Here is a 72,089-nt window from a genome sequence, read left to right on the forward strand (position 1 = left end):
CTCTGTCGCCCAGGCTGGAGTACAGTGGTGCGATTTTGGCTCACTGCAATCTCCGCCTCCTGGGTTCAAGCAATTCTCTTGTCTCAGCCTCCTGAGTAGCTAGGACTACAGGCGCCTGCCACCATGCCCGGCTAATTTTTGTATTTTTAGTAGAGATGGGGTTTCACCATTTTGGTCAGGCTGGTCTTGAACTCCTGACCTCAGGTGATCCACCAGCCTTAGTCCCCCAAAGTGCTGGGATTACAGGTGTGAGCCACCATGCCTGGGCTGGCCTGTTGTATCTTAGGCTCATCACAGCCTTCCCCCTGCCTTGGTCTTCAGGCATCCCTGCAGGCTTTTGCTCAGCTAGCTTCTGAGTCACGCGGTCTGTGAAGACTGGAAAGCTGCAGGAGAAAAGAAGCCCAGAGATCCTCACCTTCTCTTTCTGTTTTGGCAGCATCACCAGCTGTGGCTGGGTCTTTTTTCTGGACTCCAGCTCCTGCCGAGAGACCCCTGTTATGATTTTGGCTCCCCCAGACAGCCCTGGCTTCTGGGCTCTGGTGACATCACCTCTTTCCTTTGACCCCCAGGCCTCCTTCCTGGCCTGCTGCTGGTGCTGATCTTTGGATTGCCTTACCATTGCCCTTGTCATTTCACCTCTTTCTCCACCTTTGCAACAACTCCCCTGTATTAAATTTCCCCTTCAGCTCTTTTGTTAATGGGCCCCTGGAAGATTTAGTCTGAAATGCTGCTCTGAGGAGTCTGGGTTTCATGCTTTCTGGTAGTTGATTTGACATCAGGAGAGGCTTTTGAGAAGGACGTGATATGATCAAATGGAACAAACGGGTGTTTGATATTGGGGGTTTCATGGATGCCCTAGAAAATTTGTAAATAGCCTTTAAGTGTCTATGAACATGTCACAGTTGTCTGAAATTTTGTGCATATGTGCATAAGTGACTTTTGTGTGTGTGTGGGAAGAGAACCTATAGCTTTCATCAGATTCTCTATGGGATTTTAGAATATCCTAAGAACTACTGGCCTAGAAGTAGGATCAGTTAGCAATGCAAATCACTCAATGCATCAGAGTCCCAGCAGGAAACAGAACTCACTGGAGATGGTTCTGCTGGAGACTTTAAAGAAGGGGATACTTCAGAAGTGTGGGCAGAGGTAGGTGGACAAACAAGAGATGGGGGGCACCCCAAGTTTAGCATCAATGGGGAGCTGGTATCCCCGAGGACTGAAGGGCCAAGCGGAGGAAACTGAGGGACTGGGGCCCATGACAGTTGGAGTCCTGGAGGAAGAGCCTCTCAGTGGAAGCAGGAGTGCTGGAGGGACACAGTCTTCTTCTGAGATGGGGAGTCCAAGCAGGGGACAAGGGCACAGTGTAGCTTCTCTCTTCCCACTTGACTGGCCATTAGTGCCTCCCCTTGTCTCTAATACAGTTGGAAGCCAGCAGCCAAGGGTGTTTGAATGATGTGGTCTGTGGGGTCAAAGTAGGGGAGAGAATGCAGCAAATGGGTAGATTCGGACAGAGCAGGGTAGACAGAGAAAAACCAACATTCACAGAAGCAACACATTCACAGAAAATATGTTACTTAGGACTTCCAGCATTGTGCAAGAAGGAAATTGATAGAAGTCATGTTTGGTAGTTGCCGGCATCATTCCTCACATTCTGACTTCTGGATTCTGCTTTTCATCAGTCCCTTCCACACTAACTTGCCCAGCCTAGTAATATAAAGAGCCTAGTCATATAAAGAGAAGCAAAATTCAGAGGATTCCTTTGTTGTTGTTGTTAACTTTTTCCTTCCACTGCTACTTACAAGCTCTCTGACCTTGGAAGTCACAAAAATGTCTCTGAGTCTCATTCATCAAGTATGGAAGAGGTTGGGTTTGATGTTTTGCATTGTGTCTTCTGGCTTGAAGGTTTTATGATGCTTTAAGAGGGTCTTTGGCTTCCTTCTTATGAAAGGCATGTAGTGCTCTGGCCCCTTCTAAAGGGGTGAGCCGCCTTCCCTTGCCTGTTGTCGCCTGCAATGGTTTGAAGGCTGGAAGAGAGCACAACAGCAGTACCCCAGTCCTCCAAGGAACAGACTGCAGCAGGTTATTAGCATTTTATCCACTTTGGCTCTGCCGTTGATTGTCAGGATCTGTAGTGAAATACTTTAATATACATTTGAGTCTAAGTGTTACCCAGGCCGAAGGAGCACTAATTTTGAAGATATGTTTGCATTATAGCCTGTGTTCTAGAGAGACCCAATATAAAGAAACACACCCAGCAACTCTGCTTACTTGGCTGGTGGAGGGAATTGAGGAGTTGCTGAAGGGAACTCACTTTTGTATGCATTTCAGAGATTTAATTTTATTAGCCGATGCAAATGATCTGTTCCACAAATGTAAAACAAAAGGACAAGAAAATGATCCCTGTGTCAACATCAGGATGTCTGACTTAAAATCCCATTCAAATAACTCCCTAAAAATGATCAGACACTGAATACATTATTTTTCTGACTTTGACAAAACCAGTCTGCACAAAGAAGCAGCCCCATGAGGTTACGGATAAACCAACCACCTTAAACTTCAGCATTTTCATGTCAGTCACAGATTTTCTTAAGGGCCAACTCACTGTTTAAGGACTAATGTATTTGGAGAGGGAAAAAAAAACCACACTGTGTTATTAAGCAGAATCCCCTTTACATACAGGGATCGGATCAGTTTGCCCGGATTGTGTTGCCTGCTTTATTGTCCTACTTCAAACACGGGGCCCTGGGCATCATCTCGAGGAAGGGCTGATTGAACTGTCGGCCTGACACTTGTCAGCTGTGGATAATACGGGCTTCAGTCCGTCATGCTCACACATAAATGAACCATGACAGAGATAGACTGTTGAATAGAAAAAGCAGTTTTACTGTGGATAACCTTTCTTGAATAAATGCAACAAATAATAAAGTCCGAAAAGGGGGAACATGTACCTTAGGAAAGCAGTGACGTTCAGAACCAAACGGTTATTATCTTTTTGGGCCATCAAAAATTGCCCATTTATCCAAGTACGTTATTGAGACAAAAGCTAAAAGTGCTATGATTATCATAAAAATGATGGCAGTTGAATCTATGCAGTCTTCAATATTATATCACATAACAAAACCTAGTTACAGCTCACCAGGATTGAAAAAGGAGGCATTGTTTGTGTACCAAATGGAATCCACAATTGTTCTTAGAAAATGGTGGCACACATCTTAATTAAAAGAGCAGAAAAAGAATCTAAAGCTCTTTCTTTATGTCTTTAAAACATTTCTCCTTTTTTATTAAAAGAAAAAAACACAGAACTCCCAGTAGAAATTGTGGAAACTCTACATTTCAATCAAGACAGTCAAAAGAATGATTCGAATTTACAGGCCTGTAATTGGAACAAATTGGAAACAAAAGAAGAGCACGTTTAAGCCACGTGATGTGGCCACAGTGCTGCTGTGTACAGTATGTTAGAAAAAAAAATCATGTTTCTTTAAAGCAAAGCTAACTCCACTGCAGGCTCTGAGCAATTTGCATAAATGTCTCTACCATGATTTTTTTTTATTTATGGGCCCTAAGTTTCTAATTAAATACTAATTAATACTATCACCAGAATTGTCTCCCATCCCCAGCTCTTCATAGCTTTGTCACTTTGATTAATGCACAGTCATTTATTAACTTATTTAACAAGCCGGGGTGCCTCATGACAAACTAGATTAAATTATCCTCATAACAGTCTCATTACTGGAAAAAGGGAGTTTTAAACTTAATAAAAATTATCCTCAATAATGTTAAAGCTTTTTTACCATACCCTTAAAAGATAGAAATAGGTTTCTTGTTTGATTTATAATATATGGAGTTGTATAAAGCATCCATTAATAAAATTTATAAGTTCATTTAAGCTTGCACATTACAGTAGTGCTGTAGCCTTGGGTGCTTATTATTTAACTTTTGCTGTAGTTATGAAGATAATTAATGTCCTGACCAGACAGGGACTAAAATACCCACCAGAACAAGATAATTAGAGACATAAATAATGTTTAGGTTCTTGTGTGCTGCTCTTAAAATTAATTGTTTTGTTTTCCATCCAAACTTGATAAAGAAGAAAATAAGAGTTTACCAAGGAACTGTACGATGAAGGTGAGATGTTTGTTTCGGTGGACTGGCAAATGCTAGCAAGTCTGGCAGTTTTTGGGCTGGAGGATGGAGCAGATGTGTCAGGGGATTTGGCTCCTGGGAAACTGTTCGGCCCTCATTGCTCTCTGTCGCCCTCTGGTGGTCAGGTCCTGGTGACACGCACACCTTGCAGCCAGGCCTGTTTGTCAGTGGGAGGCAGAGGGGTGAGGCAGAAGTGGGAGCTGGAGGAAGTCTCTTCATTTAAGTGCTGGGATAAACTTCTTATCTCAGTCAGACTCCAGGAGAAGGGGGGCCCCAGAGGGAGCTCAGCATGCCTTATGGCAGCAAATCTTTCTTGCTGACAAAGCAGAATCCAGGAAGCTGTGGCTCAAGCCCTGCCGGTCTCAAAATAAATAGGCACAAACGCTTTAAAACATGCGTGGAGCGCTGACCCTCCGTGGGGCTGTGTGCTAAAATAAGTGTTCAGCATGTTCGGAGGGCAGATTCTCTTTTTATTTTCAGTTTCTTGCTAAAATAGCACCCTTGTTAAGGGTCTAGGTGACCCGGTAGTAAGGGCAGGGAAAGGTATCTGCTGCCGGAGGGTCTGCAGTCTAAATTTCCTTCTGGCCTGGGCCGTCCTCAGTCTTTGGGTGGGGCTGTGGGAAAGGTGCAGTAGCTCCCTGGTCACAGATAGGGAGCTGCCACCCTGTGTAGACAACACTTCATCACTGACAACGCACCTTGGCATGTATGGTGCTGTCTTCATCCCCCCAGAGCCCTGTGAGACCAGAGGGAGGGACTGTTACTATGGTTGCTGAGGGGTCACGTACTGATTTCAATCCACAAACCGGCCGGCTGGTGACTTCCTTCCTGGGAAGAGCACCTGGCTCCTTTTCTTTCGGTATCTGAAGTCCTTTCTGCTTTTCCGCACCTCACCCCCAGTTCTTCTCTCTCACACCCTCCTTCTCCCGCTCACCTTTTCTTTTTATCCTTGATTCAGAGCAGAGATAACAATAACTCTACTTGTTCTCATACTAAAATAGCTCACTTGTCAAAGCTGCAGGGAGACTGGTGCCGCGGAAATTCTGTGAGCAGAAGAATGGCTGGGAGAATTTTCTCCGAGTTTAGATTAGAGCGCTTCATGGTCAGAGTCCTCTCCCATTCACTCCCATCCCTGGGAGGTAAAAAGACAGCAAACGTCTTCATGATTTATAACTCTTGTTTAGCATTGATTCAGAGCTCCATCTTTGCAAGTCTATTAGTAGAGACCTATTAGTGGAGATTGGCTTTGGCCAAAAATAGATCAACGTTAGGCCAAATCTTAGCTACCTGATTCACTCAGTTTCCTCCAGGCAACTTCATTTGAATTCAGGGTATTAGGTTCCCAGGCTTGCCCAGGATTCTGCTTGGGCAAGGAGGCCAAATTAAATGAAACAGGGCGTCTAGGAGCCAAGTGAGGCGATGTCCTAGACTAAAATAAAAGCGCAGGAAGAGAAGAGCACCTGGTCAGTGAAGGAAGGTGAAGGCCCAGGTGATCTTATTCCTGTCTGGGTCCTTCCACTGGAGTTCCCACTGGCTTCATCATGACGGCCCCAGGAGTGGAGGGGCAGACGGGAATGGTGGCTAGACGGACGCAGGCCACAGATTAGGGATGCGTAGTTGGGAAGAACACAGGAGAAGGAGACAGAGTTTTTCAGTGGTGCTCAAACTTTAATGGGCAAAACTTTGTTTAAATGCAGAGTCCCTTGCTCCAGTTTCAGACTTGCTAATTCTCTTAGTCTGAGATGACACCAGGAATCTGCACTGATAACAGGGCTTTAGTGACTTTGATTCAGGGGTCAGTCCATGACCAGTCATTAAGAAACACTGGACGAGGAAGGGAGAAGGAGAAGATGAAAGAACTGTAGGAAGTGAGGGAATTTTGCCTAAATCATCTTTACCTCCTGAGAAAGTGCCATAGCTGTCTTCTCTCTCTCTCTCTCTCTCTCTCTGTGTGTGTGTGTGTATGAGACAGAGAGAGAGAGAGACAGAGACAGAGAGAAAGAGATGCCCTCCATGGCCAGAGAGGAAGGTAGGTCAAACACATATCCTTGGCTCTTCCAGCACCTCTTCTTGTGCTTGCCCTGGATGCCCTGCTCAAATCCAGTCTACATTGTGTCCACTGGAGGCTGCTCTTTAAGCTCTGTCACTCTCCTGCTCACCCCTTTCCTCTCACAGTGGCATCCTTCTGTGAGGGGACATCTGAAGGAAATGGGGGTACAGCTGTGCCCTGAGCCAGGGTTGCTGCCAGCATTAAAGAGAAGATGGAAAGAGCCCTGTTTCCCACCTCCATACAACCTCCTGGAATAGTCAAGTGCCAAAATGGCCTTAATTAAACTGCCTCAGGCACATTCTGAGGGCCAGTCTATTGCTTGGGCCACCATGGGAGACAGAGGTGCTGTGAGGGTAAGGCACCCTCACACAGCTTCAGAACTAAACGCACCCCAGCTGGGATGTCCTGACCTGTCAGGGCTCTCTCTATTGTGCTCTTCATGCCTTGGTAACCACATAGGCAGAGCGATGTGGATGCCACATGTGTGCACAGATCAATGCATTCATGGTCACAGGCAAGTGCCAGGCACTGTGCTGGGTGCTGGCGATAGATGAAGATGAAAGAAGGTTTCTTGCAAACTAGCTTCACTGTTGCCCCTTGAAGGCTCTCAGTGACATTGCCCTGAGCTGAAAGAGTATATCCAGAGGTTACTGGGACTGAGTGTGTCTTCTAACACCACTTAGACACCTGGCAGAGAACAGGACACTTATGACTAGATGGGCTCAGGGATGGCTTTGTAGGGTGGATGTGACAGAGGGAGAAGAGAGTGATAGGGTTTAGGGCTGTGGTCCCTAAACTGGAGTGCGCACACCCTCAGGGGCTGTATAAAATGCTCCAATGGGAATGGGCAGAAAATACTGAAATGCTTATTATATTGGCCTTCTAAAATCATGTCATTTGTGCCTTTCCATTTTTGTGATATGTTTTAAAATGAAGAAAATGTCAGCCCAGTAGTAAAATGTATGTGATTTATGAACATATTGGGGCTATGTGCTTGATTCTTTTCTTGCTTCATTGCTGGCTGTGCACTACGAAGCAGGTTCATAGGCTGTTGGTTTAGGAAGGGGGCTATTGTCAAATATGGGGCTGAAGTTCTGGGCCCTGGAGTGTAGGTGGGAGGGGCAAGGAAGCAAAACCAAAAGAGGAGATGAGGGATGAGAGAATGAGGAAATGGGAAGAGCAGAGATGGACGGGCTCAGGGAGATTGAGAGTCAGGGGCAGCGGGTTGAAGGGAACCGGGATCTCAGGAGAGGAGGCTGTGATGAGGCTTCAGGATACAGGTTGAGAATATCTCAGGTGGGACCACTCTAGGCCATTCGCAGGTTAGGGGTGTCACCAGGTGAGGGAGGGAAAGAAAGGTTCGACAAGTGTATTGGATGTGCTGCCCACAGGGAGGGACATTAAAGTGCCCATGCTGATGGCAAGATCTAGGACAGAAAAGAAGACGGTAAGTTACCAAGATGTGAGTGGAAGGTTCAGGTGGTGTTGGGCAACCAGGTGGCTAAGAGAGAGAGAGAGAGCGAGAGGGAGAGATTTACATACAGGTAGAAGGACACAAAACCCTTTCCAGTCCCCAGGAGGTTGGGGCCATGAAGCACTCGCTACCTGGAGTAGGCTGGGCAGCACCTGGGAGAGCCACGGTCCCTGTGGACACAGGAAGAGGATGGAGTGCTCCGCCCTCCCCATGAGCTTGGGTGCGTTGCTCACCCTGGAACCAAGGTCCCAGAGGGCACTGGAAGAGCCTTTGGATGTAAGGGATGCGGTGGGTGTGGGTGTCTCGGTGGTCAGAACAGCTGGGGGGAGCCTGTGGGAGGGGAGGGGACAGCAGAGGGCTGCTCACGCCGCCTGTGCCTCCTGTGTGCGCTGCCTGCACACACTCTGCTTGGGATTTGTGGAATTGATTTTGTGAGTGTCACCAGCTTTTTAAGAATATTATTATTTTAAGGAATGTACAAATGTCTTTTCATTCAAAAACACAAAATAAGTTATCAGTAGGCGTGGACAATGACAACTACAAACCATCGTATACTTTGCCAAACGGAACCCTTTACTGAAACCTGCAACCTTTTCTTTAATCTCTTTTTTGAAGTGATTTCTCTAAGATTATTGGTGAGAAACACAACTCTGAGCTTCCCGTAACAGTTCCTGAGTAGTGATAAAGCATTATTTAAGGAGTTAGAACTCGCTGCCTCCCATGCCACCTCCACCCAGTCTGCCTGTGCCAGGGTCCTTCTCTTTAGGATCTTCCTGACACCTTCTTCTCTGTTTCAGGCAGAGGAGCAGCAGCCCTACCTACCATAATAGTGACAATGATGCCTGCCCCCCTCCCCACCATCCTCTCCCCTGTGCAGCCAAAGATCTCCCCACAGGGCTTCACAACTAACTTCTGAGGGGCATCACACAGTGTTCTCAGCTGTCAGGGAGCCTCCTAATGTCTGCTCTTGTCAAGGTCGCTGCAGGCATTTTGAATGTTTTATAAAACAATTTCTGTATCAGTTTTTTGATCTTTATCAGTTGCAATTCATGAGTCCCAAATTGGAATACACTGAAACCAAGCCCAGCCACCTCTTAGAAAGAAACCTCCTTCAAAGCAGCTGGAACCACCTTGAGTGTCTCTGGGGCTACTTCTTTTTATTCACTCAGCCTCACCTGTCCCACCAGCCCTTGGCATGGCTGTTGTATCTGAAGTTTTTGCTATGTGTTCATTCATACTCATTAGCATTGACCTTTCTTGAATGTGTTTTTCCTTTTGAGGCTCATCACCTTTCTTTTTCAAAGGTGTGGTGGCATCATCTTTGGTCACAATGACTTCTAGTTTTTCGAGGCTGAACATCTTCAAGATTTAGAGTGAGCCCCTCCTCTTCAAACACCTGCAAAAACATTTAAAAATAAGCTAGTTTCAGGGTATGGTTTTTCTTTAATCTACCAAATTTATTCATAATACATTATGCAGGTGTTTTGATGAAAATCCAGAAACCTCTTTAGATACCATATTTCTCTGAAATGTGAGAATGGAAGATCATTGCTATTCCAGGACAAGTCTTGTGCATAGAGCTTTTTATTGCTTTAATTTGCATTATTTCATTTACTCCTCAGAACTCTGTCAGTTAGCAACAGCTTGATCATGCAGATGAGTTAATGGAACCCAGAGGAAACTCACCCAAAGTTACACAGTTAGCAGCTGGTGGAGCCAGGACTAGATGCTGTGCCTTGACTCTCAGTCCAGTGTTCTGTCTACTAGATCATTCTGTCTTTCAGATCATTCTAATCTGAGGACAGGTAGACAGGAAGATCATTCCTGACCAGGAGCATGATGCTTAGATCTAAAAGGGACCCTGTTCTGTATCTAATTCAACCCCCGTCCTCCTAAATATTCAGTGGATGTATCTAACTAAGAAAAATGCAAACTATAGGACTGTATACCTATAAATGTTATCCCTGGAAAGAAAAGTAACATTTGGTAAATGTACAAAAAATATGGGAAAAATTTGCATGTTATCCTTGTGCAGGGGCCATGCTAATCTTCTCTGTACAGTTGCGATTTGAGTCTACACACTGTTAAGCAATCTCCAGAATATTTTAAAATGAATCTACTGCAATAGAAAAGATCAAAGTGTGTCACATAGTAAGCATTGTTTTGTAAAACGTTTGTGTAAATTGCATACATGTGTGCATATGTGTGGATCAGGATGTAAAGTTTCCTTCTGACTGTGGGTTGTGCCAGCAAATGTTGGGAGCCACTGGTATGGTGGAAAGAGCCTTGGAAGTGGGTTCAAATACTTAGTTCCTGTCTCTGCTGTGCCAGCAACTACCTGTGTGAGTGTGGCCAAGGAAATTAACCCCTCAGGTCCTCCATTTCCTTATTTTTCAAATGAGCAGTTTGGACAAGATTATTTTTGAGATCCATTCCTCTCAGATTCTATCAGTCTGGGGGTTCTTTCATGGCATTGCTGAAACACAGAAGTCTTCCAAATGGGGAAGGTGGGTGGAAAGAGGGGACAGGCTCAGAACAGCAAGCATGAGCCAGGTGCAGCCACGTGACTTTGCCCAAAGCAGTTGCTGCCAGTGCTCATGCTCACTGCCTGTCATCATGTTGGTGGCACCCCTAGATTCTGCTGCCATAAGGGTGTGAATGATGACCACGGTTAAATCCAAATTGGAGCCTGTGGATGGCAGTGGAGGTGAGGACTGCCAAACGCATGCACCTGGTCCCAGGCTTGGCACTGCGAGGGCTCAGAAGCAGTTCTTAACGACAAGCATGATAAATACTCCAAGTGGGAAGCAAAGGAAAGGCAACTTAAATAGAACAAGTTGAAATTTAGGAGCTGTATTCCCTCTACAATCTAAGTGGCCCTGGAGTAATAAAGAACTTCTTTGGAAAAAGAAAATAAGGGAGGGGAGAAATTTCAGCAGATATGCAATGTGAAATTCCTACTGTAACTCCTTCTCTGTTGTAGACTAGCATTTAGTTTTCTGTAAAGAGCAGGGACCTGTTCTCACTTTTCACTCATTTGATGGGTAAGATGCAAAGTTAATTTCATGGTGGTGAAACACCCAAGAGGTTGCTTGCTTTCCATTAATATAGAAGACATCTTTGACATTAACACATAGGATATTACATATATATATACACACACACACACGAGAGCTGATAAATGCATTAAATGCATAAATTATTTATTGGTCTTGAGACAGCATACAACATGACAAGAAATGAGATATATCTGTGTGATACACTCACACATGTAGAAATTGAAGGAGTATTTTTTTTTTCCTCAGGTAGAAACATAATTCCAGAAAACATTCTGCCTTTGAAGAACAAAAGTACAAAGATGTTCCAACAGTTGAAGGTTACAGTTTTGCAAAATTGCTTATATGATTCATTGCATTTGGAAACAGGGCATGGAGAAGACAATCATCTTTCCCAGCCTGAATCTCTTTAGCATGCTCCAGTTTCATGTCACCCACTAGGTAAGATTTAATGAGATGTGTCTGTTGGCCTGCACAAAATCTGGTTGACAAGAGCCTTGTGTGTCAGGATGCAGATCAAAAGTGGGTTTGGTTGTTGTTGAGCACGGTGTATTTTTAAAGAAATAAATTAATAATTTAAGACCTCTTAGAACTTGTGGAGGGCACCGAACTGACAGCTTGGGGCCAGGGCCTGTCTACTGCCCAGAAGCATCATGGGTGCAAGTCTGGAAGTGTCCCCACCCAGCCCATAGGAGAGCCTCCCCCAGTCTTCCTTCCACGAGACCCAGGAGAAACGTAGCATGGTGGGTGGGTCCCAGCATGACCTGGGGTGTGCAGGAGGCACTGCTGGACAGAGTGGGAAGGAAACGCGCTTGTCGGCCCCTCCTTTTGGGTAGGCGGCTGGGGAGATTTAAGAGGTGAGTACCTTTCTGGTCATGACCCACCACTGCTGGAACTAAACCCAGGAATCTCATGTAGGAAGTTGGTGTAGCCACTTCTTCAGATACTCTACTTACTTTCAAACTACAAAAACAAAACAAAATCCAAAACCAAAACAAAAAATAACTCAGAACGAAGTCTCAACAACAACAAAAAGGAAAAAGTCCACAGTCTGTGCTAACCAAGTGGCCGTTATTTTTGGCTGTGGCTGGGCTGGTGAGATGCTCTTTGGCCGTCTGTCACTGTGCACAGCAGTCTGACTGGAATTTTAGTGAGCCAGGAAAGGGATGGCTATATTTGGCCTCTGGAAGGGAAGTTGCTGAGATGGAGACCGTTCTTTGGGTCATAGGATTTGAGCCAGCAGGAGGGGAAGCAACTTGCCCCATTTCCCATTTTCAGCTGAGGAAGCGGGTGGGACAACACAGCCAAAACCTTTGTCAGGAAGAGGTCTCTAGGTGAACACACCACGCTGTTCCCAGAGGAGCTTGTTCCAGCCCAAGGAAACCGGCCTTGGCCTGACTGGCCCAGACGAGTGTGGGCTCAGCTATAGTGCCTGTAAAGCAGGATTATCAGATCTGTTAGTCTTCATTTAGCCTTTGGCACTGGATCTAGGCCTTCTCTGGTATTGTATTCATGGAAGCGTCTATGACTTGTTTACTAGTTACTATTCATGTGCCCCTGTGTTTGCTCCTGGAATGTGGGCATTTTGGTTTACTTTTATGACCCACAGAACTTCTACATACAAGAACATTTAAAAAATGTTAAAAATCAAACATTGGACTAGGTTGCCTTCCTTGTTTAAGCTCTAGGTTGTGTGTACATATATGTATATATTATATATATACACACACACATATATACACACACATATATACATATACACACATATATATACATATACACACATAACCTAGAGCTTAAACGGGAAAGGCAACCTATATAATAAATTATTAAATCTTCAATTGTATTATAAAAAGAATGACATTCGAGTCATGATAGACAAGATTATTGTTTATAGAGATATCACTAAAATATGCATTTTGTAAGGCTCATTGATTTATTTCGAATTCGAGAAGCAACATAGACATACAAAATGGTTCATTAGATGTTCATTATACCTCCTTGGCTGCTTTTATTAGAAGTGCCCATGGTGCCAATGGCAAGGTTGATGTTTCCAGGGGTGGAATCAATGCTTGAAACTCATCAATATCTTATAAGCAGTTTTGGTTTAAGGTATTTTGATGATTTCATTGAAATGTTTTACCCCATTAAAAAGCTATAACTTAAACTGTGGTGCAGGGCAGGCGCACATTAGATGATAAATGGCTTTGTGTAAGAGATTTCAAATTTGTCAAATCTGCATTAAAGAACTATATTTGAAATTGGTTGGAAGGTTGGGTGAATTCTCTAGGTAAAAATGACATTTGTTTTATGGATCCCTCTGAAACAATTCCCCAAGAGTTTTCATTTGAATAAATCACATCTAAGTTCAGCACTCCAGAAACAGCTAGCATGGGAGAGTTGCCTTTGCTTTTCTGTTTCCTCTTTTCTGGGAAAAGAGTCAATTTCCTCATCTGTAAAGGGAGTGAGACTAGATAACCTGGAGGTCAAAGCACTTACAGCCTTTCACTTTTTAATTCATTCACTTAACGTTTATTTACTGAGCAGGGGTGGGCATGTTCTGGTACTAACGGAACAGCAACATACAAAACCTAGTCCTTGTTCTGGTGGAGATGACATCCTACAAGGAGAAAGACAATAAACAGATGAGATAATTTCATGAATAATTTACTGCTATGAAGGCAGTAAAGGGTATTGTGTTGAGAAGTTGTGGGTGGGTGGTGCTGGCAACTATTTCTGAGAAAGAGTCATTTCAGCTGAAGAGAAGCCAGGAGTGAACATCTAGAGGAAGAGTATTCCAGAGAGAGGAACAGCCAGGGTGAGAGGCAGTGCAATAGCATGCTAGGGGAAGAGAATCGCCCAGGTCTTCCCTTACTGCGACTTCTTCCCCTGTCTCTGCTGCACCGGTGAATACTCTGCTGTGTGGAAATGACTGAGGCCAAGGTGGCTGCAGAAAGAGTACAGAAGGGAGAGAAATCGGAGGGTGGAGAACACTGGGGTCGGAGGTGGATAGATCTGTTACAACAGACTAGGCTGCACTTCAGTGATGAGTAAACACCCCATCTCAGTGGCTTAACCAAGCACATGTTTCTTTCTTGCTCGTGTTATGGTCTGATGCCAGTCTGATGCTCCTCTCTAAGTAGCGATACAGATTCTTGCCATGATGTGTCTCCACCATCGCAGGGTCCTTTATTTTCAGTCTCATGAATTGGAAAGGGAGAATGAGTGGAAGATTGTGTTGAATGTTTTAGAGGCCAGCCGTGTACTGGCTGCCTGACTAGAATCTGGTGACATGACTCTAATCTAATTGGTGAGCATTGAGTCAGTCTTTGCCAAAAGAGAAGAAGGCATAAAAGAAGGGATTATACTGCTCTCCCCAAATCCTTGAAGACTTGCACTGCACATGTACCATCTTGGCCAGGAGTGCTGGTGAAGGGGTTTGGATGGGGAGGTAATGTCCTCACAGTGATGACTTCTCATTATCTCCACTAGACAGTACACAGAGAAGAAAGACTGGGGAAAAGGTCACCATTTCAGCCCTTGAAGGGAGCTCAGGAAGATGAACCTCTCACTTTAAGCTCAAACCAAGTTATTTTGCTGCTCGTTCAGAATCTGGAGGAAGAGCCAGGTTTGCTGTGAGAGGCTCCTAACTCCTATTGCCTGGCATTCAAGACTTCCTTCCATCTGTCTTTAGCTCATGTTCTATCCAACACGTCTTCTCACATCTCAGAACATCTGCTGTAGCCAGGCCAGACTTCTCGAGGCTTCCCATCCAATAGAGAATGGACTTCATTCCCTTGTGTTCTCATCATTCTTCTCTTGCAATGCCTGGTCCCTCCTCTCCATCCAAATCTATGAGTCCTTCTTATCTTTGTGGAACTTCACTGCCTTGGGGAGCCTCAGCTCTGGGGGGTCATGGGCATTGTTCCTATGTACTACTGGTGGAATAGGCTGGCTCAAGGGGGGTACAGTCACAAAGAGGCTGTACATTTCTTCTACCTACTTCAGATATGCTCAGGCAGGTCTCTACTTCCTGTGCTTTAGAGACATCTCATGCAGATGCCTTGGCTTTCTGGATTACTTCCAACTACTAGAAAAGCCTCAATTCTGATAATGAGATTTCTTTTCAGTGTTAAAGGTCCAGTTCAGCTTAATGTCAAACTTCAATCTCACCGCCAAATCAAAGTTAGTGATAACAGCTGAAGCTCAGGTTCATGCAGTTGGGAAGGAGGGGTTGATTGGCAATTTTATTCTCTGTCTACCTCATCTCTCTTCTGGCTCTTGCAGGATCCAGGCTGGTATTGGTGAGATTAGAGGAAGAGGGACGAGAAAAACATCTCACATCAAGATTCTGTCTTGGTAGTGGTTGAGAGGCCCTGCGATGCCCTTCATTCCTGCAGGGTTCTTTCATGAGGCACATTTTTGGCAACCTAGAGGAAACTCCTCCCACTCATCACATAACCTTCAACCACTTCTCCCCCTTACTCCACTCCAGCCATGCTGGCCTTCTTTCCATTCTCAATTCTGGGAAGTTCCTTTCAGCCTCAGAGCCTTGGCATTTTCATTCTCCCTGCCCGGAGCCTGCTCTCCCTCTCCTTTCTAAGTAGCCCCTAGTGATTTTTAAAATCTCAACTCAAGAGTCAATTCTTCAGAACACCCTAACATAAACTCTTACCAGGGCAGGCGCTAGTTGTGCACTCTCCCAGCCCCTGTAATGAAGACATTAATTGTATAAACAGTTGTTTAGCATCTATCTTTCCCACTTGAATGTGAGTTCCAAGAGGGCTTGATAAATTGGTGTATTAGGCTGTTTTTGCATTGCTGTAAAGAAATACCCAAGGCTGGGTAAAGAAAAGAGGTTTAATTGGCTCACGATTCTGCAGGCTGTACAAGTCTGGTTGCAACATCTGTCTCTGGTGAGGCTTCAGGAAGCTTACAATCATGGCAGAAGGCAATGAGGAGCCAGCATGTCATATGGTGAGAGCAGAAACAAGAGAGAGAAAAGGGGGAGGTCCCAGAGTTTTAAACAATCAGGTCCCTCATGAACTAACTTGAGTGAGAACTCACTTATCCTCAAAGGGATAGTGCTGAACTATTAATGAGAGACCTGCCCTCATGATCCAATCACCTTCCACCAGGCCCAGCCTCTAACACTGGGAATCACATTTCAACATGAGATTTGGAGGGGACAAACGTCCAAACCATATCAATAGGTATATGTAGAAAGACAGAACAAATGAATGTTCCTAATAAGTAAACGAGCACCTCGACATGCCAAGCAGACAGTAGGCACTTAATAATTATATGTGGAACTGACGTGAAATTGAAGGCAGGAGCCATGTCTGTTAATTTCTGGATTCATGATATGACTTAGTTCAATAAATACCTGTTGCCCAGTGTTTTGAATAACCTCATCAGAATTAACACAAATAATGGAGAATTGGCTGGAACATAGTTCTGACCTGCACCTTATGGGTGTTCCTCAATGTCAGCAGAAGAATTACTGTTATCTTTACAAAGAACTATGTCAGCCAAGGCATGATTCTTACCTTTAATCAGCTGACTTTATATTCTGTAGTCTGGGAGGAGCATGATTGCAGGAAGGGACAAGGATAATGTAACCGTAGATCCAAAGAATGACAGTTTCTAAATAATTTGTCCCTTTGTTCTCTTTACTGCACTTGTACTTCTATTAGCCCAACCAATCCAATTCTTGGTTCCCCAAACAGGGTCACCATATGTTCTTTCAACCTGACTTGTATGAAGACTTGTTTTATTAGTCACAATTAGTTGCAGGTGCAAAGACTGAGGGCACAACTAACTACTAACTGTGTCTGGAATCACCTCCTCACATATGCAATTAAACACTTGCACACTCAGAATTAGGTTCAAGTGGCTAATTGCACCCGGAAGTAGGTAATTGCAGGTGCAATTAGCTACAAGTGCAATTTTTCACCCGAGACTAATTGCTCCCAAAGTAAGGAGATAGGGATTGGAAATTCAGCACTGAATGTATGTGTGGTTATTGCAACCACCTGTGATTTTAATAGTCTTTGCCCCCCTCCCCCCTTAACTTGTAGTGTGGTGGCCTCCCTTTGGTCTTTTTGAATAGCTAAATTGCTTAACTCCTTCTGTATATTTGTTCTACAGCATTCTCTTTCCAGTTGGGTATTCTTTTCCTTACTTAGACCCTGTTTCTTCAGAATTTATTTATTTTCTTCTGGAACCCCTGGCTATTTAAAGGTCACGTATTCCTCCACTGTTTAACTGTATCTAAAACTTCTCAAAATCTAAGTAAGAAATGGTCAATAACTTGAACAGCTTAGTGGATGGTAACCGTCACGTAGCTTTTGAACACTGTTCCTTGAGGAATATCATTTAAACATAACAGATGTAAAGCTCTTCTTCCCATCCCTGGTGATGAGGAGATGGATCACTCCATCAAAGCACCCAGAAACCTGTCTTCACTAGCAGGTTTAATTTTTTCCTGCTAAATTTTCTCCCGTATCAGTAAAAGTCCAATCAGGAAAGCACCATCTTTTTTTTATTATTTTATTTTATTTTATTTTTGAGATTTGAGACTTGCTTTGTTGCCCAGGTTGGAGTGCAGTGGCACAATCTTGGCTCACTGCAACCTCCACCTTCTGAGTTCAAGCAATTCTCCTGCCTCAGCCTCCCAAGTAGCTGGGATTACAGGCACCCACCATCACGCCTAGCTAAATTTTTGGATTTTTAGTAGAGAAAGGGTTTCACCATGTTGGCCAGGCTGGTTTCAAACTCCTGACCTCAAGTGATCCACCCGCCTCGGCCTCCCAAAGTGCTAGGATTACAGGTGTTAGCCACCACGCCCAGCCAGTTTTTTTTTATTTTTTAATGACTATAAAATGAAAGCATAATTGGAAAAAATTCAACGAATTTAATTTAAATTGAATACAGTTAAAATAACAAGGAAACCAAAACTGATAATACTACTACAGAAAGTCTTTTGATCATGTAAACATTATTTAAGTAAGGAGTTGATCATCATAGTTATTTTAACAGAGATAATTTAACAAAGGAGATTATTAGGCTAGTATTAGGACTGAAAAGGCAAAAAAGGAACCCTGAGGTATCTCAGTGATAGTAACTGCAGGGAGCAGCTACCACACCAAGGGCTGAGGAAACAAAGCAAGAGACTGGGGTTAATAGAACCTAGATGCTTAGGGGAAGGGCCCAGCAAAGCTGGAACACAGGTCTCTGGTGGAGGGTGTTCCCAGGCTGATGCGGAACCTCAGCAGCTTGAGGAGGAATCACATAGAGCTGGGACTCAGAGCTCTTAAGAGGGGACACTGCCCGACTGGTTTTGTACCCTTGGAATTTGGAGAAGAGACCCGGCAGAGCTGGGACCCAGAATGTTGAGTGGGGCTTCCTCCCAGGTGGTCCTGAACTGTGAGCAACCCACTAAACACTGCAGCACTACGGATAAAATGGAAAAAAATGCCTGCAGGATGTGCCCTGGAACCTGGGGCTTGTGGTCTTTTGTTGGATCCAACCAGGATGAATCATGTTTTGACATGGGCAGGTGAAAAAGGGGCATGAAGTTAGTGAATCAGAGCCTTTGCAAGGGTGTGCATTTACATGTGCCTTTTCTCTGTGTTCAGCATTTTCCTTTGCATGATTTTATTCTCATTGTATCATGCTGAAAATGCTTGCGTGTGTGTGCGTGAGAGAGAGAGAGAGAGAATATCATAGTGAGTGCAAGCCAGTGGTGGTCATAAGATGGTGATCTTAGCAGGTGTGCACAGCTGGCCCTGCCCAGCGATCTGCAGCAGATTTCATTTCCTCGTAGCTCACCTGGCTGGTTAATCTCCTTTTGCCCTTTCCTGCTGTGAGAATTCATGGCCAGCCTGAAGCCAACTTCCTGGCTTCTGTGGAGTGCTGACTCCTCCACTTCCCTGCTTAGTCACTCTGAGGTGGAACAGGATCCCACTTGCTAAGCTAGTGGCTGCTTCTGCTGAATGCCAGTCTGAAGGGGCGATCAACCCCTTTGAACTCCCTCTGGCTATTGAGTCTGCCATTGTTCAGACCCTGCAGTGTGCATGGACTGGTGACAAAGCCCGGGTGAGGAAGCAAGAGATGACAACCGGAGGGGAACAGGGGAGGGCAGGAAGGCCTTTGACTTGGCCTGGACACCTGGCGACGCTTTATTGCCCCAGACAGACTCTCCTGCTCCAAGATCCAGCCCAGGGGCTGTGAAGATCACTCGGCGCTCGCTGCCCATGGGAAGGAAGTGTTTCCTTTGGCAGCAGAGCCAGGCTCCTTAATGACTGCTTCAGCTGAGCATTTCTACTTGGAAAGGAGAGCAAATGTTCCTTTGCCCTTGCCACCCTGCTTAGTTGCAGTTTAGGCCTCTCAAGAGGGAACATAAATATTAGGGAAGTTGGGTCACCTACCAATGGTTTGGGCTAAGAAAAACATTTTTTTCTTCTCAGGAAAATGAATAAAACCACATGATGGAAAATGCTAGAAATAGAGGAAAGGGAACAACAGCTTTAAAAAATCTGAGTAACCTGTAATAATCACTAATAGCATTTGAAGGTGTTTTTACCCACCCTCCCCTGTGCAAATAGTTCATTCATTCATTCATTCATTCATTCATTCTGTAAGTGTTAGTTGAGTGCCTACCATTGCCACTTGCTGGAGATAGGATCCTGAACAAAATAGATCAAAAGTCTAGCTCCTAGGGAGCCTCTATTCTTCGTAGGAGGAGAGGGGCACATCTTGCACATTCAGTTTCTTATCCTGTTGTCATTTGTCAGTCAATCTCAGCAGCACTTCCCTTGTCATTGCATCGTCTTCATACCCATTATTCTGATGATTGCTTGTTTTTCTGAGTGAATGGATCAGACTCCATTTAACCATGTCACTACTGTCCAGTGGTTTCCACCTGCACAGTTTTAAATAATGCCGTGGTTAGTATATTTGTGTAGGCAGATTTTAAAAAATATATTTTGGGGATAATTTCCTCTCTGGCTGTATCTTACACAGTATCAGGTAGGACTCTTGGTTACAAACAACAGACCCCAAATCTGGTTAACTTAAGCAGAAAGGGAATTTACTGGAAAGCTATCTATCCAGCAGCCTATGGAATTATCAGAAGGCTGGAGAACCAAGCTGAGAAAAGCATCAGGAACGAGGGTCAGGGGGCAAAAGTACAGCGCAGGTCCACGCCCCGTACAGTCCCTGAGACCTGCTGCAGGCCCCTCCTCATTGCCTCCTACTCTCCTCTCAGCTCTTCCAGCTTTCCAAGGAGAAATCTCTCTCCTCCTGAAGCCTCTGTCTTGCATCCTGGAATCTCGAGTTCAGGGTGGAGCACTGGTGGCCGGGTGAAGGTCAGCAGCCTGCTGTTCTGTTTCCAGGGAGTGAGAGGAGGTGTCCTTCCTGGCTCTCCAGAGAGGAAGTGGCTGCTGCCCCTTACCTCAGCTTAGGGAGGCTGCTTGGATCCTGGGTAGGAAAGAGGAGAAATATCCACTACAAGCACATTCCTTTTCTTCTTATATATGTGTTTGTTGTGTGTGGGATGACAGAGGGTAGGGACACGGTTAAAGACACACTGAACTTCGCCTGCCAGAGAGGGGTATAAACACTTCTCTGCAGTGCTAGTAGGGGCCAGGTATTCTCAGCACCTCCAGCAGCCTGGGGGACTCAGCCTCCAGGACTGGAGAACAGAGGGTGAAATTCACATTGATGATTGCTTTTTGATAGGTAAGAAAACTGGGGCTTAAAAAGGATGTGTAACTTACAGCAGACTATGTTGCCAGCAAACCTGGGCTGCGGGGACTTGAGTCCAGGTCTTCTGAAACACCCGAGGGTTAGTTGGACAAATATTACTTCCCTGCTCTGGGCTGGTGGCCTATAAGGGGTGCCTGGAGCAATCCTCTTGCTGGGACAAAAGCCCTTTCAACAAAGGGGCCTTTGTAACAAGCCTTTCTTTGGCCACCAGGCTGTTCCCTGGAGTAATTAAAGCCTGTAGTCCTTAGATATAAGGCTGGCTAACACTGCTTGACAGGAATACAGCAATGTGAGTTTGGGTGCCAATGCTAGATTGGAAATGCATGTCTTCCTGCTCCCAGACACCTAGGCATGAACCACATGGCTAGATGGCCCTGACCCTCCTCCCTGGCCACTCTGCATAGAGGAGGACAGCACCCACTGGTCCTACAGGATGGGGGCTAGTGGCACTCTCCTGGGCAGTGCCAGGCAAGTAGACTGGCATGCAGCTTTACTGCTGTGGCCACATCTCTGGGACCTGCTAGTGGACATCTGGCTTACTGCTGCTCAGAGGAGAAAGGTCACAGCCTTCCAAGGGTCCTTGGATATCCGGCGCTGCACACCTGCATCTTGTCCACAGTGTCCCTCCTGGGGTGGGGAGGTGCCTCTTTCCTTTGTCTAGGGAGATGGTCCCCCCTGGACTCCCTTGGGGTCTCAGGACACAGCATTAAAATTGGCTTGTGTGTTTAGTCATCTTCTGTGAGGTCGTACCTTTGTGCTAAAGGTCCCTCAACTAGAGGAGAAAAGACAAGCTTGACTCTCCCCAGAACTAGGAAGTTAACCTTTTATGAGAGTTGTATTGCTGGGGACCGCGAAGTACACTGGAAATAAACTCTGTCTCTGCTCTCAGAGAACTTTAGATGTCTCTCAGTGCGGCCACCACTTGGAGGGGAAAAGAGAGAAACTTCTCTCATTAAAGACAGTGCCCTGGGTCAGGGCCTTCACAGGCTGAGAGCTCTGTGGGAGCTTTCACTCGCCCTGTCCCCTGCAGACACCCAAGGTGCAGCTCATCTGCCAGCGAACGAAGGCATTCCAGGTATAGGTTAAAGTGGAATTTCGGCACTGGCAGAGTTAACATTCATAAATTCAACAACTTGTGTGGGCCCTCAAGGGCCCGTGGCAGGAGACGAGGTTTAATTGTGCTGAAGCACACATTTCCATCACATGGGGTGGGTGGGTCACTTCACTACTGAGAACTGGGTACCAGGGTTTCAGCAGTTTTGGGCTCTTGGTTCCTCACCACCAAAGGCAATTTGTGGGGGATCTTTATGTTTCAGCAGTATTTGAGAATCTGGGGAGTCATGAGCGGCTCAGGCTGGGTCTCCTGGTATGCAGGAGGTATCGGGTGGGGAGGGTGCTGGGGTCTGGGAATTCCCCCTCGCCACGCCACTTCCCCTCAAGCCCACAACCCTCTGGAGCCCTCAGGCTTGGGATCAGGCTCTTTCAGGCTCAGCCCCACCTCCCAACCAGGGGCGGGTGCACCCTCCCTCAAGATGCACACAGCTGCATTGTCTGCAGATAATTTACAACCAATAATAAAATCGACTGTGAGTCACTTTGCTTTTTATTATCCCTAGGCCAGTAATTCTAAACAATGTCAGTGATAAAATAATCCTCCCACAAATTTTTGTTTGTCCACTTTCTAAACAATTGCTGTGGTGACTATTGAATTTTAATTCTATACACTCATATACATCGTGTGTATGTGTGTGTGTATACATATATACCCATATATATACACACATACATATATATGCTTCAAATTAACATAGTTAATTACTTATCCTTTTACTAATATTATATTCTATGTGAAAGTTACTTAGGAGAACTTCCAGTAAGAAAGAACAGTTCAAGATGGTTTGAACTGGCTTCAGGCACAGTTTGTGTCTCCAGCCCCTGTGGTACTAAGTACGCCTGCATTTAAATAATCGATAAAGGATGATAGCACAGTAATTGCAAAGCCAAGACACAAAACCTGAGTTAATTTAATTCTGTCATTCTGTACAACCACTTGGAATTTTAATTTGTGTTTAAAGTTTAGTAAATGCAAATTTTAGTTCATACATGAGATATTTGACTGGATTTGAATAATATCTTGAAAATTAAAATTTATTCTGTTTAAATTATTGTTTTAAAGCTAATGAATGAATCATGAGAGTAATAATAATTACTGATTATTACATGATTATCACTGAAAATAATTTTGTCCCATAGAGGAGGGTACTAAAAAATGATCAGTTTGGGTAGTCAGATATGTTATCTTGGCCACTGTCCATGGTGATGCAGATGACAGAAATTGTTCCAGTTTATTGAAACAGGAGAGCATTAATAATCAGGTATTAATTGGCCTATGAACATTTTGGAAGTGCTGAATAAGCAGATTCTGGTTGGCGCTTTCAGAAACAATTCCAGTTCCCCAGATGATGCTCTGATATGATTGAGGGAAACTGCGTCCCCCACTGTCCGTGGCAGAGCCCACCATTCTGCCATGATCTGAGCCAGCAAAGTAAAGACCTTGTGCTGTGCCTCGCATTCCACTGACCTGGCTCTCAGTTGAGGTCTCATGCAAGTGGCTCTGATTGGTGGAACCCAATCCCATCAGGAACCCTATCTGCAAAGGAGGAAGAGAAAGTTAGTTTTTCATTTTCTAGTGTCTACAGCATAGACTGCTTCCCTGAGGAAGTTAGGAATGGAGGCTGAGCCAGCTGGCTTACAGCATCCTTCACATCTACCCAACTGAGTTTCTACACTTGACCTTTTGGTCTCTAGATGGGGAAGAACCTCCCCTGTCTGGCAGCCAGGTTCTGCCTCATGCTGGCTTCTGGAGAGAATGACTGTCTCTGTAGTGAAGTGTGTCCAGCCCAGCTATTCTTTTTTTTCTTTTCTTTTTTTTGAGAGGGTCTCACTCTGTTGCCCAGGCTGGAGTGCAGTGGTGCAATCTCAGCTCACTGCAGCCTTGACGTCCCAGGCTCAAGTGATCCTCCCACCTCAGCCTCCCAAGTAGCTGGCACCACAGGTGCATACCACCACATCTGGCTATTTTTTTTGTATTTTTTGTAGAGAGGTGTTTCATCATATTGCCTAGGCTGCTCTCAAACTTCTGAGCTCAAGAAATCTACCCGCCTTGGTCTCCTAAAGTGCTGGGCATAACAAGCATGAGCCACCATGCCCAGCCTCAGCTCAGTCATTCTTATGCTGCCTCTTACCATACCCCCACCTTCCCACACCCCATGGAATTTCTCTGCCTAGGCTCTCCAACTTGGAATCTTCTGCTGGTGCATTGTGAGTAATAGCTCCAAATCTTCTCTCCCTCAGCACACAACCATCTCTTGAGTAAAGGCTGCTTCAAAACTCCCACAGCTTTTCATAATGCCATCCCTAAACTCTGCCCCCCTACTAAAGTGCATGAATCTTTATCATTATTCTGTAATAGTAACTTTTTGGGGATTCTTCTCAATACATATTTGCAGACTAAATATAACTCTTGTCCTCAAGGAGTTTTCACCATCATTCTCATAACAGTAAAAAGATTCTAATTTGTATCTATACTTGAGTCCCTAAATCTCAGCCCTCCTGTCCCTTGTAGGGGCAGTGGGTGTTTGTGGTGATGTTGGGACTGAGGAGTAGGTTCTACAATGACTAGGCTAGAGGGTGACCCTTCAGAGAAAGGCAGGATGCAACCTTGGCAGGGAAGTGCCAGGTGAGGCCCAGGGAGGTTTGAACCCTAAGTCTGTCCTGTGGCCCAGAATGCAGGGCCCACATCAAAGACTGAAGCTGCTTACAAGGTAGGAGGAAAGAACATGCAGTGACCTGAAACTGAAGAGGCTGGATTTCTTTCTGTCACAGGCTCTTAATAGCTGCGTGACCATAGACCAGTCACTTTACCTCTCTAGGGAAGAAGGTTACTTCCAATGAAGATGGTTATGTACTTGTGAAGTAGTGGGACTAGGAAAGAAGTGGCACATAAGGAAGGAGGAAGCAGGGTTTATGACACTGGCGTATCTCCCTCTGGACTGCCTCTGGAGGAAAGCCCTGAGACAGCACAGATTCCCCACATGACAGGCTATGCCTTGCTCTACCCCACCCTGCCCTCTGCCACCATCAGGGCACTCAGAAGGAAATACATCCAGAATCCTGAGCTCCAACATGGAGCAAAACCAAGGATGGAAGTGGGCCTGGCAATATCTGGGCTAGAAGTCACATTTCCTCATTTCCTTTTGAACATGGAACCCTTTTCCTGAAAGGGTTTGTTCTCTTCAAAGCACAGTTTCCCAGTGTCTGTCCTGCAGGGACACTTTCACACACACACACACACACACACACACACACACACACATGTGTATCTACAAAATTGATTTAATTTCTTCCTGGGTTGTCATTTATCAAAATAACAAACCAACTAGGAAGTCTCTCCAAAGGAGAACATGGTCAAGATCAGACTCTTCTCTAAAGATATAGCTAATTCCAGCCAGCACATTAACATTCTAAAGTTAAGAGTGCATTGTGAAATGTAAATCGATGTGACGTTGTCAAACAAAATGACCTGTGGGCTTGGGAGGTTGGTGCTTGTAGGAAGAGGCCGAAGTGTGCATCTTAATCTTGATTTCCTTTGGGAATATTTCCTTCACTGTGTTCCTGACTCTGATTATGTTCTTGTGCGATCAAAATAGCTCTATTCTGCAGGGCTGGACAGTTCCTTTTCCTTTCTTTCTTTTCTATTCTTTCTCTCTCTCTCACGCTTTTTTTCCCCACAGGACAAATTATTGTTGTTTTGATCAGTGACAACTGTTTGATTTTTTAGCTATAAGTATATACATGTGCACAAAATCCCATCCTATTAGGAAGAAAAGGATTGGATTTAAAGTCCTCCTTGTTGTATAAATTATTTAATGCACAGGGGCCTTAGAAAACCAAAGTTCAGCGTTCAGGGGTTAACCTCAAAATGGCATGAACAATCCAATAGGCAAGCACCAGCTTTCTTCATTTATATCCATAATCACAGGATATGATGAAGCCTTTGGCCTTAGGAAAATTTCAGTTGGGATTTGTATTTAACAGCAAGTTTATCTTTGGCTTGGCTTTAAATGGATAGTAGGGACAGTGTAAGCCAGGTAGTAACAGAAGCTCTGAATTACAGTATAAGATCTGTCTCTTCAAGCTCTTCTTCCCTGTCTATAACATCATTTGGAAACTTCTCTTCTGCACAGTGTCATAGCCATTTTTTGGATCTTGAACCACAGCCTAGTATTCAGAGTATCCATCTGTCTCCATATCTGGACTTCACTCAGACACTGCCTAAGCTCTCTTTCAATTTCTTTAGCTATGTACTTCAGTGAACTGCAAACAAACAGATCATTTTCCTGATGGTGATAAGGTGGTAATAGACTTTACTTCACTTCCTGGTGCCCTTCAGATATGCTTCCTACAAAACTCCTCAGCAGAACAAATATAGTTACTGAATTTGGTTACTGGTACACAATGAAATAACAGTGAAATAACATAGTTACATGGTTATAATATAGTTAAATCATGCAGCAAGTTGCACACAATAGAAAATGCAGTTAGGCAGAGAGAATGAAATTAAGGGTTAGAGGTAAAAGAGAGGATGTATCTTTAGATGTGATTTGAAATGTAAAGCAGACACCCCAGAAAGGACAAAGATGTCACCAGATGATGCCTGAAGAAGCTACTTCTCTTGTCAACTAAAGCAAGACTGGGTAAGGACAGTGGGAAGGGCATGTTCAATTGGCTGTATAGCTGATTTTGTATACCCCTTCTTCCCCTCCACTGTGATCATACTGATTTAGTCCTTATTACCTCTTTCCTGGCCTTTACAATTGCTAAATAGCTGATCTTCCAGTTCTCTTCTGAGTTATCCCACAAAGCACTGCCAAATCAATTGTCCTTTAACACCACTCTGATTATATCATCCTTCTCTCCCAAATCCCTCAAGGCTTCTCGTTACTTACTGAAGTAGAGTAAGTAGCACTTTCTTAGCTTGGCATTCAAGGCTCTTTCTTCTAGCTGTACTTCTCAGAGTGAAGCAGCACATCAGCATCACCCGGGAACTTGTTTAAAGTTGCAGAATACCAGGTCCTATCTTAGACCCATTGAATAGGAATCTGCATTTTATCAAGATCCCCAGGTGATTCATATGCACAGAAAGCTTGAGAAGTGCTCTAGCCAAACTAAAATACTTAACAAATATTTTCTTTCCTATTTCTGGTTTTTCCCTATGCTACTATATCCACGTTTATATCATCTTTGCCTATCCACATATGGGACCCTTTTATGATCATCTCAAATGTTATCTCATCCACAGAACCTTTCCCCATTATCCCATGGACAAGGCAGACTGATCTTCAGAATGCCTACTCTGCCCTTTATAAATTGAACTTCCTCCTGATGAAAGGGTGGTTTTATTATACCTCTTGACTTGGTCCTTTTGGCCATAGGGAGTTGGTCCATGTTGGATAATCAACATTAGAGCAGTTCAGCTAGAGGCCACCCAGTAACCCAGAATGTGGTCACATGAAATGTGAGTAGTGACAATAAAATTTTCTCTCCATTTTAGAATTTAAATAAAGCAGCGATTACTAACACTAAAAACTAGGAGACAGAGTCAAGGTTATGAGAGGTTATGTGCAAACTACAGTTATGAGGAAACAGAAACTTTGAGTAGCCAAGTTGGTAAAGACAGGAGGATGAGCAAACATGTGGACATGGTAGACATGCCATGAGAGAAAGACAGAGGAGATGGAGAGAAAAATGGATTGGCAGATCTGTCCAAGTTCATGATGAGTTTTCTCTGCCAGGTCATAAGTTCTTACAATAACATCTTCTAATCTCCATTACTTGAGAAAAATTACGTAAATGTCCATTACTGGCAGCCAAGATACCCTAGTTTAGATCCCCAGGTGGAGCAGGTTCCATCCCTGGCCTTCTCTTTGAGACTGTGGTCCTCATTCTTGTTGACTGTTTCCCAGGCTTACATTATAACACCTGTGATGCTATAAACCCCAGCTACTAACAAATAGTAATAAGATTGTGTCCTCTCATTTTTTGAGCACTAGCAAGGTGCATGCTTAGAAATAATCATAGGATTGATTCAAATTGAATTCTAGGGAAGCAAAGCATTAAAGTAAAGGGAGGTGATAGGATTTATCATTAATAAGGCCAACTGAACTGTGGAGTGGTCAGCGTTTTTTTGAAATCTCTGGTGCATTGTACCAATCAAGCCAAAGAGCCACAATCTAGTGTGTATTTTTAATGCAAGCTGTTCGATGTCGTAGCAGCAAAATTAATAATACCCATCTCTCAGAAACCTGATCTCAGTTGATGCTATTTTATCAGGAAAATAATTTCTTATAGTTAGTTGGATGTACCAAACACATGTTTCCAGCTGGTCAGCGATCTTCCTTCTTAACCTTTAATCTGCTCCAGGCTGTTTCTACAGATTATCGGACAAATGACGTTTTGAGAATTATGGGTCTCTGCAGGTTGAAGGAGGCAGCTTCATTGCTACTATTTGGAGGGTTGCCTCCCACTGAAGGTCAGTGTGGGTCTGTGCTTGTGTGGGCCTGGTGGTATATGCAGGGGAGCTATGTGCACTAAGGGAAATGGTTTTGTGTATGCATGCTTTTCTTTTAGTGTGGGTTATCAAGCTGAACCTTAAAAGTGTCATTATACTTGTTCAGAAGGGAGGCAGAGAAGGGGCCCTAATTTTACAAGTACATGGGGATTTCTTTCCCCTCTCTTAAGTCTCTCTTGAAGAACATCACCCTCCAAATCCGGAGGTTTCATCTGCTTTTAAGCTGGAAGCTTCTTCTTTAATGGCTTTGTGACTCACAGGGCTCGGGTGATGGTTGCTTTTTCTGTGTATAGAACTATAATCCTTCTCAATTATCAAAGACATAAATTACTATTATTTCCTTACCAGATCGAACATCTTGCTTAAATATGTGAAAGAAAAATTGTTGGTTGTCTGGTGAATTTTCCTCTTGGAAAAACTGCCTATTCTTAATCTACAAGTTCAATGAAAGTTCAAAAGTTTATCAGTGCAAACTCTATATTCTAATAATTCATCAACCAGCTTCTACATCCACATCAGTAGACTCCAGATTGAGACGTTTTTGTCTTTTCTCCCATGTAAAAGTAATCAAACAGCACATTTCCTGGGCATATCACAAAAACCTATTGATCATAATCAGAGCACAGATGGTATGAAAGAGCTTGGCTGACACACAGGCCCTGGTGTCAATCACAGGAACAAATTGATTTTGACTGCCCGGTCATGATTCTTCTACCCCAGCAGAATTCCATTCAGTGCTGTGTTTGGAGAATTTTGAGCAGACAGCATTTCTGAAGGGGTGTCATAGTCCAAAGTTATCGTAGAGGTAAACTTGATTACTGCAAAAGTGGTGATTTTAATGTACTTCATACTTACCTTTACCACAAGAAGGTCAATATCTTTCTCCTGTGTTGAAAGAGCTCTCATCAATTTAAAATTTGTCCTGATTTATGTCTGCTAATTAGGGGAAAGGAAAATACTGATTTGCATTCTTCTATGACAGTATGCGGTGCCATTACTACTTTTCTCCAACTGGATTTGTTTTCTTACTCATTTTTTAAAACTTAATTTCTTTTTTAAAGATGCCAAATCAATGTTTATTTCTAAATTTTACAAATTATTCTCTTTAAAATTTCAAAACAAATGAAACTTTCACCAAATTTGTAGTTCACTTGCACTCCATGGATCTAAATCCCTCATTTAATTTTCTTCCCTTTCCTACACTTCTTATGCTAAGCAATACTTATTTTATAAGATTCTTAAAAAAAAAACCCTGATTATTTTCTGTCCAGAAGTACCCCGCTTTCCAGCCTCGTTACCTGGTGCGTGTTATTTTTTCCTTCCTACCTTCCCTCCTTCCTTCCCTCCCTCCCCACCTCCCTTCCTCCCTCCCTCTCTCCCTTCCTTCCTCCATTCCTTCCTTCCTTCCTTCCTTCCTTCCTTCCCTCCCTCCCTCCCCACCTCCCTTCCTCCCTCCCTCTCTCCCTCTTTCCTTCCTTCCTTCCTTCCTCCCTCCCTCCATTCCTAATCCTGGGGTTATCCCTGCTGCAGGGATCCCTGCCATCTCTACATGGGAGCTATGTGCAGGCAAGTGGCCTATATGTAAATCATGTTAAGTAAAACCTAGTAATTTTCATTAAAATTATTAAAGCACTTACACTATCAGTCTTTCCCTTATGACCTGAGCAGAGATATGTGTGCTGGAGAATAATGCAGAAAGAGAGGGCCAATACCCCCCAGTACCATTGTAAAATCCTCTGTGAGAGCCAGATAGGAAGGTACCTTCTTTGATACCATCCATTACTGTCTATTATTTTACTGCTTCATACATCAAGGCTGCCAGGACAAGTTCAACAGGGAATGGGTCTGACTCCATCAGGGAAGGGGTTCGGAATTTGAATGAAGAATGGCTTGGAGGCCAGCCTGTTCTGTCTTTACCCAGCCCCAGCCCCAGGCATGTTTTCCACCTGGTCCTTCTTTCTTGTCATTTAGCTATCCTACACCTTTTCTCTCAAATTGCTTCCTACCTATGCGCTCTCACTGATATGGAGAGGGGAGCTAGGCAATGATGTTTTCATGTTACTTGTCTTTAAACACCTAAGCCTGCTCTACAGCCGTTGTTGATTGAACCAAAAAAAAGTGGACATTTCTCTCAAGGGGAACCAATCCATGGACTGGTCTAATCCAGCTAGCTGCCTCATCTCCAGAATTCAAGTCAAGAGATACACAACCTGGAATCAGATACTGTTGGGTGCTTGGAATCAAAGGCATATTGGTCCTGGAGGAATCAAAGATCACCCAGGCCTGGGTCAGCCATTTTCGGCCATGTGTACTCTGATGAGTCAGTCAATGGACAAAGCTTGTCCATGAAGACAAGAAAGAGATCAAAGCTGGCAAAGAGATGAGAGACTTCAGGCCCCTGTCAGGAACAGAAGAGTAACCCTGGCTCTGGAGTTTGCCGTATCAGACTTGTCAGAATTCCTGTGGCCCAGATCCCCTAGCTCTTGTCCTGGAATGCTCTTACGCTTGCCTGCAGTGCTTCTGAATTGGTCCTTGCTTTTCTTAAACTGGCTTGAATGAGTTTCTATTCTTCACAACCAAATATGCTTTGTCTAGAAAGTCTCCTGTTAGAGAGATGCAGATGGCGAATTTCAGTCTCCTTCATCGCCCTAGTTCAGTGTCTGGAAACTCTAGGAGATCATGTGTTCTCTTCCATTCAGCTGAGTGCGGTTTCACAAGAGAGACTATGCTGGGAGAAGAAGGTATTATTCTTTAAGTGTTCAAATCTCTCAACTTCACTTTCAAAGTCCTTGGCACTCATCCTCCACCTCTCGCTCTGATGATTGTCCTGCTGTGGCTCTGACCACTCACTTAAACCATCTGCTTTATTAATTGTTCCCTCTGGTAGATAAAAGTTGGCAACAATTTTTCTTTTGGCTATTTTTCCCATTGAGAGATACAGTCTAATTCCCATTCCCTTGAATATAGGCTGGCCTTCAAGACCTGCTTAAACATCTGAATGTGGTAAATATGACGTTTGGGTCTTCTAAGGCTAAATCACAAGAAACCTTGCAACTTCTGGCTGTGTCTCTGGGAACAATCTCTTGGAAGCCTCTGCTGCCTTGTAAGAAATCCTACTACCCTGAAGTTGCCATACTGTGAGAAGCCCTAGACAAGGGGCAAATAATAGGGAGTGAGGAAGGGGGAGGGAGGGAGAAAGACAGAGAGAGAGAAAGAGACCACAGACTCCAAGCACCAAACTTATGAGTGAAGAAGCCATGTTGAAAATGGACCCTAGTGCCATGTAGAGCAGAGATAGGCCACCCAGCTGAGCCTTTCCTGAATGACTGCAACACAAAAATTGTGAGCAAGATAAAATTTTTGTTTTAATCCACTTAGTTTTGAGGTAGTTTGTCACATACCAACAAAGAACCAGAATATTCCTAGTCATCTCAGAGGTATTTCAGCCTCCTTCCATTTCCATATATCATTCTCTAGCCCAAGGACACCTTCCTTCTTCTCACCTCTATATCTTTTGATGATCAGGACAAGAATCTCCCTTTCTGCGAGGCTTTTCTGATTTCTCCTCTCTTCTGCAGCGTGTTTGGTCAAAGCTACTCTTGGAATCCTTAGCTTGGGCAATCTTGTGTGTCTTTTTGATATATTTTAGACTGTTGTGTCCCAAATCCCCAAGGGCAGGGCCTATTTCTTGCTCTTTCTTTTTTTTTTTTTTTTTTTTAATCCCTCTACATTTTGGCAGAGCCCTGAATAGAAACAATTCAATCTGTGTTGAGACTCCTAAATACTGTTGTCTTGAGGCTAAATAGCCCTAATCTCTTTAATCCAAATTTATATTGGCACTAATCAAAGGCTTGTCTGTCCAATTACACATTTTCAATTAGGTATTTAGATTAAATTAGGTAAATTGAGGTAGCTTTTACTTTTTATTCTCAGATTGTGTATAGACTTTAAACATTTGGGGCGGTTGGGAAAAAAACCCAAGGAGAACAGAAAGAAATTCCCATGTAATGGGATAAATCATGGGCAGAATCAAATGACATGCTGTAGGTCTGTTTGCTTGTCAACACATGCCTGCATCATTTATGGGAGGTCAGGGTCAAACTCTACATTTATAGTTTTGTTCTAGCTTGGGTGAGTGTCTTTTAACTGCTTCACCTCTTTCTAAACCCTATTTTGTTTGGACTTCTCCCAGCCCAACACAATGAACTCTCCCATGTTCTCAGGACATTTTTTTTCATTTTCATTTTCATTTCCATGTACCCCTTGGCTTCTCTTTCATATGCAACATTCTTCTTTGCAGTGTTCAGAAAACTCATTAGCTTCCAACCTCCTCAATTAGGCAGAACAAACATGCATTACTCCAAATTGCCCCGCACTGCGGTAGAGACAGAGTTCAAGCAGAATGTTGGCCCACCACCCAAGGATTTGACCACTGAAGTTTACTTCCCTTCAATCAAATCGAGATCACATCTTCCTGTAGTTTTCTATGTAAGTAATGAAGCTCTTATCTTCAGTTCTCAAAGGATCACTGTTTCCTTTTCTGTATATATTTGTTTGTTTTACTCCTGGTGAGTACTTACCTATTATTGTATGTGTATCATTCATTTGTGGAATCATCTGCTGTCAGATTTTCCCATTTTTCTTAATCTAACAATCACAAAATCAGCCACATATCTGATAACAGAAGAACCACATTGAGATGCAGAGATCTTTTTAAATGGTGCAAAAGGGAAGGGACACATTTAAAATGCTCTCCTTAAATGATTCTGTTTAAAAAAAATGTGAAGTTGTTGCACTCCTCCCTAGAAATTACAACTGTATAAATTCTAACTTTTTCCAGTGCTCAGGCACACGAGAGACAGGGAACATTCACCACATTCTATTCGTGTTCATAGGTCGTGACTAAGATAAATAGATTTTAGAGAAACATTGATGTGGGTGTGCTCCAAGTGGGAGGAATTTCATGTTCCAGTCTCCCTGCTGAACACCTAGAATATTAGAGGCTTTGTGAAGTTTGTGCTTGACTCCTTTTAAAGGAGGATATGACTGAGGTCATAGTGTGATAAATCTCTGACACAACTGTATGGAGGAATATGGATCTGAGCAGAGAGAAGCAAAACAAGCTGAAGTGAAAAGTTCGAATGCATGAGGACATTCTTAAAACTAAGAGGCAATTGAGGGGATGAGTAGTAGCTTTTACAGAGGAGGTGGCTAAGAATCCACATTTCAAGCAGGAATGCCCTGAGCCTTCTCTTTCTCACCTGTTGTCAGTTATACCACCAAACAGGGACATACACAGAGAGCTGATTTATACTTAATATCCAATCTGCTGCAAACTGTTCACTCCTCTTCATCAGAATGCTCACTTATGACACAGTCTTCAGTTCCTTAGCAACAAACTGTCATGTCACCCTGGTGAAATTCTGGTCAGCTGAGAGGAAAAGGAAATGTTGAATGGTGATGGAGAAAATCTTTATTTTAATCACAAATGTGTATGTATAAGAGCTGAAAAGACAATATGAAAAGGCAGGTCAAGGAAGCTACATTTGAACAAGTGTTTTTGATTAAGGTTTATGTGGGCACAGATGTCCCCTTTAAGTTCCTTTTTATTGAATAATTTCCCTTTGATCCTTGAGTAACTAAAAGAAAACCCAGCACTTGACATTAACCTGGGACTCAGAGCCCCATCGTGGGATTCCTTTGCCTGCCTGCTCCAGCACAAAACAGCCCCGCCCAGCACCGTGGGAGCACATTCATCTTTATTTCCCAACCGGGCTTTTCCTCTTCCCCTCTCTTCTGGGTGAGAATGGAGGACAGTCAGCTGAAGAAGTCATTCTATGTGTACTTTTTCTTTGCTTGAGATCAACTTCAAAAGAGGCTGGTCGGGAGACACCAATGACAATGTAAGAAGACGAAGATTGTCCCGGGAAGTATGGCCCCAGAAAAAGAGCAGAGATGACCAGACATGGGAGATGTTGAGAATTCTATCTTTTCTCCCTGTTTTAATTGTTAGGAATGATATAAAAATCATTTCTTTATTTTTGGCTTTGTGGATAAAACCAAATTATTGAAATGAGAGCATAATTAAAAGGGGAAAATGCAGAATTCTTTTTTTAAAAAGATAGATGAAGATAGAGAAAGAAAACAAAAAAGAGAGAGAACCCAAGCAAACAAAGATTATATAAACAACTTGGAGCATGCTTTTTTTAAAAAAACAAACCAAAAAGCAAAAAACAAAAAACAAAACCCTATCAGTGCCATTTACCTGAATTCCCAGTTTCCGTATTTAAATGTCTGATCAATCATTCAGTTCCAATACAGACATGATGTTTGAAGGCCACTTTGTAATGGTTTTACCCTAGTTCAGATTATTTGCAATCCAGGGGGAAAATGTGCATTCTGTGCAAAAGCAAATAGAAAACATATCTGAGCACAAATCAAAAGAATGATTACCACATTCATGCTCTGTACCCATTACGGGGTCCCCAAGTCTCTCATTCTGTTTGTCTTGGCACTTTTTCTTTAGCTGCTTTGGTTGGACTGGGTGGGAAAAACAATAACAACCCACAAAACCCTAGGCAGAGAATGAGGCTGGTGGAAACGGGTAACATGAAAAGATGTGACATCCTTCAAGGGCTTGGCACTTCAGACTTCATTGTGGGTGAAGCTGCTTGGGGAGACCTCCTCGGGCTCCCATGGAGGTCATTGCTGAATGTGTGTCATGAAGTGCCTGACCATTAGTGGGAGGGCAACCCTGCTCTCATTTCAATCTCTAGCAAGCTCTCACTCAGTGGGTAATGAAAAATGGCATTTGCACAAAGTGGAGAGAAAAAGCATTGTTTCTATAGCATATTATACTTTCCACTGCTCAGAGAACATTTCATTACCTATAAAAATAATTATCTGTGTAACTTACTGTGCATGGCAGAAAAGTTGCATTGTGGCTTTAAAAGAGCTGCCTCCAACTGCAAAACACACTCTATCTCTCCCACTCCCCACTGACAGAATAGCCTGTGTTTATAAGCAAATCCACTCAACCCCTTAATGATGACCTAGAATAAACATCTGACATGTACTAGCTTTCAAGCTGTTCTATGTTTAGGCATGAATCGTTCATTTCTATGCCTTTTGTATCCAGCCTGAAGGAAAGACAAATGATACAAGGGATGATTTACATTATCAGTGGAGGCAGAGGTTATGTCCGTGTTTATCTGATCCTCTTTTATTGTGTAACTAACAGTGAGATAACCAGCCTGGTGCACAATGACCATTCAATTTGAGCCACCCACCCTATGTCCATGTTGACTTTAATTTTAAAATATATTAAAAAGACAAGCGCTTGTATAGTAGCACAAGGTTTATTTGGTTCAGGCAGGCATGTAGGAAAGGTATAGATTTCTCATTTAGTGTTAGGCTTCCTCCACACTTACCTTTCCATAAAGCCTGCAAGAGTATTGCCACTGGGGCTTTCCTCTCTAATTGCACTAGGAGAATTGGTACTCCACTTTATGAGGATGATGTGGATGCCCAGCTCTGGTTGATAGTAGAGCATGGGAAACTTGGAACAAATTTACCTAGCATCAGAAAAGACCACAGGGAGTATGCATGAGCCTGAATAACAGGCAAGCTTGCTTTTCCTTGAAGAAAAATCCAGTCATCTCAAAAACTGTCAGTCTGGCTTGGAAGACAATTTCATGAAACCAACCATAGGCCTTCAGGGCAATCTATACCACAATTGAACATAATGCCCCAAGATGGTATTCACTAAATATACCCTTTGGGGAAAACTACCCATTCTTATGTAGTAGGAATTGATTTCTAAAGGGAAAAAATGTTTTTAAACTCTCCAGGATCTGTATAGTCATGGGAGTGCCAATATTTGAAGTCATCTTAATCTCACCTGCAGGGCATCTCTATGGAACTCATGGAGATGGAGTGGTGGTGGAAGATAAGCTCATGGAGATGGAATGATAGTGATGGTGGAAGATAAGATGGTTCCATATATCAGGCCCTATGCTCTTCTTTGAATTGACTCAAAGAATATGGGGTCAGATGAAAGAAACACACTCCAACTCGTTGCTCTGAGGAAACTATAGAACCTGGACAGAATGTATAAGGAACACAAAAATTAAATAGTAGCAAGCAAATTGAGGAAAAAGGCCAGAATTTGGAGTATCACTGAATTTATGGTGAGTTTATTATTTTTCCTCTCTGAGATCTCCCATTCTGAACACAACGTGGCCTGAAAGCCAGAAGTGGGCACCAGGGAGCAGAGAGAACTCCAGGAGAAGCTGGTTCAAGGAGCGGGAGATTCTAACTCTCAGAAAGAGTGCAAAAATCCATTAATACTTTTGTATTTTCTCTGTTCCCTCATACCCCAGCCCCCAAGCAATTTCTTAATGGCAGTAGTAGGAACAAAGGAAGCAATGAAGAACAGAATCAATGAAATTGAAAACAGAAAAATAATAGAGGATAAACAAAGAACCCAAAAGTTGATTCTTTGCAAAGGTCATTAAAACTGATGAAACTGATAGGCCTTCAATAAGATGAAGTGGGGCGGGGGAGAGAGGAGGATGAGGAGGAGGAGGAGAAAAAGCAGGAAGAGGAAGAGAAAAAGGAAGAGGAGGAGGAGGGAGAGAAAGACTAGTATTATTGATATCAAGAATGAAAGAGAAGATACTGCTATAGATCCTACATACCACAATAAAAAAAGAAGCATCAGGGAATACTACAAACAACTCAATAAAAAAGAAAGCATCAGGGAATACTACAAATAACTCTATGCACATAAATTGAACAACTGAGAAGAACTATACCAATTCCTTGAAAAGCCCAAACTATCAGGGCTCTCAAGATAAAATAGATAAACTAAATAGTTCTGTAACTATTAACAAATGGAATTTGTAGTTAAAATTCTTCTGAAAAAAAATCTACAGGGTACAGATTATTTCACTGATTAATTCTTCTAAAATTTAAAGAAGAAATGAGATCAACTCTACACAATCTCTTCTAGAAAATGGAAGAAAGCACTCCTAACTCATACTATGAAGCCAGCATTAACCTGATATCAAACACATATGTTTTGTCTCATTGATTTTTGCTCTATTTTTTATTGCTTTTTTTCTCCTGCTTGCTTTGGGTTTTTCTCTTTCTAGTTTCTTCAGGTGAAAGCTTACATTGTTGACTTAAATCCTTTCTTTTTTCCTAGCATTATTAAATGTTTTAAATAAGCATTTAATGTAGAAATTTTCCTCTAATCACTGCTTTACCTGCATCTGCATCTTATAAAGATACATACAAAAAAGATAATAAACACAAAGATAATAAAAACACAAAGATAACAAAAAAAATCTACAGAGCAGTATTCCTGATTAACATAAACACAAAAAACTCTTCAACATGTTAGCAAGTCAAATCAAGCTATACATAAAAAGAATTATCATACCACGACCAAGTGTAGTCCACTATATTAACAGTTTAAGAACCCAAATCACACATTCATTTGATTTGCTGCAGAAGAATCATGTGACAAAATTCAACATCTATTCATGATAAAAACTCTTAGAAAATTGGAAATTGAAGGGGACTTCCTCAAACAGTAAATAGCATGTATAAAAAACTAGCTGACATGATGCTTAATGATAAAAGATTATGTACTTTGCTTCTAAAATAGGGAACAAGACAATAATCTCCATACTCACTACTCCTACTCAACATTGTGCTGGGAGTTCAAGCAAGCACAGTGTTGAACATAAAAGACAAGGAAGAGAACAGATAAAAAAGACAAATAAAATAAGTGAGTCATATATATTGGAAAGGAGGAAATAATATTGTCCCTATTCACCATTTGTCATATATGTCTATGAAGGCAATTCCAAGGAATCTACAAAAAAGTCTCCTAGAACAAAGAAGTGACTTTAATGAGACTGCAGGATCCAAGGTAAGTACAGAAAAATTAATAATATTTTTATGTAATAGCAATGTATAATTAGAACTGGCTAGCCATATGTAGAAAGCTGAAACTGGATCCCTTCCTTACACCTTATACAAAAATTAATTCAAGATGGATTAAAGACTTAAACATTAGACCTAAAACCATAAAAACCCTAGAAGAAAACCTAGGCATTACCATTCAGGACATAGGCATGGGCAAGGACTTCATGTCTAAAACACCAAAAGCAATGGCAACAAAAGCCAAAATTGACAAATGGGATCTAATTAAACTAAAGAGCTTCTGCACAGCAAAAGAAACTACCAGCAGAGTGAACAGGCAACCTACAAAATGGGAGAAAATTTTCGCAACCTACTCCTCTGACAAAGGGCTAATATCCAGAATCTACAATGAACTCAAACTAATTTACAAGAGAAAAACAAACAACCCCATCAAAAAGTGGGCAAAGGATATGAACAGACACTCCTCAAAAGAAGACATTTATGCAGCCAAAAGACACATGAAAAAATGCTTATCCTCACTGGCCATTAGAGAAATGCAAATCAAAACCACAATGAGATATCATCTCACACCAGTTAGAATGGCAATCATTAAAAAGTCAGGAAACAACAGGTGCTGGAGAGGATGTGGAGAAATAGGAACACTTTTACACTGTTGATGGGACTGTAAACTAGTTCAACCATTGTGGAAGTCAGTGTGGCGATTCCTCAGGGATCTAGAACTAGAAATACCATTTGACCCAGCCATCCCATTACTGGGTATATACCGAAAGGACTATAAATCATGCTGTTATAAAGACACATGCACACGTATGTTTATGGCGGCACTATTCACAATAGCAAAGACTTGGAACCAACCCAAATGTCCAACAATGATAGACTGGATTAAGAAAATGTGGCACATATACACCATGGAATACTATGCAGCCATAAAAAATGATGATTTCATGTCCTTTGTAGGGACATGGATGAAATTGGAAATCATCATTCTCAGCAAACTATCACAAGGACAAAAAACCAGACACTGCATGTTCTCACTCATAGATGGGAATTGAACAATGAGAACACATGGACACAGGAAGGGAAACATCACACTCTGGGGACTGTTGTGGGGTTGGGGGAGGGGGGAAGGATATCATTAGGAGATATACCTAATGCTAAATGATGAGTTAATGGGTGCAGCATACCAGCATGGTACATGTATACATATGTAACTAACCTGCACATTGTGCACATGTACCCTAAAACTTAAAGTATAATAATAATAATAAATTAATTAAAAAAACAAATTTTAAAAATTTATGGTAGCTTTGAAAAGTGAGATATTTAGCTATAAATATAACAAAACACCCACAGGATCTGTGCAAAAAACTACAAAATGATAATTACAGGAATCAACAAAAACCTAAATAAATGAAGAGGCATACCCCATTCGAGGATTGAAAAACTCGTTGTAAAGAGGTCAGTTTGCCTCAGATTGATCTGTAGATTTAACACAATTCCAATCAAAATATCCTACCTGGCATTTTTGTAGGTAGAGACAAGCTGATTCTAAAATTTATATGGAGACTATCCATTCTCCATTGTGCATTTTTGGCAGTCTTGTTGAAGATCAGATGATATATGTGGATCAGAATATATATGTGGATCTATTTCTGAACCCTCACTTCTGTTCCATTGATCTGTATACCTGTTTTTATGCCAATACTATACTGTTTTAATTATTGTAGGTTTGCAATATATTTTTCAATCAGGAAGTGTGATGTCTCCAGCTCTGTGCTTCTTTCTCAAGACTGATTTGGCTATTTGGAGTCTTTTGTGGCTTCATGTGAATTTTAAAATTGTTTTTTCTATTTTTGTAAAAAATGCCATTTGGGATTTCGATATGGATCACATTGACTCTATAGGCCACTTTTGGTAATAGGGACATTTTAACAATGTTAAGTCTTCTGATCCATGAATACATAATATCTTTCCATTTATTTATGTATTTCTTCTTTCTTTCATCAATGCTTTGTAGTTTTCAGTATATAACTCTTTCATCTCCTTGGTTGCCTATTCCTAAGTATTTTAATTATTGATATTATTGTAAATGGAATTGTTTCTTTATTTCCTTTTTGGATAGCTCATTGTTAGCCTATAGAAATGCAACTGATTTTTGTACCTGCAACTTTATTGAATTCATTTATTAGTTCTAATAGGTTTTTGTGGAGTCTTCATGGCTTTCTACACATAAAATCATGCCATCTGTAAAGAGGTAATTTTATTTCTTCCTGTCTGATTTGGATGATTTTTATTTCTTTTTCTGGCCTGGCTAGGACTTCCTGTGCTATGTTTCATAGAAATACTTTCAGTGCTATGTTGAGAGTGAGCATCCTTGCCTTGCTGATCTTACAGGAAAAGCTTTTGTTATTTTACCATTGAGTATGACATCACTGTGAGCTTTTAATATACAGCCTTTATTATGTTGAGGTAAATTCCTTCTATACCTAGTTTGTTGAGGGTTTCTTTTTTTCATGAAGTTTTTTAATTTTGTTAAATGCGTTTTCTACATCTATTGGGATGATCATGTAATTTTGAATCCTTTTTAAATGTCCTATATTACTTTAATTGATTTGCATATGTTGAACCATCCTTGCATCCCAGGGATAAATCCTACTTCATCATGGTATATGGCCTTTTAAATTTATTAAGAAGACTGTATGTATACATGTGAAAGAATGAAATTGTACCCTTATCTGACACCATACATATAAATCAATGCAAAATGGGTTAAAGATTTAAACATAAGACCTGAAACTTTAAAACTCCTAGAAGCAAACATTGAGGAAAAGCTTCATGACATTGGTCTTGGCAATGATTTATTGGATATGACATCAAAATCACAAGCAACAGAAGCAAAAATAGACAAGTGGGACTACATCAAACTGAAAAGATACTGTATAACAAAGGAAACAATCAACAGAATGGGAGAAAATATTTGTATACCATATTCTGATAAGAGTTTACTATCTAAAATAAGATTAAAAAACACCTTCAGCTGAATAGCATAAAAATAAAATAACCCAACTAAAAAATTGGCAAAGAACCTTGAATAGACATATCTCCTAAGAACATATACAGAGATATCTGCATTTCCATGTTTGTTGCAGCATTATTCATAATAGCCAAGATATGGCATCAACCTAAGTGTCTATCAACAGATGAATGGATAAATAAGAGGTGGTATTTATACACAATGAAACATTATTTAGCCTTAAAACAGAAGTAAATCCTGCCATATGTGACAACAGGAATGAACTTGGAGGACACTATGCTAAGTGAAAGAGGCCAGTCACATAAAAACAAATGGCTGTATGATTTCACTTATATGAGATATCTAAAACAGCCAAATACATAAAATGAGAGAGTAGGACTGTAGTTGCCAGGGATAAAGAGAAGTGGGCAATGAGGGATTCATCTTCAATGGGTATGCAGTTTCAGTTATGCAAGACAAATATGTTCTAGAGACCTACTGTACAATATTGTGCCTACAATTAATACTGTGCATTTCAAAACTTAAAAGGGTAGATATGTTGACATGTTAAGTGTCCTTACAACAGTGAAAAAACATCTGTTATAAACATTTAAAAAACAAAAATTAAAGTCATAAAAAGTTTATATGAAAATTCAAAGCAATTATTTTAGTATTTGAAACAGAATAAGACTGGAGGAATCACACCACCCAATAATAAGACTAATTATGAAGCTGGAGTAGTTAAGACAGTATGGTATTGACAAAGGAAAAGGTTCAGGATCGTTGGAACAGAATAGAGTCTAGAAATAGACCCCAAAACAGACAGCTAATTGATTTCTGACAAAGGTGCACAAATAGTTCAATGGAGAAAGAATAATCTTGTCAACAAATGGTATTAAAACAATTGAAAACCTATATGCAAAAAAAAAACCCTGACTTAAACCTCATACTTCATACAAAAATTAACTCGAAATGGATTATAGACTTAAATGTAATAGGTAAAACTATAAATCTTTTAGAAAAAAACCTAGAAAAAAATCTTTATGATCTGTTATTATGCGAGTTCTTAGACATGACACCAAAAGCACAATTTATTTTTAAAAATTGACAAATGGACTTTATCAAAATTAAGAACTTTTACTCTGTGAGAGATCTATCTTGGAGAATGAAAAGTCAATACACACACTGGGAAAATATATTTTCGAATTACCTATCTGGCCAAGGACTTGTATCTAGAATATGTAAAGATTATTCAAAACTTAACATGAAGAAAACAGATAACCCACTAAAAAATGAGCAAAGGTTTTGAACACATCACCAATGAGGATATAAGGATGGCAAATAAACACTTAAGTAGATGTTGAATATCATTAGTCATAAGGGAAATATAAATTAAAACCACAATTAACTACCACTACAAATGTAGTGCACTTAAAAACTTAAGAGGGTAAGTTGCCACCACAAATGCAGTGATAGCTAATTGCAGTTTTAACTTCTATCTATTGAAGTAAAAGAAAAATGTTGACAACAAAAAGTGCTGGTGAAGATGCAGAGCAAATGAAACTCTCACACGTTGTAGGTGGGGATGCAAAATGCAGCACCCATCCTGGAAAACAGTTTGGAAGTTTCTTACAAAGTTAAACATGCACTTACCATATGACCCAGCAATCCTGCTCCTGGGTGTTTACCCTAGAGAAATGAAAACTTAAGTTCTTATGAAAGCCTACACATGAATGTTTTTAGCAGCTTTTTTTTTTTTTTTTTTTTTTTTTGAGGCCAAGTCTTCTCACTTTGTTACCCAGGCTGGAGTGCAGTGTCATGGTCATGACTCACTGCAGCCTCGACCTCCATGGCTCAAGTGCACACCTGGCTAATTTTTGTATTTTTTTGTAAAGATGGGATTTCACCATGTTGCCCAGGCTGGCCTCAAACTCCTGGGCTCAGCTGATCCTCTCACCTTGGCCTTATAGGCATGAGTCACCGTGCCTGCCAAAAGCTCTCTTCCTAATTGCTCAAATCTGGAAATACTGTAAGTGTGCTTCAACAGATGAATGGATAAACAAACTGTGGTACATCCATACATTGGAATATGTACTCAGCAATAAAAAGCAACAAGTGGATGAATCTCAGAGGCCTCTGAAAGGCATTATGCATGAAAGAATCCAGTCTCGGCCGGGTGTGGTGGCTCACGCCTGTAATCCCAGCACTTTGGGAGGCCAAGGCAGGCGGATCACGAGGTCAGGAGATTGAGACCATCCTGGCTAACGTGGTGAAACCCTGTCTCTACTAAAAATACAAAAAATTAGCCAGGTACGGTGGCAGGCGCCTGTAGTCACAGCTACTTGGGAGGCTGAGGCAGGAGAATGGCATGAACCCGGGAGGCGGAGCTTGCAGTGAGCCGAGATAGCGCCACTGCAGTCCGGCCTGGGCGAAAGAGTGAGACTCCATCTCAAAAAAAAAAAAAAAAAAAAAAAGAATCCAGTCTCAAAAGATTATATACTGTATGATTCAATTTCTATGGCAGCCTCAAAAAGACATGATTAATGGAGAACAGATCAAAGGGATACCATGGGCCAGGCTCACGCCTGTAATGCCAGCATGTTGAGAGGCTGAGGAGGGCAGATCACTTGAGATGAGGAGTTCAAGACCAGCCTGGCCAACATTGGAGACACCTCATCTCTACTAAAAACACAAAAACTAGCCAGGTGTGGTGGCACATGCTTGAAGTCCCAGCTACTCAGGAGACTGAGGCAGAAGAATTGCTTGAATGTGGGAGGCAGAGGTTGCAGTGAGCTGAGATCACACCACTGCACTCCAGTCTGGGTGGCAGAGTGAGACTCCATCTCAAAAACAAACAAACAAACAAACAAACAAGCAAACAAAAAAAGGGATGCCATGAGGGAGTTTTTTAGGGCAATGGAATTGTTCCGTATTCTGATTGTGGTAGTGGTTTTATATGTATATTATACAATGACTGAAATTCATAGACCTGTAAATACATACAGACACAAAGTCAGTTTTACTCTATAATGATCACAAAAGTAATCTAGGGAGCATAGCTGTGAAGTCTTCCCTAATAGGTCCTCCCAACCTCCTTCTCCTTAGGGGGTCCAAGGCCTTTCCTTCCTCTCCTTGCTTCTGGATTCTGTCTCATAGTGCTGTTCTGTTTCCCTCCCAGTCTTGGCACCACTAGGCTGTAGCACTTCATCCAGGTCTTGTCTGGGGCCATGGCTCTGTGGCTTTGCTCCACACTCTTCTTAGTCAAGAACAGCCACCAAAATCTACTGGGTTTTCAGCCAGTTCCCTCAACAAACAAGCAAGCTACAACAAAAACAGAAGTCATCTTTGATTTCTCTTTCTTCTACCTCCATATTCCATTTATTAGTGAGTATTGCCAGTTCTGCTTTCTAAATAGGTCCTGAACCTAATCCTCGCAGCCACCTCTGTCCGGGTCATTGCCGTCTTAGGCCTTAGCTACTGCAACAGGGTTCTACCTGGTCTCCCTGCTTCCACTTCTTCCCTGCTATTGTCTATTCCCAATGCAATAATCAGAGTAATCCCACGAAAACACATACCATGTCATTTCTACTTACAGTCCTCGAAAATCTTTCCAGTGTATTTAGAATAAAAGCCAAGTACTGTCCCACGGCTTCCGCAGGGCTGGCCTCCTCCCCCTGCTTCCTCTGGTATTGTGCCCTGGCCACGCTGACCTTCTTGCTCTTCACAGGATATGTCATGCTTATTCCCACTTCAGTGCTATTTTCTCTATCTGGAACTGGCTTATCCCAGAAATCTGCATGGTTGCTGCTTCAGATATTTCAAGACTCAGCCCTAAAGTCACTTCCTCAGAGAGAGCTCCTCTGCCCATTTGTTTCAAATAGCCTCCCCAGCCTTCCAGTCTCTCTCTAGCCCCTTAACCTGACTTATCTTCTCTCAGCACTTAACCACCTCATGCAAGATGCTGGCTTCCCATGGCAACATAGAATCCATACTCTTTATTACGTCCTAGAAAGTGCTATGCGACCTGGTTTGCGCCTCCCCTCTGACATAACCCTCTGTTCCTGAGGGGCAATTCCCTTTGCCGTGCCACTCCCTGTGCACCCCTCCAGACACACTGACTTCCTTGTGTTCCCAGAACAAAGCAAGCATGCTTCTACCTCGGAATCTTTGCATTTGTGATTCCATCTCCCTGGAATGCTGGTCCTCCATAGAGCTTCCTAGCACATTCTCTGCTCAAATGACACCTAATCAGAGACTTTCTTGACCATCGTATATAAAATAGCAAGCCCTTCATCATTCTGTACTCCTCTTATCTGTCTTATTTTTCATGGCATTTATAACTACCTGATGTGTGTATAGCTATTTATCTGTTATGTGTTCTTAGGTCCCTGTACTAGGCTGTCAGCCTGCAGGGAGCCACGACTTTGTTTTGTCTACTATTGTCTTTCTCTGTGAGTCTCAGCCTCATTCATACCAATGTTGCTTTGAGGATGGCTGGGTGCAGGGAGGCACTGGAGTACCAAGAGCCCTGGAGAGACCCCTGGCTATGCGGCTGTTGTTCCTTGTCTGTCTCTCTCACCCGCATGTAAGCTCGATATTGGCGGTGACCGAGAGGCAGGGCCCAGTGCATAGTGGGTGCTCAAGAATAGTTGTAGAATGAACAAATGAATGAATAAATGATAGAGGCTTTTGGATATTTAAAAAGGATGTTTTGGCTTTTAAAAGGAACTTTCCATGTTTTAAAACCTAAATGCAGAATAATGGTATGAATTGGCCAGTGAGAAAGTACCTTATGTGAAGTTAACTGCTAACATTTAAACATTTTCCCCTGCCTAGTAAAGACTTTTTGATGTCTTCCCATTGTTCTTAGGGTCATAATGCACTTTAAGATGGCTCCTGCCCCTTTGTCAGCCCACTTTCCCTTGTTCTGAGTCTCAGTCACACAACTCTCCTTTCAATTTCTCCTACCCGTGTTCCCTCCCAGTCCAGGGCCTCTGCCTGCAAGGCTTCCTCTGTCTGGATGCTCTGGCCCCCACCCTCCCCAGAGTTAACTCCTCCTCACCCTCCCCATCTCCACTAAAGCCTCAGATCTTCAAGGGAAGCCCTCCCTGACACTCAGGCAAGGGTGATGTGACCTCAAATCACCAGGTACCTCTGACGTACACCCCAGATCACAGGTGTGGGGTATAACATGTGTTTGTGTGATTATATAGTTAAGGCTCCCATGAGGGGGAACTGGGTCTGCCTTTGCTTCACCATTAACTTCCCTGTAAACTAGCACTTCTGGAAACAGAATAGGCTTTTTAAAAAAATATTTGTAAGGCCAGGCGTGGTGGCTCACGCCTGTAATCCCAACACTTTGAGAGGCCGAGGTGGGTGGATCACGAGGTCAGGAGATCGAGACCATCCTGGCTAACACGGTGAAACCCCGTCTCTATTAAAAATATAAAAAGTTAGCTGGGCGTGGTGGCAGGTGCCTGTAGTCCCAGCTACTCAGGAGGCTGAGGCAGGAGAATGGTGTGAACCTGGAAGGCAGAGCTTGCAGTGAGCCGAGATCACGCCACTGCACTCCAGCCTGGGCAACAGAGCAAGACTCCATCTCAAAAAAAAAAAAATTTGTAAAATGAAAACATTACTTAATTAATGATACAAAAACGACTTTTTTGTATAGCCTCAATTTTAGTGCAAGGCAGTGAAGGTAATTGTTAAAACAAAAGTCAAGGAAACCCATTAAGCTCTTAACCCCCTGGTACTATTAGAAGATGAGAGATGCCGTGGTGTAGACAAGCTAGGACACAGGGCAGGTGAGTTTCCAGGGGCAGAGAGAGGAGATGAGCTTCACAGCTGCTGAGACCTGTCCCTCTGACTTGGGCAGGCATCATCGTTATTTGAAAGTACAACAGGGCCAAACCTTCAATCCAGTAACACAGCTGGTGCTCAGATTTTTTTTTTTTTTAAACAACATCATGTGGAATTTTCTTTATGTCTTTCTACTAAAACTCAAAGGATAGGAATAAGAATAGAAGAGATCATTGAAATCAGCTCAACATAAGGTAACCTTTGAGCAGTCAGCTGTGTCCCACTGTGAACTGCCTGGCCTCGAGTGTGTGTGGGGGAGAAGGGGGTGCAGAGGTCAAGGTGTCTCTTCTTGTCGGGGATGGTGTGGAGGTGATGGTGTCAGGGATGGTGTTCTTAGGTCAGGAGGAACGGGATCTGTCTGGTGACCTTTAACATGCCTTTCCACCTGGAAACCCCTCAGAGTTTATGCTCATCCTTTGTGTTAGTCAAAGCTTAAATCCCTTCCTTACCTAACCTTTGCTAGAAAGATGAAATCAGTATTTGCCTGGCCTGCTGCTCATTGGAATCACTGAGGAAGCCTAGCACCCACTTGAGACTAGTTAAATTAGAATATGTGGTGTGGGGCCCAGATATAGGTATTTTTTAAAAGCTCCTAGGTAATTCTAAGGTGCAGCCAGAGTTGACAGCCACTGTCAAACAGGTAGTGCTGTGGACGGGTTTCCTTTTTCCTTCACCTCTGGTGCTCACTCGGTTCTCAGGCTGAATCAAGCTTGGCCAAGCCGTGGCCCACAGGCTGCAGGCAACCCAGGACAGCTTTGAATGCGGCCCAACACAAATTCATAAACTTTCTTAAAACATAATGAGATTTTTCTGTGATTTTTTTTTATTAGCTTATCAGCTTTCATTAGTGTTAGTGTATTTTATGTGTGGCCCAAGAAAATTCTTCTTCCAATGTGGCCCAGGGGTGGCCAAAAGATTGGCCACCCCTGGGCTAAATGATCATAACGTGTGGCAGGCAGACTTCTGAGATGGTCACCAACAATCCTGTCTCCTGGCATTCCTGGCCTTGTGTAGGCCCTGACTCCTGGAGTGCACACTGGACTGGAACTCAGGTCCACTTAACCATCAGAGTAAAATGGCTAAGACTGTCGGAAGAGTGAGGAAGGGGAGCTAAAGAGTCCTGCATGAACTGAAAACTTGAGTGCTCAATCTGCAGTTATCAATGACCTCCATCACCACAGGTCCCTCCCCCAGCTCTAACCCCAACCCAAGGGGGATGACTTAGGGCTTGTTGGCCCTTTGGTGCCCTAAGCATCCTGGATAGAACCTTTTTTCAAGGTTCTGCCCTTCTCCTTCTTTTGATCTTCTCTTGACCTCACCTGCCGGTCTGAACTGGGAGCTGGCATGGCACCTCTGTCTCTCTCAGCTAGAGAAAACCATCCTCTCATAGCAGAGCCAATCAGAACAATGTTCTCCATAGTGTGGCTCAGGAGCTGCTTCTCTGGATCATGATTACATTCATTGCCACGGTGTGAACTCAAGCACCAGGGGCCAAGGTCTTTCCAGGAGCCCTGGGTCTGGCAGTGGGCTCCTCTGGCAGAGCCCACGTGCCTTCTCTTGGAGGGAGAGCAAATAGCCTTTCTGACCCCTGGGGCTATTGGCATTTCTGTAGTGAAGTTTGGATTGCCAGGCCAATCAGTGCCCACTCCCTTAAATCTGCCCCCAGCATCCGAGGAGCTGCTCTGGGAATTCTGTTCCATGTCCCTAGTTTCCCCCAACCCCAGAGGCCAGCAGCCCTTTTGTTGGTTTGGCTCTCAGCTTAGATCATTGAAGCGATTTCAGCTCCAACTGGGCAACACTCAGCATTTCATTTATGTCTTGGCAAGGTTACCATGTTATTACTTAACTGTGCTGCTGCTACTCAATAAGTGGGAACTGATTGAAATAACCACAGGAGTTGCTGGATTTCCCTAATTTTAGCACAGAGTTAAAGCTCACTCCCACAGTTGGAAGTTAAAATAGGCTGCCAGCCCACAGAAATGCCCACCCACCACACCTAATTGTCACCCCACAGATGCCTGTCATGGAAGGAAACATGGAAGGCTGGAGAGAAGTTCTTAGAAGCAAGTTCTTCTCCTCAGTGGATGCCTGAGGTCATTTTGGCCAGGCCCAATTTCTTTGAGACTGTAAGCCTGGGGAAATTTGCATGACTGCTTTAGAGACTCCTGCTTTCTTCCCTGATTTGTCTGACAGGCAGTCGAAGTACAGAGTGCACATTAGAACAACTGCAGAGAACAGAAACTCCTGTCTGGGGGTGCCTCCTTAAATGACTCATTCCTGGAGTCCAGATGTGGGGAAGGCAAAGACCCTGAGAAATCTATGTAATTTGGAAAGCAGAAAAGAGACTTAATCCAAGTTAACTTGCATTCTCTTGGTGTCATAGCCACCAACCACAACCCAATGACACCACTTGAAGAAAAATTTGAAATAAATGGCATCTTGTGAAACTTCCCCCATCCCAGAACCCTTGAATTGTTTTTTTGTTTCTTGCTATTGAAAACTAGATGTTACTAGATATGTTCTGAAGGCTTCTATGAAAAGTTATTTCTCATAGTGAGCCTGCTTCTTAATATTTCTCACCGCTGTGCAATTTTGTGTTCTCTTGTACCTACTTTAAGTTATAATCTACTCTTAACATCTTAGTACAGCATAGTTGACCAGACTGCCAAGGGCAAAGTAGGGGATTAGAATTTGGAGATTTTTAGAGAAAGGGAAAGGCTTTCTCTACAAGGTGTTTCCCAAGGGGACCCTGGGCAGCCTCCAGAGTTCTTGGCAGTGGACAGATCCCAGTCTCCCAGGCTTCATGGCCTCACAGCTGGACTGTGTGGGAGCCTCCTGACACTGGTTTTGGTGATTAGCATCAGATTAGTCATCTTTAGAGATCTCTTCCTCCATGCCTGTCTCCTGCCCAAAAATGTCCGTGACTTTCTATTGCCTGTAGGATGAAATCCAAATCCCCTAGGATTTCTTTCTTTTTTCTCTTTCTCTCTCTTTCTTTCTTTCTTTGTTTCTTTGTTTGTTTGTTTGTTTGTTTTTCTTTTTCTTTCCTTCCTTCTTTCTCTTTTTCATTCCTTCCTTCTTTCTCTTTTTCATTTTGTCACCCAAGCTGGAGTGCAGTGGCACAATCATGGCACACTGCAGCCTCAACCTCCTGGGTGCAAACAATCCTCCTGCCTCAACCCCCTAAGTAACTACAGGTGCATGTCACTACGTGTGGCTAATTTTTGTACTTTTTGTAGAGACGGGGTTTTGCTGTGTTGCCCAGGCTGGTCTCAAACTCTTGAGCTCAAGTGATTTGCCCACCTTGGCCTCCCAAATTGCTGGGATTACAGGCGGGAGCCACTGCACTTGGAGGCTTTCTTTCAATAAACTGGTGCCTAACAATATGCTGCCCTTAGGTGCCATTTCCACTCCCTGAAAACTCCTTTCTGACCAGACTCACTGTCTCCTTAACACACCTGACCAACTGACCAAACCTACCTCCTTGCCTCTGTCGACTTGTACTCCACAAATGCCATGGCTTCTCCTGTCTACCCTGCTGAGTCTCATCCAACCTTCCTACCTACTTAAGGCTCAGCTCACCTTGCTGTTCTATATGTAATTTTTCCTAATCTTTCCCAATATATAGTGATTTCTCCACTTTTGAATTTCTACAAGTACTTTTTGTACAATTATCATGCTGGTCCTTTGTTTTCAACTAGACTCCTTGAGTGTCCTACTCCTTGTAACTATTTGCTAATTGATTATTCTTTCAGAATCAGTATTTCAAGCATCCAAAATGTGTAGGAGAATATGGACCCAAGGACGGAGCAGAGAGACAAATAGAGGAACGGAAAATTTTGCCTACAACCATGATGTTCTCAAGGTTAGCTGACTGTGTTCTAAAATCCACTCAAATTCCCATTTTGGGAGTTGCTATGTGACAAAGGTCTGCCCCTGCAGTGTTGGGACAACTTGCTCATGGAGTTACAGTTCTTGCCTAACAGGAACCCACCATGGTAAGAAAAAGACTCAAGCTGGTTCATTTGTTTTTAAGGTTGCAAGGTAATCAAGTCCATAACCACACTTGCTCTCACATTTACCGAAACAGGCCAATCTCAGAACTAAATGATAAAAATGAAAATTAATCAGGGACTCCCATGGGCCTCACATATGGCAGTTTTGAATCTGTTCTTTTTTTCACTATCATAATTGTTTTTTTAAACTCATTTTCTCTGGTTGAATACACAACTGTAAAAAAAAGTTGGGGTAGTGGTGGTGATAGAAATGAATAAACCCATGGAAACAGTGAGACATCTACAGAGACAAAATTAGGAAGGAAGGAAACAAAAGCAATTTCAGTATCTCTGTGCAAGGCCTGCATACCTTTCCTTGCCAATACCCCTGGATCGGGCTTGTCTCACGAGGTAGCAGGTGTTTCCTTGACTCACACAGAAAACAAGCCCTTGGGCTTCTTGTGCTGTTAGGGCAAGTTACATTCAGCACATGAACACTGGGCCCTGCTTTGCCTGTCCGTCCTTCCCAGAAGAGACACAGATCACAGATGATCAAGTAGTTGAGAAAACAGTTCAAGAGGAGGCTTTGTGTCTTTTCTTTCTTTTCTTTCCTTTTTTTTTTGAAACGGAGTCTCGCTCTGTTGCCCAGGCTGGAGTGCAGTGGCATTATCTCAGCTCACTGCAGCCTTCGCCTCCCGGGTTCAAGTGATTCTCCTGCCTCAGCCTCCTGAATAGCTGGGTTTACAGGTGCCTGCCACCACACCCAGCTAATTTTTGTATTTTTAGTAGAGACGAGGTTTCACTGTTTTAGCCAGGATGGTCTCGATCTCCTGACCTCGTGATCCACCTGCTTCGGCCTCCCAAAGTGCTGGGATTACAGGCATAAGCCACAGCACCCGGCCCTGTGTCTTTTCTTAATTTGGGCAAACTTAAAGTAAAAACGCTTCTTAACATTATAAAGTAGGACTATTTCCCCTCCATTGAATTTTTGTAAAAAAGTCGAATAGGGATAGAAAGCAAGCAACCAGATAGAATATCATGCCCCAGAACATCATTTACGTTGGTAGAACGTTATCACTTTAACACATAGAAACCTTTTCACACTAGTTAACAAATAGCATTAAGCATGATTCAAGTCAAGATTTTAAAAACTTGGCTGATGCCTCTCATTAAGAGTTGAAAACTATGTAAGACTCTTGCTCCGGGAAACTGTGTTCTGACATTTTAATAGTATTGCCTTAGCAAGAGCAGAAAATCCATGAACTTAGATTCACAGAAAGTAAATCAAGAATCCATCCAAAATGGAGTGCCTCTTGCTGAGTGATGGGATGGTTTTCATGTGAGATGTCAGTGCAGCTTCTATACTTGACATAAAAGTTCCCATTAAAAAAAAAATGGAACTGCTGCTCAATTTTTTTTAATCAAGCAGAGTTACCTAAAGTGCTTTTTAGCAGAGACTATTAGGAAAGGAATGGAAAGTAGTCATTATGACTAATCTGCTTGAGGAGTTGGGGTAACCAGTATTACAGGAGGGACTTTCAGAGCCATGGGGACCTTTTAGGCAACTCAAATTCCTTCAATTGTTTGCAGTGGTCCTCTCGAGGGGATGTAATGAGCTGACATGCACCAGAACAGATAGAATGCACTGCCAGCTGGTAGTTTACTCTTGTACAGGAAGGCTGCTTTTCTAACACACAATTCTTTGTTGTGTTAAAGAGAAATAAATATATAAAAGCCTAAAAGTAAGCTTTCAATTCTTTATGTCTGGCAAAATTGTCAGTAGCAATGTGCCTTGAGGATATATCCATGGTGCTGTCTTACAAGGTTGTTACGAAAGAATAAGCTCATACTATAATAACCACCCCATACACTTTACAGTTTATAAAGAACTTACATATACATTTTCTCAGTTGAACCTCACAACATCAGTGGAAGGCAGGGGAGGCAGATATTATTACCTCTTGAGAGGGAGTGACCCTGTTGCTGCTGCTGTATATGTGTGGCATTTGGTTTAGGAAGACTAAGTTGATTGTATTGTGTTTTCAAGTATTTTATATCATACAAGGATGTTTATTGCAGCACTGTTTATAACAAGGAAAAATTGGAACCTACTCGAATGCTTGCTAATAGGGGACTGATTAAACTATGGTACAAGCTTAGATATGACTCTGTAGTCTTTAAGAATTTTGATGAGGTATTAGAAATAAACGTATTGATGTTGAAGTATATTTATTGATGAAGGAAATTGCTCACAATATTTCAGCCAATAAATAATAGTATATGCATTTTCTTTGTAACAGGAAAAAATGCACATGGTAAAATAGTGGTTATCTTTGTGTGCTGTGAATATGTATGATACTTGTTTTCTTTTTCATGCTCATCTATCAATTCTAATTTTAGTGTCAATAAATATTAAAAATGTACTATCTGACATTTTCAGTGAGATTAACTTTTACAATGAAAGTTAATGGAAAATATATGGCTCCACCTCTGGACCTCATGGGTAAAGTGATCCTGGGCATGTAAATGTGTCAGCCATGGTTGTGGCAGGGCCCTGAGTTCAACCAGATGGCACAAATGGAGTGTGGATCAGGTGTGTCTTACAGTGCTGTGCAAAGGGATAAGGAGCAAACAAGGGTGACAAGGCACCAGACACCAGCAACACTGGGAAGCCAAGATCACTCCTAGGGCCAAAAGGACAAACGGAGGAAATAGAGTTACCAAGTTACCAGAGCCCTGGGGACAGGAGTTGTGAACGAACTCCCCTCATTCCATGGGAGCTACAACAGCAAAGCATCACAGGCTTTGTCAGACACCAGTGAAGACAGGAAGAAGTGCCCTGACCTCTTTCCTCCTGCATTTCCTGCTGGCACCTTCTGCTGACCAAGCCCTATGGGAAGCCAGCTGGCAGGAGATTCCTAGAGTCAGCCTCCTGGTGCATAGCAAGGGGCAAAGCAGGGCAAAAAATGGGTCTGGCCATGGGGGCTGTGCAGCAAACACATGAGCAGAACACAGGTCAGTCCCTGGGAGAAAAGGGTGTTTCTTAGGAAGCTGAAACAGAAAGGAAGAGCCTGTTGGGGCAGAATGGCCTGAGTAATTTGATTTTTTTGCCTGTGCTCAGAGCTTCCAACGTGTGGGGATGGGATCACAGATCACCTAATGCAAACTGAGAAAAAAATTTCTTTATGGAATTTTCTGCAGAGATAAAATTGTGTACCTTTGGACCCCAATAATATCATCCTTGCTGCTTGAAGAGAAGAAGGGACTGCCAGGGAAAGGAAGACCGAAGTCATCTCAGATGTACCTCACTGCTTCCTGCTGTCCCATCTTTATTCCTATGCTCTCTCTCACTTCAGTGTCTTTGTCACCAGCCCCACATGATAGCTTAACAAGAGGTAGCATGCACCTAGTGAGCACTTGCTTACAGCAAGCAGTGGGGGAGGCACTGTTTGTGGTAGGCACTCAACATGATTAACTCATTTAATCCTCACAACAACCCTATGAAGAAAGTGACATTGTTCCCCAATATACTGAGCAGCTAAGAACATTGATAATGGAGCCAGGCTGCTTAGATTTGAATGCTGCCTCTGCCATTTCCCAGCTCTGTGACTCAGTTTTCTCATCTGTAAATGGGGATAATAATAGTGTCTACCTACTGGGATGGTTGTGAGGATTAATTGGAGAAATATGAGTAAAGTGTTCTGAACTGGGCTTCACATAGCAAGCCTAAGTCTCCAGTTCCCACATAAGGAAACTGAGGCATAGAGATGTTAAGGTACTTGCCTCAAATCACAGGGTTGATAAACAGCAGACCTGGACTCTGACCAGGACGTGGGGTTCCTTCCTTCATGTGGGCTCTGAACCACTATCCAGTATTGCATAAAAGGGCCTTTCCCATTCCCTCCCTGCTACTTTGAGCAGAGAGAATGGGATCACCCTCACTAACTGCCTAAATGAGTCTCTCACATTTTGGAACACCTCCCCACTGCCCAGATGAAGATCTGCAGAAATCTCATCAGTGCTTCAAACCGTACTCCTCCAGGGTCACTTCCCACTCACTCCAGGCAGAAGGAAGAGTGCAGATCCCCAGCAATGGTCAGCAGCAGATGGGGGCAGGGGTGTAGTGGCTTTTTTGTCTCATCTTCCTTGGGATCAGACAAAATGGAGACTGGAATTGTAAGGTTTTCAAGGCCTAGGTCAGCAGGTGGGTCTTCAGTTTCCAAAATATACACCATGGAGAGTCATGACTAAAGCACACTCCAGCTCAGCTATCTGCTCTGGGCCAAAATAGGGGATGGGGCAGCCTTCTTCCTTGCATGGAGAATGCCAAGCACGTCACCATCATCAGTTAATCCCCTAATCTATGTAGGGTCAGGAGCAGTCACCTGGGTAAAATAATGAGGAAAAACCAACATGAAACATCAAGGTAACTGACAGAACTCAGATGGGAATTGAAGAATTCTTTAAGCCTGGGCCACAGCATGATCTCTCATGTTCTTTATTTCATTTCTTGGAAACCAGCTTACCTGTATTTCTTTCTTGCCTTCCTCTTAGCCAGGGGCTTTATAACAAGACTTTTTGTCAGTCTCATCTTTCATTTCAGAGTGAAATATGATCAATTACCAATGACAACAGAACACACTGAAAGCTGTGTCACCAGTGAGTCAAAAGTCCCCAGTGTAATGTCCATGACTTGTTGAAAACACAACAATCAAGTGGCCATTCAACAAATCTCTTTTCCTTCCATTCTTTTCTTCTTTCTTTTTTTCAGGCCTGGTATTCAATGTACATTGAAATAATATGAATGCAACAAGATGTCCTCAATTTCACAGGTGCCTAGTGACCAAAGTCAAAAGAGATTGCCTAGTGTTCATAGAAAACAGAAACTCTTCCAAAAACATCATGCACCAGTGAAAAGTATATAATATAAGTTTGCAAAATGTTGGTTGGTGCTTCATTTTCTCATTTTACTCATCTTCATAAAGTTGCTTTTAGGAAAGGAGTTATTTAGTCAATTATAATAGTTCTTCACTGAAACTGAGCTGGGTCACACATACTGCTGAGTGGTGCCTTGGCTAGAGCCTGGCATCTGCCCTGGTGAGAGTAGGAGGCAATACAGAAGAGGCTCTATAGACAGTTTCCTTATCTGTCAAATGAAAGGGATAGGCTAACCTTAAATAACATCTAAGGTTTCTTTCAACCAAAAAAAATATGGTTTTCTCCCTAGTTCTGGACCTGAGCTATGTTCTGAGTTTTTAATTAATTCAGAAAATGCTCTTAGCTTTGAACCGAGTGTAGGGGCATCAAGATGTGAGTAGCAGAGATAGGAGAGTAGGTGGATGCTGGGTCTTTACTGCCCATAGTAGGATTTTCTGTTGATTAGAAAATGTGCCCTCAATCAGGCAAGAGAAAGAAATAAAGGGTATTCAAATAGAAAGAGAGAAAGTCAAATTGTCTCTGTTTGCAAATGACACGATTCTATATCTAGAAAAACCCATTGTCTCAGCCCAAAAGCTTCTTAAGCTGATAAGCAACTTTGGCAAAGTCTCAGGATACAAAATCAATGTGCAAAAATCACAAGCATTCCTATACACCAACAACAGACAAGCAGTGAGCCAAATCATGAGTGAACTCCCATTCACAATTGCTACAAAGAGAATAAAATACCTAGGAATAGAGCTAACAAGGGAAGTGAAGGACCTCTTCAAGGAGGACTACAAACCACTGCTCAAGGAAATCAGAGAGAAAACAAACAAATGGAAAAACATTCCATGCTCATGGATAGGAAGAATCAATATTGTGAAAATGGCCATACTGTCCAAAGTATTTTATAGATTCAATGCTATTCCCATTAAACTACCATTAACATTCTTCACAGAATTAGAAAAAAACTGTTTTAAAATTCATATAGAACAACAACAAAAAAGCCTGAATAGCAAAGACAATCCTAATCAAAAAGCACAAAGTTGGAGGCATCACGCTACCCAACTTCAAACTATACTACAAGGCTACAGTAACTAAAACAACATGGTACTGGTACAAAAACAGACACATAAACCAATGGAACAGAATAGAGAACTCAGAAATAAGACTACACATCTACAGATCTTTCACAAACCTGACAAAAACAACCAATGGGGAAAGGATTCCCTATTTAATAAATGGTGCAGGGAGAAATGGCTAGCCATATGCAGAAAATTGAAACTGGACCCCTTCCTTACATCTTATACAAAAATTAACTCAAGGTGAATTATAACTTCAATGTAAAACCCAAAACTGTAAGAACCCTAGAAGAAAATCTAGGCAACACCATTCAGGAGATAGGCATGAGCAAAGGTTTCATGACAAAAACATCAAAAATAATTGCAACAAAAGCAAAAATTGACAAATGGGATCTAATTAAACTAAAGAGCTTCTGTACAGCAAAAGAGACTATCATGAGAGTGAACAGACAACCTGCAGAATGGGAGAAAATTTTTGCAGTCTACCCACTTGACAAAGGTCTAATATTCAGAATCTACAAGGAACTTAAGCAAATTTACAAAAAAAAACAACAAACAGCCCCATTAAAAAGTGAGCAAAGGATACGAACAGACACTTCTCAAAGGAAGACATTATGTGGCCAACAAACATATGAAAAAAAGCTCAACATCACTAATCATTAGAGAAATGCAAATCAAAACCATAGTGAGATACCATCTCATGCCAGTCAGGATGGAGATTATTAAAAAGTCAAGAAACAACAGATGCTGGTGAGGCTGTGGAGAAATAAGAAGGCCTTTACATTGTTGGTGGGAATGTAAATTAGTTCAACCATCCTGGAAGACAGTGTGGCGATTCCTCAAAGACCTGGAACTAGAAATACCATCTGACCCAGCAATCCCATTACTGGGTATATACTCAGAGGAATATAAATCATTCTTTTATTATTATTATTATACTTTAAGTTCTAGGGTACATGTGCACAACATGCAGGTTTGTTACATATGTATACATGTGCCATGTTGGTTTTCTGCACCCATTAACTCGTCATTTACATTAGGTATTTCTCCTAATGCTATCCCTCCCCCATCCCCCCACCCCATGACAGGCCCCAGTGTGTGATGTTCCCCGCCCTGTGTCCAAGTGTTCTCATTGTTCAATTCCTACCTATGAGTGAGAACATGCGGTGTTTGGTTTTCTGTCCTTGCGATAGTTTGCTCAGAATGATGGTTTCCAGCTTCAACCATGTCACTACAAAGGACACGAACTCATCCTCAAAGGAATATAAATCAGTCTATTATAAAGATACTTGCATGCATATGTTTATTGCGGCACTATTCACAATAGCAAAGGCATGGAATCAACCCAAATGTCCACCAATGATAGACTGGATAAAGAAAACGTAGTACATATACACCATGGAATACTATGCAGCCATAAAAAGGAATGAGATTATGTTTTCTGCAGGGACATGGATTGAGCTGAAGCCATTATCCTCAGCAAACTAACATAGGAACAGAAAACCAAACTCTGTAGGTTCTCATTTATAAGTGGCAGCTGAACAATGTGAACATACAGACACAGGGAGGGGAACAACATATACTGGGGCCTGTGGGGTGGGGGCAGGGGGAGAGAGAGCATCAGGATAAATAGCTAATGCATGCTGGCTTAATACCTAGGTGATGGGTTGATGGGTGTAACAAACCACTGTGGCACACTTTTACCTATGTAACAATCCTGCATATCCTGTACATGTATCCCAGAACTTAAAATAATTAAAAAAAAAAAAAAGAAAAGAAAATATGCCCTCCTTGGGTGGAAGTGCCTCTAGGGCACAGGGCTTAGTGAGCTGACAGTTCCTCTTATAAATTAGGAACAGACACTCTTCCTCTGTGTAGATGCAGCTTGTGCCAGAGTGCTCTGCTTGGTGAATGAAGCCCTCACTTACTCTTCAGCCAAGCCCCGTTGGACAGGGCAGCACCTGTGCAACCTACCTGAAGACCAGTGGGATGGGTGCCACAGCCATGAGCAGAATCCTTTCAAAGCCTCCACAGTACCTAGGCGGGAACCTTGTTACCTAAATACACACGCACACACACACACACACACACACCCCTTTGGTGCCAATGTGAGTAATTTCTTGAACTATAACACACAGACTTCTCACTTTACAGAAAAAGCATGCTTTATGAATAAGCACAAGAGAGATAGTGTCTTAGCCTTAGTTTTCCAGAAAGCAGAGCCTGGTAAAAGTGCATGAATGCAGGTGGTTTGTTTTGGGAAATAGACGCACCAGGAATGGGAGACTGAGAGATATCAAAGAGGAGGGAAGGCACTCCATTGAACTGGTCCCTACTGTGGTAAGTGGGCCTCCATCCTGCTTGGCTCTCTGAGGAGATATAGAGATTATATCTTAGGACTGTCCTCCCAAAGGACAGAAGAGAGGAACATTTCCTGGCTTCTGGCATCTATTGGTCAAGGGTTTCCCCTGGAATGCTTACTCCTCAAACATCCTGTGGAAACATGTCGGAATGTAAGTTGTTGGTGGTGTTAGCAGAGGCATTGGGGCAAGGAAGACAACCCCATGTCCAGATAAGTGTCTGTTCTGGAAAGAATGAATCACTGATCCTTCCAGTGTAGAAGGCATCTGATGTAAAAAGCCTATCACCAAGTGACTGGCTGGTCTTCTTCAAGACATGTATAACATGGAGTGTTTCACACCAATCTCTCTGGTGAAAATCACATATTCAGGACAGCAGTTGCTAGACTGGTCTTGGTGAGATGGCACTAATGCCATTGGGGCCATGCAGAGCCTCTATTCCTGTCCCATGTTCCCTCTGTCATGCAGTGGCTAGAGAGAGAGGCTGGCTGGTATCCTCAGGACATCCTGTCATCTCGTTATTCAGTGCCTCACTTGCAGAGGAGATTCTCTGGTGGGCCTTGATGTGAGACAGAGATCTACATGCTATGTGTCCAGTACTATAGGTCCATCTTCTTTGAGGCTTCTGACTCAACCAGCAAGCCATTCGCCACTGCCAGTGGGTCCAGATATAACCTTAACTCAGACCACTTCTCTTGCCCTGCAAAGAGAATGAGCAAGTGCATTGTTCTCAGCTCTGCTTCCTGGGAGGGGTAACTTTCACTGTCCTCAGGGCCACCCCTCCATAGGACTCTAGCCTGGTGGTAGTCACATTTTTCACTACCACCAGCCTATTAAGGCAGCCCATCTATGAACTAAGTTCAAGTTTTTGTCCTCATTGGTTGGTTATAGGAAATTATAAGACTTTAGGGCCAGGCATGGTGGCTCATGCCTGTAATCCCAGCACTTTGGGAGGCCAAGGCAGGCAGATTACCTGAGGTCAGGAGTTTGAGATCAGCCTGGCCAATATGGCAAAATCCTGTCTCTACTAAAAAAAGAAAAATTAGCTGGGCATGGTGGCCCGCGCTTGTAATCCCAGCTACTCGTGAGGTTGAGGCACGAGAATCACTTGAACCCAGGAGGTGGAGGTTGCAGTGAGCCGAGATCGCACCACTGCACTCCAGCCTGAGTGACGGACAGAGACTTTGTCTAAAAAAAAAAAGACTTTAGATGTGGACTGAACAAGAGAGGTAGATAACACAGAAATCTAGGGCAGATGGAATTGACTTGCGCCCTCTGGATCTCTTCTGGCCCATTTCATTATATGATGGATTACTGCTGTGCCTGCCTGACATTGTGACCAACATTGTGGATCTGAAAATACTCAGCTCAACAGGGGTTGCTCTGGCTGCATGGTCACTTGATGTCCCATGTGCAGAAGATTCATCTCTGTCAGAGCTCAGGATGGAGCTAATTTTCAAATGGTATGTACTTTTCTGTTGGAGAAAGAAGGCCTAGTTCCAGAACCATAGGATCTGTGCTGTAACTCTCCTTACTGAACTTGTCAGAGACTCCGTACACATAACATCTTTATTTGCAATAAGTAGCACCATTAAATCTGCTGGCCATCTAGCATGAGTGTCAGAGCCACTTGTATCACAGCCGGGATCTGCTGCAGATCTTACTCTGACATTCAAAACTGGCAGCCTTGCAAGTTACCCAAAAAATAAGTTAGAGCAATATTCCCAAGAGAAGTATTTGCTATCTCTGACTTCTAAATATTTTTAAGTGGCTTTAAAACACCTCAAAATTATTTGACACTCTTTCTATCAAGAGATGCGGTCTATGTCCTATCCCCTGGAATCTGGCTAGGCTTTTTACTGGTTCAGCTAATAGAGTATGGTGAAAGCTACTACACTATATAGTATAGTACTATACTACATAACTTTAGTATACTATAGTGTATACTTATGTGTGTGTATATATAAAATATATATGTATATAATATATATACACACACACACACAATACATATAGTGCAGTACTATACTATATGACTCCTGAGGCTAGATCATAAAAGACCAGGTCACTTCTTTCTTGTTCAGTAGGATCCTTCCTCTTCCAACTACTTGCAAACTGCTGTATTGTGAAGACTCTAAACCACACGGAGAGGGTATATGTTAGTGTTCCATTCGATGGTCCTCACTGAGCCCAGTCTTCAAGTGACACAGCTCAGGCATTAGAAATGTAAACGAAGATGACTCCAGAAGATTTCAGCCCAGTTTGTGTCACCCCCCAGCCATTTGAGTTTTCCTGACTTAGGTTCTAGCCAGCCTTTCTCAGCTAGAGTTTTTTTTATCTGAGCTACAGAAGACAGAAAACGGTTTGAATGACTATTTTCTCAGTTCTACCAAGTATCGCACATCACTATATCATTCTAGATACCTAGGAGAGAAATTAGTTCATTTCATATAAATGGATGCTTTAAGGGATTACAGCTGAATTCCATTATGGATGCCTAGTTTAGCAAAGCTGGCAGGAATCTAAAAGTAGAGACAAGACATTCCTGCTGTTCTCTGTCCAGATTCCTGACCCACAGAATCCATGGGTTTAGCCGTATTGTGGTGCTTTACATCAGTAAGTTTTGGGGTGGTTTGTTATGTTGCAATAGAAGGCCAGAATAAGGTACAAGAGCTAACATCTTGTGCTTTACCTCAAAGACTCTGTGCCAGCGTGCCTCAGATTATTGGACTCCTAAAAATGTCACTGATGGGCAGGTTGAGGAATCTTTGTGAGGTGTCATTCTCACCCCCTGACACTCAAGTTGCTACTTCTGTTTAGCAGGTTAAATCTGCATAATGCCATCAAGATAGTGTGCCAGTATAGTCCATATGCCTATGGAATATTAAGACAATTAAGATCCCTGCAGACTATTTTGTGACATTGCCCAAGAGGCTTCACATAGCCTTAGGCAAGACTATCAATGTGTACTGATGTCCTTCTCACTTAGAGGAGACCTGCTTTTGATCCCGTTTATTGATGAGGATTGAAAAGAACATATTCACCAGATCAATAGCAACATACTGAGTGCCAGAGGCTGTGTTGGTCTGTTTAGTAAAGATATCCCATCTGGCTCAGCAGCTGAGATTGGAGCTACCACTTGATTAAGTTTATGGTAGTCCACTGTCATCCACCATGATCTGTCAGTTTGTTTTTCCAAGCACCATACAGGTGAATTATACAGAGAGATGCTGGAGAATGTCATCCAGCAGAAATGGTGGTACCAATTCTCTTTGCTGGTGGCACTAATTTTCTTTTGGAATAGTGCTAACTTGGGTACAGTCTCCTGACTGGTGGGGTTGTGCTGCATAGTTTCAGAGACTTCCACTTGTCCCTTCCTATCCTAATGGCTTTTACTCAATAGGCTAGGGAACCTGTGGGAAGATTCTGCCGCTACTTTGCTTATCCATCAAATTATGCTCTTGGACAATGGGGAAATAACCACAGGTTGAGTTCATGGGTCCATTTGATCCAATTTGAAGTGTGCTTGTGGCAGCTTTCCTTTTTTTTTTTTTTTCTAATTCTACAAGTCAAGTACCACTCTAGTTAGCCATTCATCTGTCTCACCAGTGGGAATACCTTGGTCTCTTAGCCACTGCCACAGATGCCTGAGAGCTGAGGCATCTTCCAATCTGATTGTCCGTTATAGTAATCATATGTACCTATACTTTGCTACTGTCACTTAAGAATTGCTGCCTGGCCCCTCACATTCCAGAATCCTGTTATCCTGATTGATGCTAAGAAGTCCAGTGTTGTAGCAGCATCTCATACTATCAACCACAGTTTATGAGGGACAGACACCATTGGCACTTCTCAAAAGAAGCCAGTGCTTTCTCATGAGTGCATTTCTTATTGCTTTAGTCAAAGGAACACCCTCTGGGACTTCCTGGGGAATACAGACAGATGAAGAATTCTCTGATCTCACTAATAAGTCCATTTTAACAGTTCTATCTCCTTCTGACCCTTCCTTGATACTCCACCAAATTTATTCTAGCAACTCTACCTTATTCACTATAGCCTATTGTGTTCAAGCTTCAAAGAGTCACCCTACCAATGTGTTAGGACTGGATCCAGATGTTTTTGCCAGGATATTAAATTCTGAGTCATGGAAGAAGACTTGCATATCAATTAATTCTTCCTATCCATCTTTATGTTCAGGATTTCCTCGTCCAACTCTCTCAAGATATATTCCCACTTGTGTTTTCCTGGATTCTTCCAGTGCCTGTTTGCTAGGTCTTGCAAGCCTTTTGGTATAGAAGGAACAGGCATTGTATTTCCTGGATCAGGCTGTGCTGAGACATGACTCTAGCTATTAGTTATGAGAAGAGGGCAAGGTCAGAATTTGAGGACAAGCGTTGTCCTGCAAAGCACTTGCCTCAGCTGAGGCCTTTGCTGCATTTCTGCATAAGGGCAGGCTGTTTAGAAACTGGGAGATGTTTTTTTCCTTTGAGTCCAGAGTGTTCATTAAGCTGGAGATTTACTATTTGCAGGCTTGTTTACTCAAATATTCTTATCCCAGGTCTCAGGATCCTATTCCTTTCATATTAGGAGTTTTGACTTTGCAAAGAACATCTGTTGAGGTCGTGCATTCAATTGTCTTTGTAATCCTGCATGACTTAAAAGTGAATTCTAGCCTTGATTTTCAGCAGAGTCCATCCTGCAACTGTAGAATTTAAGGATATGTTAGGACATCGCCAAGCAGGTTTGATAATCTGGTGGTTAGTTGTCATAAGCCTGTTTGTGACAAATCATATTTTCCAAAGATGAGTGCAACAATATCTTTCATCCCACATGGAATATGTACTTATCACTCTCCCATTATGAGATAAAATCTTGCTCTTCCACTCCCCTAAATCTGCTGAGCCCTGTGACTGCTTTGATGAAAAGAACAAAGTAGAAATGATATAGTGCCAATTCTGAGTATAGCTGCCCTAGTTCTTCTACTTCCTGCCTCTTAGAATGCCTGCTTGGGGGAAACCAGCCACCATGTTTGAAGTGTGACTACCCTGAACCCTCTATGCTGTGAGAGCCCCAGATGAGTTTGCAGCTGACAGCCAGCATCAATGCTGGCCATGTGAGTGAGCCATCTTGAACTTCAAGCCCAGAGAAGCCTTATGTTGTCCCCAGACCCAGCTACCATGTGTCTAGAACCACATCGGATACCCTGAGTGAGAACCAACCAACTCAACTAAGTTAGCTTACCATATCATAAGAGAAAATAATACATTGTTTTGAGCCCTAAGTTTTGGGGTAGTTTGTTACAGAGCAGTAGATAAACAGAATAGCTTATAAAGCCATTAACAAAAGCCAGCCAAGTCCTGATTCCTGTAATTGTCACTGTGCCACACTGCTTAATTGGCATAGGTGCCACCTTCCACCTGCTTCTCCTTCCAGTACTCTCTGGTGCAATGCTTCTTTGTGCCATCCCACTCATGACCAGAAATGGGCTCCTTCTTCCTGTCATACTGGTGAATGGTCCATCTTGAGCATTTGACCCTGAGCATCTGATTTCTAGAGCCACTTCTAATGCCCAGTAGCCATCTGATACCAACTGTCTTAGCCTGGATTTCTCAAGAAAATGAAGCCCGAGACAAGGCTTTACATGCCAAGGCCAAGGTTTTTATTTTTATTTTTTCCTGGAGTTGAAGCTCATCAAACTCTATATTTATAATAGGTGCATTTTTTATATGTAAATTATGCCTTAATAAAACTGATCTTAAAATAACTGTTTTAGAGTCAAGACTTCCCTGAGTGCAAATCCCAACTTTGTCACTTATTAGTTGTGTGATCTTGGGTAAGCCATTTAACTTCTACAAGCTACTTCTCTGTGATATGGATAATAATAGTACTTATCATATAAGGTGCTTGTTAAAAATTGAGACAGCAAATAAATATAAAGTGCTTAGCCCGGGTGTGGAGCACAGTTAGCACTCAATTAACGTTATCTGTTATTATCACCATTACTACTATTAATATTACTTTAATATGTAATCAAAGTGAATTAACAGTAATGTATACAGCTTTCATTCTATCATGTGACTGTGATCAGACTCAAAAGATCTATTTATTGTCTTCATCAAGTCTGAAATTGAGGAGTCCTTCCTGGACTGGAGGAGATGGAAAACTGAAATGTCACTTTCTTGTGTGACTCTTGATACTAATTAATAGTAGCATGAATGCGTAGAGAGAGCACAGATTTGGAAACAGATAACCGCAGGTCCCAATCTCTGACCCTTATTGACTGTGTGATCTTAAGCAAGTTGCTTAACCTTTCAGAGTCTTTGTTCTTTTAAATGAAATAGGAGAATAGAATACCTAACTGATAGGATTGTTGTGAGGGCTTAATGAGAGAATGTATGTGTGGTAGCCATTTTCCAAAGAAAGCAGCTATTCTCCAATAATGGCTCCCCAGTAAGCTTTACCTCCTGGTATTCACACCCAAGACACAAATATGCTGCCACATACCCACACAGAGAAGTCATTCCCAAAATTTTAAGTAACCGATAACACATTTTAGCCCAGGAGGAAGTAATCTCTTCCTACATTGAAATGACACTGCCTTGTGTAGCTAGGTCTTAAGAAGCATTGAAATTCTCTGCCTTGGTTTCCGGAAACTTGGTAAAGAATCCCAAAGTAAGCAATTGAAGAGGCCATGTGGAGACACAGTGAGGACAGCCAGACCCAAACTGTTCAAGCTACCCCAGCTCAGATATCACATACATGAGTGAAGGACTTGCTCTAGAAGAAACCACATGGAGAAGAATGGAGGACCCAGACAGTGGCCTTTTGTTTTGCGTGGGGAGTACCCATCTTCAGCTATTTGAGCCACCCCAGCTGAGGCCACAGACTTTGTGGGACAGAGAAAAACAGTCCCTACTTGTGCCCTGACTAAATTTCAGACTTCCAGAGTCACAAGCATAATACAATAATTGTTGTTTTACACTCCCATATTTTGGGGTGGTTTGTTACACACCAATAGATACCTGGGATAGTATGTATTTGAAGCTCTTGGCACATAATAAATTAGTTCCCAGCACAGAGTATAGCATTTTAAGAATTCCCTTCTAAGTAAGCAGCCAAAGTGTTTCTTTGTATAGAATTTAGAGGTTGCCATGTTTTGTACCAACTGTCTAGGCTTAGACCAGGGATTGTGCCTGACCCTCATAAGGTTGGCCTGCATCCTAGGAGATGGCCTGGTTAGGAGCTCTGGGAGAAAGTTATGGGCCAGAGGCTGGGAAGCAATGCAAACTTTAAGAAGAAGAAGCCATGAGGAGGAAGAGGAGATGACAAGGCCACCTTCCAGTTCTCCATGAACTGGGGAGTCTGGGTGTGACAGGCATTGTAATTTGAATGATGTTCTAGTATTCTGTCTTTCTTCCCTATGAACACCAACAGTACCCATTAACTGGAGCATCCTGAGTAAATGGTTCTTGCATCTTCATCTCATCTGTGTATTTTGCATTTTTTGCTTAAGTTATTATTAAAGTTCACTTTAAGTATTACCTTTAAAATTATCTTTAAAGGAGGTTACTCCTAGGCTATAATGTATCATCAGTTACTTAAAATTTTGGGAATGGCTTCTCTGTGTTGGTATCTGGCAGCATATTTGCTCTTTCTTGCAGTAACTTCAGTGTTCTGTGGTCTGATCAGCTGCATCTCTATCCTACATTGTCCTGTGTTGATACTCCAATGATTAAAACAAGATTTGAAAATCAGTTGCTTTTGTTGAGAAGAGTGCCTTCAGATTAGGTCTAAGCTAAAACGGCTCCCATAGGGCGGAAGCTTAGGTACACCCTGAGACTTCCTGAGTTACAGTCTTTAAATATCCTCTGCAGCAGTCTTAAGTTTCACTGTTTGATCTTCGCCCAATATTTTAGTTACACTTTGAAATGGCAGCAAGTCTAATGTAATAAAAGAACAAAAGTATTTTCAAAATGTTTCTAAGAGTGATGCCTTAGGACAAAAAATAAGATAAGTTGAGCAGGGATGAGAGTTTTATCTGGCATGTAGGGAAAGACTGGTCAACATGGATTAGCTGGGAGAGACTTGGCTTTACGTCAGTGAAAAAGACTTGAAGGTGTTAGTTGACCACAAACTTAATATACACTAAAAGTGTGGCACTTTTTCCAAAGGATTTAATCAAGTTCATACTAAATTCATTTTAAACAATGCCCAGGTGAAGGAAGGTCATTGTCACAACTAGACACTGCACTGATCTGACTACATTGAGTAAGTATGTCAGTGCATTCAGCAGTTATTCAGGGAGCCATGACAAGCCAGATATCCAGGAGACTTAAATGTCTTCAAATGAAGTCTTAGATCAGGGTATTTCATTTCTTCTACACATATAGCTATTCTTTCAACAAAAATTTATTGATCATCCCTATATGCCAGAACGGTGCTAGGGGAAGAAAGATGTAGAGCCAGTTTCTGTTTCAAGGTACTCACAGTCCAGTAGGACTGACATGCAAGTAAGTAGACAATTACCATTCAATAATGGAATTCAACATCCTAATTTGTATACACACAGATAGCCTAGGAACTAGAAGAGGGAGTACCCAGCTCTTCCTAAAAGGTTCCAGGACATTTTTTCTAGAGGTAATGCTTATAGTGGCATTTAAATGATTTTAAAAGTTAATGATTTATTATGTGCATATAATGAATAAAGGCAATATAGAAATAAGGAAGAGTCTAGGCAAAAGCTCAGAGGAATGAGAGAGTGGAGCATATTTAGTAAAGAGCAAATGGTTTTATAAGGCTGGAGTATAGGAGGCAAAGGGGAAAGGGGAGAATGATGAGGCTAGGAAGATAAAAGCAAGCTCATGAAAGGAACTTTATGGGCTCCAAGGAAATTTGAATTTTATCCTGTAAGAAATGGGAATTCACTAAAGGAGCACTTTGGTAGAAGTAGGGAGATTTGATAAGCCTAAGGACAATGAGACCAGGTAGGAAGCTGTTGCAATAGTACACATGAGAAATAATGAGAGTCTGAAGCAGTAGTCATAGGGAAAGAGGGATAGAATGAATGGCCAGGACAAAGAAACAACTCAATGATGTGCTCATTAGCCCTTCCAGGCCACAATCTCTAACATTTTATACAGCCCACTGATACTTCATCTCTCCCTTCCATTGGCTCTTCTCACCATCAACACACCCTAGATTTTACTAGTGTATCTTGTTTATTATTCATCTGCCCCTCTAGAATGTAAGTAAACTCCATGAGAGGCAGGGATTTCTGTATGTTTGGTTCACTGCTATATACCAGTACATGACACATAGGTACAAAAGTATGCTCTCATTGATAGAGGAGGTAGACTCATCTTGTATTATTCCAAAGGATAAAATTCACCTAACAAGATATTTAATAATAGAAAGCTGAATGTTTTTCCTTTAAGATCAGGAACAAGACAAGGAAACCATTTCTATTCAACTTTGTAATAGAGTTCTAGCCAGTGCAATAAGACAAGAAAAATAAATAGAAGTATTCAAAGTTAAAAGGAAAAAGTAAATGGTCTTTATTTGCAAATTATCTATGTAGAAAATCCTATGGAATATATAATACAGTGATTAGAACTAATAAATGAGCTTGGCAATGTTGCAGATAGAAGATCAGTCTAAATACTCAATTGTATTTCTGTGTACCAACAACAAAGTATTGGATGGAGATTAAAATTTAAAACATAGTACTATTTACAATGACTTCAGAAATGTGAAATACTTAGGAACAAATTTGACAAGATTACAAAATATTGCTGAGATAAAATTTAAAGAGCTAAATAAATGGAGAGATATACTGTGTTTATGGGCTGAAAAACTAAATACTATTTAGATGTCAATTGTCCACCAAAGTGGGTTTCTTATAGGCAGCATATCTATTTATTCACTCTGCCAATATCTGTCTATTCATTTTGGTATTTAGAGCATTTAATGTGATTTATTGATATGGTTAGATTTAAATCTATCTTCTTGCTATTTGTTTTCCATTTTCTCCATCTATTATTTGTTCTCTATTTCCTCTGCCTTCTTTTAGATTGCGTGTTTTTTATGATTTCATTTAATCTCTTTTGTTGTCTTCTTAGCTAAAGCTCTTTGTTTTGCTATACTGCACTTTACACATAGCTTAAAAACCTTATAACAAACTACATCCATTATCCTCACATTATGTACATAGGAACAACAACAACAACAACAACAACAACAAAAACCAAAATGGCAGCAGATCCATAATCCTTCCAGGTTTTGTGCTATTTTTGTCATAGATTTTCTTTATATATATTATAAACGTTATCATTTTTGTTTAAATAGTCAATTACCTTTTGGAGATAATAATAATAAAGCTTACATATTTGCCTATGCTATGACCATTTCCATGCTCTTCATTTCTTTATGTAGTTCAGATTTCCAATTTGTGTCATCTTCCTTCTGACTAAAGGACTTCCTTTAACATATTTTGCAGAATAGATCTACTGGTGACAAATTCTTTCTTCTTTTGTATGTCTGAAATTCTTTATTTTGCCTTCATTTCTGAAAGACCTATTCACTGGTATAGACTTCAACATTAACAGTATTTTCATGTTTAAAAGTGTTGCTCCACCTTTAAACAATGCTCTCACTTGCATTGTTTCTGATGAGGAACTTCTCCTGTTTTTTTTTTTTTTTTTTTTTTTTTCCTCTGTACATAATTTGTCTTTTTCTATGACTGCTTTTTAGTTTTTCTCTTTACACTGGTTTTGGTTTTGAACAATTTGTTTACATTGTTCCTTGATTACCTTTCTTTCTTTCCTTTCTTTTTTTTTTTTTTTTTTTTTTTTGCTTTTGTTGCTCATTGCCCAGGCTGGAGTACAATGGCATGATCTTGGCTCACCTCCACTTCTACCTCCTGGCTTCAAGTGATTCTCCTGCCTCAGCCCCCCAAGTAGCTAGGATTACAAGCATGCGCCACCATGCCCAGCTAATTTTGTATTTTTAGTAGAGATGGGGTTTCTCCATGTTGGTCAGTTTGGTCTCGAACTCCTGAGCTCAGGAGATCCACCTGCCTCAGCCTCCCAAAGTGCTGGGATTACAAGCGTGAGCCACCACACCTAGCTGATTACCTTTTCTTTATGGTTCCTGTGCTTGGGCTCTTGTTCTCTTTCCATTCCCCCACCTACTCTCCTTCTAGACAAAAATTACACTAGTATTGATCCACTTGAATTTGTTCCATGATCCAGTGAGTCTCTGTTCTTTTGTTTTTATTCTTTTTCCTCTCTGTGGTTTGAGAATAGTGTCTACTGCTATGTCTTAAAGTTTCTTAAAATTTTTTCTGCAATGTTCAGTCTACCAGTGAACATTGCAGAAATTCATCAGTGAAAATTATATCTTAGAAATTGTAGTTTTCATTCCTAGACATTCAATGTAAATATCTTCTAAGTTCAATTAAAATATCTTCTATGTCTGTTCGTCACTAGTTGATCACATGTGATACAGTTATAAGAATTGTCTGAATGTCCTTGTCTGTTAATTCTAACATCTGTGTCAGCTCTGGGTTGGTTTTGATTGGTTGCTATTTCTCCCTGTTATTGGTCATATTTTCCTACCTTCTTGCATACCTGGTAATTTTTTTACTGAGTACAATACTTTGTGAATTTTACTTTGTTGAGTACCGGCTATTGTTATATTCCTATAAATATTCTTGAGCTTTGTTCAGGGATGCAGTTAATTTGCCTATAAGCAGTTTACTACTTTTGGGTCTTGATTTCAAGATTTGTTAGGTGAAACCCAGAGCTGTTTTCAGTCTACTGTGAATTATTTTTCATTACTGAGAAAACAGCCTTCTGACTAGTATACCCAATGCCCCACAAATTATGAGGTTTCTCAGTCTGGCTGGTAGAAACAGGCATGGTCCTGTTCCCTCTAATTTGTGGAGGTAGGACTTTGCTCGCTGGAAAATTTCCTCACATGCGTTTGTTGATCAGTACTCTGCAGAATATTCAAGAGGGAGCCTTGGTAGATCACTGGTGTTCTTTCTCTGTGCAGCTCTCTCCTCTTCAGTACTCTATCCCAAAAACTCTAGGTGTCTTGGTCTCCAGGAATAACATTTCCATCTTTTCTCAGGGAATTCACTGGACTCCTGTGTCTGGATTCCCTGCCTGAGGCCTGGAAAGTTCTCCCAAGGCAGTAAGTTTTTTGGAAGGCTTATTTTGTAGGGGCAATTGTTTGTTTCCTATCACTTGAGAATCACTGTTTTTTTGTTGCCTGACATCCAGTGTCTTGAAAAGTGTTGCTCATTATTTTGCTTGTTCCAGGAAGGAAGGCAAGTCTGGTCCCTATTATTCCATGTTAGCCAGCAGCGGAAGTATCTCTGTCTTTAAGAAATCCAACACTACAGCCGACCTTTCATTTGTAGAACATGTCTTAGGTATCCTGCCATGTGCAAAGATTTTGAGTGCAGAAACCAAGCTGAATTCATCTTGGTAACTCCAGATAACTGACACAGGCCTTTGCAAATCGGTGGTAAATTGAATTGCTGTAAGACAAGCAGGTGAAATTTTCACAAAGGGATATTTTTTGCCTTATGCGAGAAAGAAATATCTGATAGTTTAGTAATGAAAACTTTGAAAAGACATAGTGATCTTTCCATTATGAGAAGCATTCAAGCAGAGTGCAGATACTATTTGCTAGGAATCAGCATTTCTGCATTGTCTAGAGAAAGCCTCAGTTTGGTGCCGATTTTTCTTTAATGTCTCTCAATTTTATTCTTTGCC

General features: G+C 42.0%; 1 long non-coding RNA gene and 1 pseudogene across 1 annotated transcript; both read right to left on the minus strand.

Annotated features, from left to right (window-relative positions):
* Nucleotides 1-8,218: 8,218 nt before the first annotated feature.
* LOC129037374 (uncharacterized) lies at nucleotides 8,219-45,207 on the minus strand. The gene is made up of 8 exons (XR_008502783.1): nucleotides 44,685-45,207; nucleotides 42,745-42,780; nucleotides 36,025-36,223; nucleotides 34,390-34,523; nucleotides 33,386-33,555; nucleotides 23,076-23,144; nucleotides 19,388-20,206; nucleotides 8,219-9,063 (listed from the first exon to the last, which is right to left on the minus strand). It is a non-coding gene; the product is annotated as an uncharacterized LOC129037374 (long non-coding RNA).
* LOC129037664 (U6 spliceosomal RNA) lies at nucleotides 9,665-9,762 on the minus strand (annotated as a pseudogene).
* Nucleotides 45,208-72,089: the final 26,882 nt, after the last annotated feature.

The sequence above is a fragment of the Pongo pygmaeus genome, chromosome 4 (genome assembly GCF_028885625.2).
Source record: "Pongo pygmaeus isolate AG05252 chromosome 4, NHGRI_mPonPyg2-v2.0_pri, whole genome shotgun sequence".
In the NCBI taxonomy this organism is placed as follows: Eukaryota; Metazoa; Chordata; class Mammalia; order Primates; family Hominidae; genus Pongo; species Pongo pygmaeus.